The sequence below is a fragment of the Oncorhynchus mykiss genome, chromosome 12, assembly GCF_013265735.2.
Source record: "Oncorhynchus mykiss isolate Arlee chromosome 12, USDA_OmykA_1.1, whole genome shotgun sequence".
NCBI classification, from domain to species: Eukaryota; Metazoa; Chordata; class Actinopteri; order Salmoniformes; family Salmonidae; genus Oncorhynchus; species Oncorhynchus mykiss.
This window is the reverse complement of record NC_048576.1, coordinates 14,828,012-14,892,723: the sequence shown is the minus strand read 5'-3', so window position 1 is coordinate 14,892,723 and position 64,712 is coordinate 14,828,012. Positions and strand designations below refer to the sequence as shown.

Here is a 64,712-nt window from a genome sequence, read left to right as displayed (position 1 = left end):
ACAACCTCAAACAGTCACACTCCAAACTCCACTATGGCCAAGACCAAAGAGCTGTCAAAGGACACCAGAAACAAAATTGTAGACCTGCACCAGGCCGGGGAGACTGAATCTGCAATAGGTAAATAGCTTGGTTTGAAGAAATCAACTGTGGGAGCAATTATTAGGAAATGGAAGACATACAAGACCACTGATATTCTCCCTCGATCTGGGGCTCCACGCAAGATCTCACCCCGTGGGGTCAAAATGATCACAAGAACGGTGAGCAAAAGTCCCAGAACCACACGGGGAGACCTAGTTAATGACCTGCAGAGAGCTGGGACCAAAGCCTACCATCAGTAACACACTACGCCGCCAGGGACTCAAATCCTGCAGTGCCAGACGTGTCCCCCTGCTTAAGCCAGTACATGTCCTAGCCCGTCTGAAGTTTGCTAGAGAGCATTTGGATGATCCAGAAGAAGATTGGGAGAATGTCATATGGTCAGATGAAACCAAAATAGAACTCTTTGGTAAAAACTCAACTCGTTGTGTTTGGAGGACAAAGAATGCTGAGTTGCATCCAAAGAACACGATACCTACTGTGAAGCATGGGGGTGGAAACATCATGCTTTGGGGCTATTTTTCTGCAAAGGGACCAGGATGACTGATCCGTGTAAAGGACAGAATGAATGGGGCCATGTATCATAAGATTTTGAGTGAAAACCTTCCATCAGCAAGGGCATTGAAGCTGAAACGTGGCTGGGTCTTTCAGCATGACAATGATCCCAAACACACCACCCGTGCAACAAAGGAGTGGCTTCGTAAGAAGCATTTCAAGGTCCTGGAGTGGCCTAGCCAGTCTCCAGATCTCAACCCCATAGAAAATCTTTGGAGGGAGTTGAAAGTCCGTGTTGCCCAGCAACAGCCCCAAAACATCACTGCTCTAGAGGAGATCTGCATGGAGGAATGGGCCAAAATACCAGCAACAGTGTGTGAAAACCTTGTGAAGACTTACAGAAAACGTTTGACCTCTGTCATCGCCAAAAAAGGGTATATAACAAAGTATTGAGAAACTTTTGTTATTGACCAAATACTTATTTTCCACCAGATTTTGCAAATAAATGAATTAAAAATCCTTCAATGTGATTTTCTGGATTTTCTTTTTGTCATTTTATATGTCATAGTTGAAGTGTACCTATGATGCAAATTATAGGCCTCTCATCTTTTTAAGTGGAAGAACTTGCACAATTGGTGGCTGACTAAATACTTTTTTGCCCCAGTGTGTATACACACACACACATTTTTGTAATAATGACAATTGCAACAATACTGAATGAACAATGAACACTTTTATTTTAACTTTATATAATACATATTATGGGCTTTTGGATGGTTGTTCTTAAGGTGATTCCACAGGTTAGTGGTATTTTTTTTAATTTTATTTAGCCATTGCTGACCCCATGCTTACATATTTATCACAAATAAGACACCTTGCTTTCCCTGGTGCCAATTCCATGTAATAGTCCCACACTGGTGTTCTGCTTTTCTCTGCCATCTGTAAAACACACACACACGCGCACACCGCTCTGAAGTGTCAATGATACTGAAGAGTCTGCTTAGGAGATACATACTCTCAACTTTTTGAAGTTAACTGTGATGAATGTTGAAAACAAAAACTAGTTTCTATATGCAGGAAATCCTATTTTAATAATGGGCATGGTAAGAATTGACTACCAAAGTTCGAGTCATAATGCCCATGACACCTTCTAGCAAAATCTGAAAAGCTGTTCCTTCATTCATTTATTCCATAGGATATTTTTAGATTAACTTAAAATAAGGTCTGTGTTTTGTGTAGGCTTACATGACCTTTCCAATTTTATAACTGTAGATATCCATAGGACAAGGTGACTCTGATCAATATTTGCTAATTATAGGCTAACATTTTTTGTGTGGAGTGGATTTATGAAAATATGTTGACAAACGTTACCTTATCCTAGTGAGATTTACACAGGTATCAAAACGCCCAGGCGGTTTAAGTCTGCTCGAAACACAGACCTTATTTGATGTAGATCAAGACATTCTCTATGGAAGAAAGACATGAACGGTAAAATAACGAAGGAACCCCTTTCAAGTTCAGCCACAAGTTATTACAGGAACTAACGCATTGACTATTTCTCTCTAAACCATATACCTTTGACTATTACGAGCCTTCTGATGCCACCCCTCAATAAGACTGCTCTATCAAATCATAGACTTAACTATAATAAACACACAGAAATACGAGCCTTAGGACAAATCGGAAACAAAACGTTTATTCCGTTCTGTATTTTATCTAATGGGTGGCATCCATGAGTCTAAATATTCCTGTTACATTGCACAACCTTCAATGTTATGTCATAATTATGTAAAATTCTGGCAAATTAGTTCGCAAAGAGCCAGGCGGCCCAAACTGTTGCATATGCCCTGACTCTGCGTGCAATGAATGCAAGAGGTGACAATTTCACCTGGTTAATATTGCCTGCTAACCTGGATTTCTTTTAGCTAAATATGCAGGTTTAAAAATATATACAGTGCCTTGCGAAAGTATTCGGCCCCCTTGAACTTTGCGACCTTTTGCCACATTTCAGGCTTCAAACATAAAGATATAAAACTGTATTTTTTTGTGAAGAATCAACAACAAGTGGGACACAATCATGAAATGGAACGACATTTATTGGATATTTCAAACTTTTTTAACAAATCAAAAACTGAAAAATTGCGCGTGCAAAATTATTCAGCCCCCTTAAGTTAATACTTTGTAGCGCCACCTTTTGCTGCGATTACAGCTGTAAGTCGCTTGGGGTATGTCTCTATCAGTTTTGCACATCGAGAGACTGATATTTTTTCCCATTCCTCCTTGCAAAACAGCTCGAGCTCAGTGAGGTTGGATGGAGAGCATTTGTGAACAGCAGTTTTCAGTTCTTTCCACAGATTCTCGATTGGATTCAGGTCTGGACTTTGACTTGGCCATTCTAACACCTGGATATGTTTATTTTGGAACCATTCCATTGTAGATTTTGCTTTATGTTTTGGATCATTGTCTTGTTGGAAGACAAATCTCCGTCCCAGTCTCAGGTCTTTTGCAGACTCCATCAGGTTTTCTTCCAGAATGGTCCTGCATTTGGCTCCATCCATCTTCCCATCAATTTGAACCATCTTCCCTGTCCCTGCTGAAGAAAAGCAGGCCCAAACCATGATGCTGCCACCACCATGTTTGACAGTGGGGATGATGTGTTCAGCTGTGTTGCTTTTACGCCAAACGTAACGTTTTGCATTGTTGCCAAAAAGTTCAATTTTGGTTTCATCTGACCAGAGCACCTTCTTCCACGTGTTTGGTGTGTCTCCCAGGTGGCTTGTGGCAAACAACACTTTTTATGGATATCTTTAAGAAATGGCTTTCTTCTTGCCACTCTTCCATAAAGGCCAGATTTGTGCAATATATTGATTGTTGTCCTATGGACAGAGTCTCCCACCTCAGCTGTAGATCTCTGCAGTTCATCCAGAGTGATCATGGGCCTCTTGGCTGCATCTCTGATCAGTCTTCTCCTTGTATGAGCTGAAAGTTTAGAGGGACGGCCAGGTCTTGGTAGATTTGCAGTGGTCTGATACTCCGTCCATTTCAATATTATCGCTTGCACAGTGCTCCTTGGGATGTTTAAAGCTTGGGAAATCTTTTTGTATCCAAATCCGGCTTTAAACTTCTTCACAACAGTATCTCGGACCTGCCTGGTGTGTTCCTTGTTCTTCATGATGCTCTCTGCGCTTTTAACGGACCTCTGAGACTATCACAGTGCAGGTGCATTTATACGGAGACTTGATTACACACAGGTGGATTGTATTTATCATCATTAGTCATTTAGGTCAACATTGGATCATTCAGAGATCCTCACTGAACTTCTGGAGAGAGTTTGCTGCACTGAAAGTAAAGGGGCTGAATAATTTTGCACGCCCAATTTTTCAGTTTTTGATTTGTTAAAAAAGTTTGAAATATCCAATAATTGTCGTTCCACTTCATGATTGTGTCCCACTTGTTGTTGATTCTTCACAAAAAAATACAGTTTTATATCTTTATGTTTGAAGCCTGAAATGTGGCAAAAGGTCGCAAAGTTCAAGGGGGCCGAATACTTTCGCAAGGCACTGTACTTGTGTATTGGTTTTAAGAAAGGCATTGATGTTTATGGTTAAGTACACATTGGTGCAACGACAGTCGTTTGTTTTTTATAAGATAAGTTTAATGCTAGCTAGCAACTTACCTTGGCTTACTGCATTTGTGTAACAGGCAGGCTCCTTGTGGAGTGCAATGTAATCAGGTGGTTAGTCTTTTGGACTAGTTAACTGTAAGGTTGCAAGATTGGATCCCCTGAGCTGACAAGGTAAAAACCTGTTGTTCTGCCCCTGAACGAGGCAGTTAACCCACCGTTCTTAGATCATTGAAAATAAGAATGTGTTCTTAACTGACTTGCTTAGTTAAATAGAGGTGTAAAAAAAAAAATAATAATCTGCCAAATCGGCGCCCAAAAATACCAATTTCCGATTGTTATGAAAACTTGAACTCGGCCCTAATTAATCGGCTATTCGACCTCTAGTCCAGAGTAGTGACGCTGGACGGGCGAGCAGGTGCGGGAAGTTGAATAGCATGCATTTAGTTTTACTTGCGTTTAAGAGCAGTTGGAGGCCACGTAAGGAGAGTTGAATGGCATTGAAGCTCATCTGGAGGTTAGTTAACAGTGTCCAAAGAAGGGCCAGAAGTATACAGAATGGTATCGTCTGCATAGAGGTGTATCAGAGAATCACCAGCAGCAAGAGTAACATCATTGATGTATACAGAGAAGAGAGTCGGCCCGAGGATTGAACCCTGTGGCACCCCCATAGAAACTGCCAGAGGTCCGGACAACAGACCCTCCGATTTGAAAAACTAAACTCTATCAGAGAAGTAGTTGGTGAACCAGGTGAGGCAATCATTTCAGAAACCAAGGCTGTCGAGTCTGCCAATAAGAATGTGCTGATTGACAGAGTCGAACGCCTTGGCCAGGTCGATGAAGACTGCTGCACAGTAATGTCTCTTATCGATTGCGGATATGATGTCGTTTAGGACCTTGAGCGTGGCTGAGGTTCACCCATGACCAGCTCTGAATCCACATTGCATAGCGGAGAAGGTATGGTGGGATTCGAAATGGTTGGTAATCTGTTTGTTAACTTGGCTGTCGAAGACCTTAGAAAGACAGGGTAGGATAGATATAGGTCTGTGGCAGTTTGGGTCTGGAGTGTCACCCCCTTTGAAGAGGGGGATGACCGCGGCAGCTTTCCAATCTTTGAGAATCTCAGACGATAGGAAAGTGAGGTTGAGCAGGCTATTAATAGGGGTTGCAACAATTTCGGCAGATAATTTTAGAAAGAGGGGGTCCAGATTGTCTAGCCCGGCTGATTTGTAGGGGTCCAGATTTTGCAGCCTTTTCAGAACATCAGCTATCTGGATTTGAGTAAAGGAGAAATGGTGGGGGCTTTGGCGGGTTGCTGTGGAGGGTGCCGGGCAGTTGACTGGGGTAGGGGTAGCCATGTGGAAAGCATGGCCAGCCGTAGAGAAATGCTTATTGAAATTCTCAATTATCGTGGATTTATCGGTGGTGACAGTGTTTCCTAGCCTCAGAGCAGTGGGCAGCTGGGAGGAGGTGCTCTTATTCTCCATGGACTTTAGTGTCCAAGAACCTTATTGAATTAGTTTCTGTTTCTGTTTGAAAAAGCTAGCCTTAGCTTTCTTAACTGCCTGTGTATATTTTTTCCTAACTTCCCTGAAAAGTTGTATATCACGGGGGCTATTCGATGCTAATGCAGAACGCCACAGGATCTTTTTGTGCTGGTCAAGGGCAGACAGGTCTGGAGTGAACCAAGGACTATTCCTAGTTCTACATTTTTTTGAATGGGGCATGCTTTTTAAGATGGTGAGGAAGGCACTTTTTAAAGAATAGCCAGGCATCATCTACTGACATGATGCGGTCAATGTCATTCCAGGATTCCCCGGGCAGGTCGATAGGAAAGGCCTGCTCGCAGAAGTGTTTTAGGGAGCGTTTGACAGTGATGAGGGGTGGTCGTTTGGTCGCAGACCCATTACGGATGCAGGCAATGAGACAGTGATCGCTGAGATCTTGATTGAAAACAGCAGAGGTGTATTTGGAGGGCGAGTTAGTTAGTTAGGATGACATCTATGAGGGTGCCCGTGTTTACGGATTTGGAGTTGTACCTTGTAGGTTCATTGATCATTTGTGTGAGCTTGAGGGTATCAAGCTTGGATTGTAGGCTGGCCGGGGTGTTAAGCATGTCCCAGTTTAGATCACCTAGTAGCACGAGCTCAGATGACAGATGGGGGGCAATCAATTCACATATGGTATCGAGGGCATAGCTGGGGGCAGAGGGTGGTCTATAGCAAGCGGCAACAGTGAGAGACTTGTTTCTGGAAAGGTAAAGTTTTAGAAGTAGAAGCTCGAATTGTTTGGGTACAGACTTGGATAGTAATACAGAACTCTGCAGGCTATCTTTGCAGTAGATTGCAACACCGCCCCCTTTGGCAGTTCTATCTTGGTGGAAAATGTTAAAGTTTGCGATGGAGTTTTCAGGGTTTTTGGTGGTTTTCCTAAGCCAGGATTCAGACACGGCTAAGAGATCCGGGTTGGCAGAGTGTGCTAAAGCAGTGAGTAAAACTAACTTAGGGAGTAGGCTTCTAATGTTAACATGCATGAAACCAAGGCTTTTACGATGACAGAAGTCAACAAATGAGATCACCTGGGGAGTGGGAGTGGAGCTAGGCACTGCAGGACCTGGATTAACCTCTACATCACCAGAGGAGAAGTAGGACAAGGGTACGGCTAAATGCTGCACGAACTGGCCGTCTAGCATGTTCGGAACAGAGTAAAAGGAGCATGTTTCTGGCCACGATAGCATAGATTCAAGGCATAATGTACAAACCAAGGTAGGATGTGAGTACATTGGAGGTAAACCTAGTCATTGAGTAATGATGAGAGAGATATAGTCTCTAGAGATGTTTAAACCAGGTGATGTCATCGCATATGTAGGAGGTGGAACAACATGGTTGAGCAGGGCTACCAAAATCCTAATTGAGTGGATGTAAACTTCTGACCCACTGGAATGTGATGAAAGAAATAAAAGCTGAAATAAATCACTCTACTGTTCTGACATTTCACATTCTTAAAATAAAGTAAAGATGGGACATTTTTTACTAGGATTTAAATATCAGGAATTGTGACACTGAGTGTAAATGTATTTGGCTAAGGTGTATGTAAACTTCCGACTTCAACTGTATTTATCAGTATGGTCAACTCCTACTAAAGCACTAGGTCCACCCTTTACTACTCCTTCCTGTGACTCAATTAATTCAAACACCTGATTAACACCAGTGTCCGGCACAGATTCCATCCCTGTACATAGTTCTTGCCTCACCACCTTACCATCCCTGCCTATTCCTTCCTTTAGCTGCATAACACGATCACCTAGGCCTATATCAGCAGTCTCGTCTTTCTATAGCCACTTAAGCCGATTGACACTAATCCTTTCTGTGTTTTCTGTAGCAGTTGACCATTGCAGAATTTGGGCTACTTCCTTCAAAAATGTGTCATTCATCTTTTCCTTGTGCTGCATAATGGAATTAATTGCAATTGAAATAGCAGGGTAGTGCAGAGGTCTCTGTGTCCTCTTTCCATGTCTGACCATTCCCTGACCCTACCCTGCTGCCTACCCCCTTCTGCCCCTGACTATTCCCTGACCCTACCCTGCTGCCTGTCCCTCCACCACCACCAGACCTCTGGAGCACCTCCCTTCCCCGACACATTTCTGGTGTGTAGCCTTCCTCCTCCTAGTCTTCCACTTGGGTGTGGTCTCTCACAGAGGTTCTCTTTGTACTCTGTAGGACTTGGAAGCACAGGAAGTCCACCTCCATGTCTTGCTGACCCTCTGGTATTCCTAGAGTTGCAGATGACCCCACCGTTCAATTTACCCTGTAATCAGATGGATATTTTCGGTTTTGCAGTGATTATTATACTTTCCAACACATGCGCTATGCAGAAATCACTCCGCCATTTCCTGTTTGCAACAATTCTAATATACTGAACAAAAATATAAACGCAACATGTAAAGTGTTGGTCCCATGTTTCATGAGCTGAAATAAAAGATCCCAGAAATGTTCTATATGCACAAAAAGCAAATTCACTCAAACGTGTTTATCCCTGTTAGTGAGCATTTCTTCTATGACAAGATAATCCATCCACCTGAAAGTGTGGCATATCAAGAAGATGATTTAAACAGCATGATCCTTACACAGATGCACCTTGTGCTGGGACAATAAAAGGCCACTAGTAAATGTGTGGTTTTGTCAGACAACACTGCCACAGATGCCACAGTTTTGAGGGAGTGTGCAATTGGAGTATTTCTGTACTAAAAGCCCTTTTGTGGAGAAAGTCTCCCCCAGTGGCTGGGCCTGGCTCGGCCTGTGCCCCCCCCCCCCCAGGCCCACCCATGGTTGCGCCGCTGCCCAGTCATGTAAAATCCATAGATTAGCGCCTCATTTATTTCAATTGACTGTCTCAGCCTCCAGTATTTATGCTGCCGTAGTTTATGTGTCGAGGGGCTAGGGTCAGTTTGTTATATCTGGAGTACTTCTCCTGTCCTATTCGGTGTCCTGTGTGAATCTAAGTGTGCGTTCTCTAATTCCCTCCTTCTCTCTTTCTCTCTCTCGGAGGAACTGAGCCCTAGGACCATGCCCCAGGACTACCTGACATGATGACTCCTTGCTGTCCCCAGTCCACCTGGCCGTGCTGCTGCTCCAGTTTCAACTGTTCTGCCTTATTATTATTTGAACATGCTGGTCATTTATGAACATTTGAACATCTTGGCCATGTTCTGTTATAATCTCCACCCGGCACAGCCAGAAGAGGACTGGCCACCCCACATAGCCTGGTTCCTCTCTAGGTTTCTTCCTAGGTTTTGGCCTTTCTAGGGAGTTTTTCCTAGCCACTGTGCTTCTACACCTGCATTGCTTGCTGTTTGGGGTTTTAGGCTGGGTTTCTGTACAGCACTTTGAGATATCAGCTGATGTACGAAGGGCTATATAAATACATTTGTTTTGATTTCTTTATATGAACTGTGACTTTGTAAAATCGTTAATTGTTGCATGCTGCGTTTGTTCTTGTTCAGTTTTTGACAAACAAGCAAGTGTAGAGAATCAGTGTACCGGCTAACCCACTGCGAAATATAGCATAGAAATAGCAGACATAGAACAGATCTACTGCTTCTTAGACTTGCTTTCAATTAGAATGCCAGATCGACAACACATTTCTGTGAATTTGGTTGGAGCACCCAAAAATTGACATATTGCAGCTTTTAAAGAAATGTGGATACTATTTCTGCCAAGAACAACAGTAAATAACATGCATACCCTCCGGATCATTTGAAAGTACATTTTTGCACACCACTGTGGCACAAAAACCATCATGCCTCCTCATGGCTAAACTGATGGAGAAGGTGTAGGAGCAGGTGGGTCAGCAGGTGAAGCTGCAGGCAGGGGTTTTGCTGGGGGTCCAATAGAACTGGTGGTCTTAAGTCTTAGCTTAGCTACTGATGGAGAAGCCACAGCTGTTGGGGGTTTATCAGTGGTGGCATTGGTCTAGCCAACCTTGCCTCTGTCCCCGTCCCGAAATCATTGTGACGCATTAGACACCTTATTTGTGGACTGAACTTTGCATAAATGCAGAGAAACTAAGTAGGAAAAAATGACACGATTTAACATTTAAAAAATAAGATATCTCACACTTTGGATCACAGCAGAAGTAGGCCTAGTTGCACCCATGTACCCCTCAGTCCCTCGAACGAAGTGGCATCCTGTAATTATCACTCCGGCATACTTTATTGTGGGAGCAGAAGCACTGTTGGGAAAGCATTGGACGAAGCCCTTCTCTACTAAGTCACACCATGCTTGGCTTTTATACTCCAATTCCAGCTGCTCTTGGTATTGTAAACCATTTTTACCATTTATGCCACTTGGGAAGTCAAGGACAAAATCTGGAAATAATTGCCAGTAGCATTGCAGAGTTTTAGTAATTTGCAAAACATTGTCTTGGAAATTGTGAGTTTCACTTATGTTATGTGTTTGTGGAACTAGTAATGGTAATTACTCCACTTCAACAGAGCAGCACGGAGTAGTTCTTTAAACTCTATTCCTGCCTGGTCGATGGATGGACGGTCTATAAGGTTGTTACTAGGAGCTAATAGACAATGTCCGGGACAAGGCCTTGTAACACAGTTCACAAACATCTGTCTCCAGGAGTGGACATGAAGCCAAGGAGGGTAGCATGACCTGTGAGACCAGCCTGGTTTTGCATGTGCACAATATCATCCACCACCAGGACAAACTTAAGGAAAGTGTTTTTGTAACCCGAATTCATTTTTGTTTCGTTTTGGAAATGATCCATATCCTAAAATGATCATGGTAAATTAAGACTGGGCTGTAGGTGTTACTGTAAAATGAATAATAAGGGGAAATAAAAACTAAACTTGTAAACCAGAGAAAATGCAATACAGAAGAGAGCGTCCTTATTTCAGTATGTGTTATTTTTTAGTGTTTATACAGTTATGCAAATTAACCACGTCTCACCTCTTTACCCGAGATCTGTCTCAGCCAGCGGGTTTTGTGGCGCTTGGGGCCAGTTGATAGCACTGTAACGGGAACCATACACGTACAGAAAGTCTGGCATGACTGAAAGATGAAATGTCATTAATATGATTTGATAGGTGACTAGTGAGGGAGATTCCTTACTAAACTCAGCAAGAAAAGGAACGTCCTCTGTGTCAACTGCGTTTATTTTCAGCAAACTTAACATGTAAATATTTGTATGACAATAAGATTCAATTACTGAGACAAACTGAACAAGTTCCACAGACATGTGACTAACAGAAATTGGATGTGTCCCTGAACAAAGTGGGGGTCAAAATCAAAAGTAACAGTCAGTATCTGGTGTGGCCACCAGCTGCATTAAGTACTGCAGTGCATCTCCCCATGGACTGTACCAGATTCGGCAGTTCTTGCTGTGAGATGTTACCCCACTCTTCCACAAAGGCACCTGCAAGTTCCCGGACATTTCTGTGGGGAATGGTCCTAAGCCTCACCCTCCGATCCAACAGGTCCCAGATGTACTCAATGGGATTGCGATCCGGGCTCTTCGCTGGCCAAGGCAGAACACTGACATTCCTGTCTTGTAGGAAATCACGCACAGAATGAGCAGTCTGGCTGGTGGCATTGTCATGCTGGAGGGTCATGTCAGGATGAGCCTGCCGGAAGGGTACCACATGAGGGAGGAGGATGTCTTCCCTGTAACGCACAGTGTTGAGATTGCCTGCAATGACAACAAGCTCAGTCCGATGATGCTGTGAGACACTGCCCCTGACCATGACAGACCCTCCACCTCCAAATCTATCCCGCTCCAGAGTACAGGCCTCGGTCTAACGCTCATTCCTTTGACGATAAACACGAATCCGACCATCACCCTTGGTGAGACAAAACCACAACTCATCAGTGAAGTGCACATTTTGCCAGTCCTGTCTGGTCCAGCGACGGTGGGTTTGTGCCCTTAGGCAACGATGTTGCCGGTGATGTCTGGTGAGGACCTGCCTTACAACAGGCCTACGAGCCCTCAGTCCAGCCTCTCTCACCCTATTGCGGACAGTCTGAGCACTGATGGAGGGATTGTGCGTTCCTGGTGTAACTCGGGCAGTTGTTGTTGCCATCCTAACCTGTCCCGCAGGTGTGATGTTCGGATGTACCGATCCTGTGCAGGTGTTACACGTGGTCTGCCACTGCGAGGACGATCAGCTGTCCATCCTGTCTCCCTGTAGCGCTGTCTGAGGCATCTCACAGTATGGACATTGCAATTTATTGCCCTGGCCACAGCTGCAGTCCTCATGCCTCCTTGCAGCATGCCTAAGGCACGTTCACGCAGATGAGCAGGGACCCTGGACATCTTTCTTTTGGTGTTTTTCAGAGTCAGTAGAAAGGCCTCTTTAGTGTCCCATGTTTTCATACCTGTGACCTTAATTCCCTACCGTCTGTAAGCTGTTAGTGTCTTAACGACCGTTCCACAGGTGCATGTTCATTAATTGTTTATGGTTCATTGAACAAGCATGGGAAACAGTGTTTAAACCCTTTACAATGAAGATCTGTAAAGTTATTTGGATTTTTACGAATTATCTTTGAAAGACAGGGTTCTGAAAAAGGGACATTTCTTTTTTAGCTGGTTTTAGAACAGAACAGGACCATGATTTGTATGTATTTTTACAAAATGTAGGCCTATACACTTTGAATAGTCAAATAACAAAGAAACAAACTATTGATAGCTGTTTACTTGAACACGGAGTAAAACACTAAATTTAAGTGACTTGGATAGCCTTTGGAACATTAATGCATTGAATGCAGTGGGATCCTCATATCATTTGAGTGTTGGATTTAGGCTTGGGGTCAGTTTGTATTGAATGCAATCAATTCAGAAATATAAATTATATTCCAATGCAATAATTGAAGAGGTAGGATAATGAGGATTGTCTCTGAATGGATCAAGTTTAAGTTTGATTGACCAAGGTGTGTGTGTGTGTGTGTGTGTGTGTGTGTGTGTGTGTGTGTGTGGTGTGTGTGTGTGTGTAAATGTCCATTGGCTCATTTCTCTGGTTGAGGGGATATGACGCACTCCCTTTTTACTGGTAGGCCTATCGGATGAGAGCATTCTGTAGGAAATTTCTTTAAATATAGCTTACACAATAGCTTTCAACATCCCAGTATTTGTATAAACTTTCAAAATAATTGGTGTAAAAAAATAAAATGCGTACAACTATCATTTTTTTTCTTCCAGAGGTGGTTGCAATGCTGTGAAAGACCGTTGTACTGCACTAGGGTGCAAAACAAAAAATGGATATTCCCAAAGTTAACATGTCTTAGCAGGAGGACTCTTATTTTGGAGGAAATAAATCTGCTATCATGCTGCCAGCATAATATCCTGCTGCTAGGAGAAATGTAATCATTTTCTCATCTTTCTTTTGCAGGTTTATCTGCATATACCTTTCCTATGTAAACAGACAGAAGACCCTTGCAGAGAGGAGACGGATAACCGCTGAAAAGGTAAACCAAACTTGCAGGATTCTTTTTATTTGTTTGGTTCAATACATGGTGGACCACTTGCTTTTGCAGATCTATCCTGGTGAATGTGTACACACACCCACCACTGGTCTACCACAAACTATTTCTGAAACCAATTTTTTGTAGTTTGTCACACGAGTGTTGAGGGACATGTCTGACATGTTGGTTTTCATCTCTGTCTCCCCAACCAGTCAGTGGAGGACCCTACTTGTGCTAAGATCATGTCATGTGTTGACAGTAGGGGGGGCAAATGTTCTTATGGAGGTAATGGATTGCATACGTTTGTGCTTTTACATGCTTTAAATAAGAGGGCAGCAGGAAAAGCAAGAAAAAGAGGAAGTAGCCACACAAAGTCCCCCATGTTGCTGTTTGTTGGTTTTGCACAGTAACAATACTAAGGAAGGAAGTATTTCGCAAGGAACTGGTACAGTGGAAGAAATAATGAAAGGAGATTAATTTATGTGATGTAATTTTGTATAGGCCTACATGTGATGTTTATGCCATCAGTCACATGTAATTGTAAAAAGACATATTTTGGGGATACGGTGCATTCGGAAAGTATTCAGACCCCTTGAATTTACAGCCTTATTCTAATTTTTATTTTTCCCCCCTCATCAATGAACACACAATACCCCTGAATGACAATGCAAAAACAGGTTGTTAGACATTTTTGTAAATGTATAATTATTATTTTTTTGAAGTACAACTTTTACCTAAGTATTCAGACCCTTTACTCTGTACTTTGTTGAAGCATCTTTGGCAGCAATTACAGCCTCGAGTCTTCTTTGACATGACACTACAAGTTTGGCACACATGTATTTATGGAGTTTCTCATTCTTCTCTGCAGATCCGCTCAAGCTCGTTCAGGTTGGATGGGGAACTACGCTGCACAGCTATTTTCAGGTCTCTCCAGAGATGTTTGATCAGGTTCAAGTCCGGGCTCTGGCAGTGCCGCTCAAGGACATTCAGAGACTTCTCCCGAAGCCACTCCTGTGACGTTTTGGCTGTGTGCTTAGGGTCATTGTCCTGTTGGAAGGTGAACCTTTGCCCCAGTTTGAGGTCTTGAGTAGGTTTTCATCAAGGATCTCTCTGTAATTTGCTCCGTTCATCTTTGCCTCGAACCTGGCTAGTCTCCCAGTCCCTGCCGCTGAAAAACATCCCCACAGCATGATGCTGCCACCACCATGCTTCACCGTAGTGATGGTGCTAGGTTTCTTCCAGATGTGACGCTTGGCATTCAGGCCAAGGAGTTCAATCTTGGTTTCATCAGACCAGAGAATCTTGTTTCTGGTCTGAGTGGGAAACTCCAAGCGGGCTGTCATGTGCCTTTTATTGTGTTTTTTTAAAAATGTTTTTCTTATCAGTGTAGTTATAATGGGGTGTGGAGGAAGGAAGTACCACCACTGTAGATTACTCTGAAGACATACCAAATGAAAAAAGTTTTAGTCACCCACCCACCTTACACCTTCATGTAGCACTGCATCTATCATTTAAAAAAACAAACCAATAAATATCAACTGGGGCTGGTTGGTGTAGTTGGTCTCCTGAGTGGTGCAGTGGTCTAAGGCACAAAGGTTCGAATCTAGGCTGTATCACATCCGACCGTGATTGGAAGTCTCATAGGGCGCAATTGGCCCAGCATCGTCTGGGTTTGGCCGAGGTAGGCTGTCATTGTAAATAAGAATTTGTTCTTAACTGACTTACCTAGTTAAAGATTATATAAAAAGTATCTAGATATGCACCACAATGTGGTTAAGAGCTTCGAGAAGCACCATAATTAAATTTGACTAACCCCATATGCTGCCAGTGTAGTTGTCCGTGGAACTGAATATATTGAAATGTTCATTTTCATGTGTCAGAACACTCAGAATACCCTTTTGCTGACAGGCCTACTCAGAGCTATCTCCTGTTATGTGTATGTGATGACTTTCATTGGGTGGGATGGAGTTTAATTGGGACAGGAGGAAGTAAACTATTAACTGATCCTCTGCTGGGAAACTGAAACTTATATTTCACCCTGAGTTCCCTTTTTATCTTCCCTGTGTTACATTCCTCCTAATGGATGTAGGAGCTATATAAATAGGATGACGAAAATGAACAAATCCCCTCAGACCACAACAATGTGAAAGTACACTTAAGGGAATGTCCGTTCCAGTAAATATCTTTCTGTATTTAAACTTGGAATCTGCCTTCTATGTCCTGTATGACTATCATTGGCCAATGCTGTAGTGTATTGATGTGGACAATAATTACACTTAATTAAATGTTATACCATCCATCTGTTGCATATTTTATCAAATAAATCAATTATATTTTGATCAGTAGCTGTGTCCTTGGTCATTGATAATGTATGATGTCATACTTCAGAAAGAGTCGCATTTTTGAGGAGTGGCTTCCGTTTTGCCACTACCATAAAGGCCTGATTGGTGGAGTGCTACAGAAATGGGAGAACCTTCCAGAAGGACAACCATCTCCACAGAAGAACTCTGGAGCTCACCTCCCTGACCAAAGCCCTTCTTCCTCGATTGTATAGTTTGGTCAGGCGGCCAGCTTTAAGAAGTGTCTTGGTGGTTCCAAACCTCTTCCATTTAAGAATGAAGGAAGACACTGTTCTTAGGAACCTTCAATTTTGAAGACATTTTTTGGTACCCTTCCCCATATCTGTGCCTCAACACAATCCTGTCTCGGAGCTCTGCGGACAATTCCTTCGACCTCATGGCTTGGTTTTTGCTCTGACATGCACTGTCAACTGTGGGACCTTATATAGACAGGTGTGTGCCTTTCTAAATCATGTCCAATCAACTGAATTTACCACAGGTGTACTCCAAGTTTTAGAAACATCTCAAGGATGATCAATGGAAAGAGGATGTACCTGGGAAGTATGAGTATTTGTAGATGAAAAATGCATATTTGGCATACATTAATGTCATACATAGACAAGATATTGAGTTTCTTAAACTAAGGTGCAGACGGAACCGGGCAAATAGAGGTGGCTAGTCTTGCAAATGTATGATGAGTAATTTGTGTAGGTAGGAGGCGTATGTACTGGCCCAGACAATATTACAGCAATTGAGATATGGCTAAATTAAACTATAGTATAGAGCAAGCAAGCTTGATTAACCAAACCAGTAATCTTTCTGATGATACCAAAAGTTTTCTTCACTTTGCTACAGACAAATGATTGAATATGATCTTTCCAGGATAGCTTTTCATTATTTAGAACTCAGAGGAATCTAGTGGATGTGACTTGTTTCATTTCATTCCCACCGATTTAAGATTCTGGCACTTTTTTTATATATATTTTTTTACAATATTTCTTATTCTTACTTGTGAAGACAATAAAGTTAGATTTTTTTTTTTTACATTTTAAAAATCATTTGTTTATCTGGAACCATTCAAAACATTTGTCTTCATTAATTAGTGTAATAAAATAAAATTGGTATCATCAGCAAAGAGAATGGGAAGTACGGAACACAGCAGCACGGACCTTGATATAGATTAGGAAAAACTAAATTCCAATTACCAAACCCTGTGGCACTCCACAGGATATCTTGGCCCTGGTAGATGCGCAGCCGTTTGCATGAACAAATTGCTCTCTATCATAAACATAACTATATAACTAATTATATGTCTAATCATAAAAACCTTAATGCAATTTAGAAAGTAATATTTAATGATCAACCGTGTCAAATGCTTTGGATGTACTGTAGGTCTGTCTATAAGTCTACGCCTAGCCATCGTTTCAGCTTTCATTTGATGACAGCAGAGTTTATTCCAATAATGTGCAAGAGATGTATCTGTGGTTAGAATTGGGGGGAATTGCTTCAGTAAGGATTTGCCTACTGTATATATCGGATGTTGTTGGATAGATGGTATCAACAGCTGCTGATGTAGTTTCCTGTGGGTTTGCCTCAGTTCTCTCTTGTGGTTAAAAACTGAAAACAACATTTAGAAAGGAAAGCTCAAAGATGGGGTAAGTTTGATTTGTATTTTCAGTAGAATTGTAGGTGAACTTTTGTGTAGTACCTGTTTAAGTTATTTACTTGTGGATGGAAGATACTGTGATAGACAATAGCTTAGCAGTAAATTCTAAATGCCTTTTCCAGCGGCGTTGTGAGAAGAAATGTACCCTTCAGTTCCTAATTATGCAGACTAACAAACAACATTCTGACTACATTGTAGTCACCAGCCTAGTCTCAGAACATTTCGTATTATTCTGTACGTAAATCCGAGACACCTCATTTAGAATAATATGGTACGTTTGGTATGGCTGTATAAGACAGATGGTTACTTAAGGCAAAATCAAAAGTAGGGTGGATGGGCTGGCGTATAACACGAACAGCTTCATCATTTTAGCTAGTTAGCAACTTTTCAACTACTTGCTACACTACATTTGTATTTATTATGTATCCCCATTTAGTCACCAGCCTAGGCTCAGTACATTTCGTATTATTCTGTGCGTAAATCCTTGGGTCCAGCAAAATTAAGGCAGTTTATAAAATGTTTAAAACATTACAATACATTCACAGATTTCACAACACACTGTGTGTCCTCATGCCCCTACTCCACCACTACCACATATCTACAGTATTAAGTGTGTGTGTGTGTGTGTGTAGAGCATAGTACATGTTATCGTGTGTGTTTGGTAATGTCTGTGCCTATGTTTGTGTTGCTTCACAAGGTGTTTTTTAAATCTGTTTTTTAAATCTACATTTACTGCTTGCATCAGTTACTTGATGTGGAATGGAGTTAAATGTAGTCATGGCTCTATGTAGTACTCTGCGCCTCCAGTCCAGTCTGTTCTGGACTTGGGGACTGTGAAGAGACCTCTTGTGGCATGTCTTGTTGGGTATGCATGGGTGTCCAAGCTGTGAGCCAGTAGTTTAGGCAGACAGCTCGGTTCATTCAACATGTCAATACCTCCTCCACTTTGAGCCAGATGATATTGACATGCATATTATTAATATTAGCTCTGTGTACATCCAATGGCCTTTTTTTGTGGCACCAGACTTCTCCCCATCTTAGCTACTACTGTATCAATATGTTTTGACCATGACAGTTTACAATCTAGGGTTACTCCAAGCAGTTTAGTCATCTCAACTTGCTCAATTTCCACATGATTTATTACAATATTTAGTTGAGGTTTAGTATATGTTTTGTCCCAAATACAATGCTTTTACTTTTAGAAATACTTAGGGCTAACTTATTCCTTTCCTGCCAACTCTGAAACTAACTGCAGCTCTTTAAGTGTTGCAGTCATTCAGTCGCTGTTGTAGCTGACGTGTATAGTGTTGCGTCATCCGCATACATAGACACTCCGGCATTACTCAGTCAGTGGCGTGTCGTTTCCCCAGCTAAACTGGGGAAATCCTGATTCTACCTGGATTATGTTTGAGAGGCTTCCATTAAAGAACCCTCTGTGTTCTGTTAGACAAGGATCTCTTTATCCACATTATAGCAGGGGGTGTAAACCCGTAACACATGCGTTTTTCCAGCAGCAGACTATGATCGATAATGTCAAAATTTGCCCTGAAGTCTAACAAGACAGCCCCCGCAATCATTTTATCATTTCTCTCAGCCAATCATCAGTCATTTGTGTAGGTGCTGTGCTTGTTGAGTGTCCTTCCCTATAAGCGTGCTGAAAGTCTGTTTACTGTGAAATAGCATTATCTGGTCAAACACAGTTTTATTCCAGAAGTTTACTAAGGGTTGGTAACAGGCTGATTGGTCGGCTATTTGAGCCAGTAAAGGGGGCTTTACGACTCTTGGGTAGCGGAATGACTTTAGCTTCCCTCCAGGCCTGAATTGAAGATGTGGCAAATAGGAGTGGAAATATCGTCTGCTATTATCCTCAGTAATTTTCCATCCAGATTGTCATACCCTGGTGACTTGTCATTGTTGATAGACGACAATTATTTCACCTCTTCCACACTGACTTTACGGAATTCAAAAGTACAATTCTTGGTTTGGTCCGATATACTTGGATGTGTAGTGTCAACGTTTGGTGCTGGCATGTCATCCCTAAGTTTGCTTATCTTGCCAATGAAAAAGTAATTAAAGTAGTTGGCAATATCAGTCGGATTTGATCAATGAGCCATCTGATTGAACTGGATTTACCAGTTTTTACATTCATTTTCTTAATGGGTGCATTCTTATTAGCAACTGGAATAAGCAATTTAATGTGTCAAGTGCAGCTTCTGGTTGCTCCACATTCACACACCACAGACCAGCAAATATTCTTTACATCAACATATGAATCACTGCTACATGTCCAAAAGTATGTGGACTGCTGCTCGTCGAACATCTCATTCCAAAATCATGGGCATTAATTTGGAGTTGGTCCACCCTTTTGCTGCTATAACAGCCTCCGCTCTTCTGGGAAGGCTATTCACTAGATGTTGGAACGTTGCTGCAGGGACTTGCTTACATTCAGCCATGAGCATTAGTGAGGTTGTGCACTGATGTTGGGGTGATTAGGCCTGGCTCGCAGTCAGTGTTCCAATTAGTCCCAAAGGTGTTCGATGTTGTTGAGGTCAGGGCTCTGTGCAGGCCAGTCAAGTTCTTCCACACCGATCTCAACAAACCATTTCTGTATGAATTTTGCTTTGTGCTCTGGGGCATTGTCATGCTGTAACAGGAAAGGGCCCTGCCCAAACTGTTGCCATGAAGTTGGAAGCCCAGAATCATCCAGAATGGCATTGTATGCTGTAGCATTAAGATTTCCCTTCACTGGAACTAAGGGGCTAGTCTGAACCATGAAAAACAGCCCCAGACCATTATTACTTCACCACCCAACTTTACAGTTGGCACTATGCATTGGGGCAGGGTAGCATTCTCCTGGTATCTGCCTAAGCCAGATTTGTCCGTCGGACTGCCATATGGTGAAGTGTGATTCATCACTCCAGAGAACGCGTTTCCACTGCTCCACAGTTCAATGGTGGTGAGCTTTACACCACTTCATCCGACATCTGGCATTGCACATAGTGATCTTTGGCTTTCATGAAGCTCCCGACGAACAGATCTTATGCTGAATTTGCTTCCTGAGCAGTTTGGAACTCTGTAGTGAGTGTTGTAACCGAGGACAGACGATCTTTACGCGCTTGGGCACTCGGCGCTTCCGTTCTCTGAGCTTGTGTGGCTGTACAGGAGAGGGCTGAGCACACACCCTTGTGGGGCCCCTGTGTTAAGGATCGGGGAAGTGGAGGTGTTGTTTTCAACCTTCACCACCTGAGGGGGCGGCCTGTCAGGAGGTCCAGGACCCAGTTGCACAGGATGGGATTCAGACCCATGGCACCAAGCTTAATGATGAGTTTGGAGCGTACTGTGGTGTTGAAGGCTGAGCTATAGTCAATGAATGGCATTATTACGTAGGTATTTCTCTTGTCCAGATGGGATAGGGCAGTGTGGAGTGTAATGGCAACTGTATCGTCTGTGGATCTATTGGGACGGTAAGAAAATTGAAGTGGGTCTTCTAGGGTGTCAGGTAAGGTAGAGGTGATGTGATATGATCCTTAGCTAGCCTTTCAAAGCACTTCATGATGACAGATGTGAGTGCTATGGGGCGATAGTAATTTAATTCAGTTATCTTTGCTTTCTTGCGTACAGGAACAATGGTGGACATCTTGAAGTAAGTGGGGACAACAGACTGGGATAGGGAGAGATTGAATATGTCTGTAAACACACTAGCCACCTGGTCTGCATGCTCTGAGGACACTGCTAGGGATGCCGTCTAGGCCGGTAGCCTTGCGAGGTGTTAACACGCTTAAATGTCTTAGTTAACGTTGGCCACAGAGAACGAGAGCCCTATGTCCTTCGGAGAGGGCCACATCGGTGGCACTGGTTTTATCCTCAAAGCGGGCGTAAAATGTGTTAAAACCGTTTTAGCTAATCCTTCCCTTAAGCCTAACTCTGAACCTTTAACCTAAGTCCTAAACTTAACCCTGACCCCTAACTAACGTTGGCGAGCCAGCTAAAGTTAGCCACCTAGCTAGAATTCGTAACATATTTGCAAATTTGTAACATATTGTACATTTAGCAAATTCGTAACATAACATGTTTTGCAAATTCGTAACATATAATGCAAATTGTAGTTGGAACATATAAAATGGGTGCTGGACATCCATAAATTAATTTGTAACATAAATGGATTGTCCAGATTTACTTATAGAATAATACGAAATGCTCTGATACCAGGACGTAGTTACACATGCCATATAGACAGTTTCCATCAATCATGAATGGTTATTTGACATCAATGACAATCCTCAATGCCATGAAACATTAAATTAGAACATAGATTGTGTTTTAATGATTAAGTCAGAATATGAGTGACATTCTGTGTCAATTTCTCCACAGGGACAACATGGATTTCTCAGAGCATTATGGGAATTTCTCAGAGAATTATGTCACAGAAAGTTATGGGGAGTTTGACTTGTATTATGACCCCTTAAATGAAACCTCTCTGTCAGAACAAGGGCATCGATCCATATGGGTGCTGTCCATAGTTCTCTGCAGCATTGCCTGTGTCCTCGGTATCACAGGCAATGCCTTTGTCATCTGGATAGCTGGAGTGAAGATGAAGAGGACAGTCAACACTATCTGGTTTGTAAACCTGGCTGCAGCAGACCTCCTCTGCTGTGTCTCCATACCCTTCTCCATAGCTGACATCATACTGAACTCTCACTGGCCTTATGGAGAGGCTATGTGTAAGATTCTTCCGTCCATGGTCGTACTCAACATGTTCGCCAGTGTTTTCACACTGGTTCTCATCAGTCTGGACCGCTTTGCCCTGGTCATCCTGCCTGTCTGGGCCCAGAACCACCGGAGCATCACCCTGGCCTGGCTGCTCTGTGGTCTGGTCTGGGTCCTGGGTCTGCTCCTCAGCCTCCCCTCTATGATCTACAGAGAAATAGTAGTCCATGATGATATGAACATAACACTGTGCATCTATAACCACCTACAAGACAAAACTGAGGGCAACCAGTCGGCAATCAAAGCCATCCACGTCACCAGGCTTATACTCGGCTTCCTCATCCCCCTACTGGTCATCGCTGTCTGCTACCTGCTGATCGGTAGGAGGGTGAGCAGCGGCCGCTTTAAATCCCAGAGGGCCTTCCAGATAATTTTGGTTGTGGTGACGACGTTCTTTGTGTGTTGGCTGCCTTATCATGTCATTGGACTGGTGATCGAGTATGGCAAGGAAGCCTCCCAGGTCATGGCCAGGGCTCTAGACCCCCTGGCCATCTCTCTGGCTTACGTCAACAGCTGTCTCAACCCTGTCCTGTATGTGTTCATGGGTCAGGACTTCAAGGAGAGGGTCAGGGTTTCTCTACGTAAAATATTTGAGAAGGTCTTCAGCGAGGATGTGACTCTGCGTTCCTCTGTATACTCCAAGGGACAGTCACAGCTCTCACGGGCCACCAACTCGTCTGAGGCTCAGGTCTGAGTCAGAAATGTCTCAGACCTAAAATGAGTATAATCTGATATATAAAACATTTTACAAGCAATTAAGAAAATAGACTTTGACAGTAACAAAATAGGTTTTAAAGTTCAGTCCGTGCCTGATTTGAAATGTTACATGGATGGCGTTTTGTGTAAAGCTGTTGGGTTTTTGTTTGAAATTTGTCCTATAAACTCTCATCTATTACACTTATGTTTTTCTTATCAGTGTAGTTATAATGGGGTGTGGAGGAAAGAAGTACCACCACTGTAGATTACGCTGAAGACATACCAAATGAAAAAAGTTTTAAACAAAATATACTTTAAACAAAATAAAAAACACATAACAAATATGTCCACAGAATCAGATACTGTATATTCTCTGAAATGTTTTGAATTAACTCTCTACACAGGCAGCCAAGATGTATTTACATGCAATGATCTTCTCTCACCTGTCCTATTGTATCACCAGCTGGTCAACAACACCATAGTACCCTCTGTTGGATTTGACATTTTGAACATTGACATATTGAAGACATGATAGATCAAAACGTAGCTGTATTATAAATGGTAAGGCCCGGAAGGTAAACTCATACAGGCTGGTGGTACCTGTAGTGTAAGTCCTAGGGGGTAAATCCCTAATAGGTTGGTTCCTGCTAGTACTATAAAGTCAATAGTAAACCCCAGTGGGTTAATACCTGCGATTACTATAAATATAGGGTGAGTCCCAGAAGGTAAGCCCGGGTAGGCTGGAACCTGCGAAGGGTAAGTCCTAGGGGGTAAATTCCGGCAGTGTTGGTTCCCTGCATAACCTATAACTGGGTGAGAGCCTAGTTGTAGTAGCCATAAAAGTGTGTGTGTGAATGGGAGGTTAGTTGTGTGACCTGTTGGGGTACTGAACCATGGCAGATTATGTGGAAATATGAAGACAAGTGTGAATAATTTTGGTGATGTGTGTAATCAATAATAGGGATATTGGAGGAGGTACAGCACAAAGCCATTAAGAAATCATATTGTCCAGTAATAACTTTGCAGATGCTATGGTATCGGTTCTAATACAAAGTATTAAGTGCCGTGACCAATTAATTATTATCCGGGGAAGTGTGTAGTGCTATCTTAGCACATAGTTAATAAAAGGTGTGTATTTTAGACGGGAGTGAAGAAATCTAAAATACCCTGAACACCATCGTGAGTGTTTAGGGATTAATAACTATTGATATGGTGACATACGGACCGGACCCGTTACTCCCTGTAATATAGTGTAACGGCTGTTGTTGGTGGAAGAAGGTGAGGACCAAAGCTCAGCGTGGTAAGTGATCATGTTTTTTAATAAAGTAATGAACACCGAACAAAACAATAAACGTGAAGTAATCAAACCGAAACAGTCCCGTGTGGCGCAAACACTAACACGGAAAATAAACACCCACAACTCAAAAGTGAAACCAGGCTCCCTAAGTAAGATTCTCAATCAGGGACAACGATTGACAGCTGCCTCTGATTGAGAACCATACCAGGCCGAACACAGAAAATCCCAAATTATATAAAAAAGAACATAGACAACCCACCCAACTCACGCCCTGACCATACTGAAACAAAGACATAATAAAAGAACTAAGGTCAGAGCGTGACATATAGAGCTAGCAGTGTTTAATAAAGCCATAGAGGTGCTGAAAGAAGCGCCCGAGCATTCTACCAATTAGGCTGGAATATGGGATAAATTTGGCAAATTAGATAAAATTGGACAACATTTTCCCGCTAACGGAGAATTCAAATCTAATAAAGAATTCAGGGAGGCAATTATGACTTGGCATAAAAACATAAAACCAGAATCAAAAGCTCAATGTACCAGCGTTTTGATATCAGCATTCTATCAACAAAAAAATGCATCACGATAAACCCAGAATGAGTACCAGTATGCTGCCACAGAAGGACTAGGAACGGGAGTGTATTGATAGAATTTGCACTTCTGCTTTGATGGCAGGTTTGTGATCCAAACGATAATTGCGGGTCTCTGTTCGATCGATAAGTGGTTCATCGAGATTACAGAGATCACGTTTTACCTAACTTTTAGTAGAGTACCGATGAGATTTACAAATAGTCCCACTTGGTATCATTTTGCATTGAAACAATCAAAAGGGTATCAATTGTAGGTTCTGTGTTGGTTTAATACGTGAATGATCGTTATTAGCATCAAAAGACGAAGAAACTCATATGTGAGACTGCACCACATTGGCAGACAATTTGGCAGAACAGAGTCATAAATGTATGAGAAAGCACAACTAGCAAAGCAAGAGGTAACACATTTGGGGGTTTCGATTTCTAAGGGCAAGATACACATTAACCGGGATCGGGTAGAAACCATGCGTTCTTTGGCAATGCCAAACACTCCTCGCACGCTCAGGAAAACTTTACCTTCACTAGGGTAGGGGGCACTATTTGGAATTTTGGATGAAAAGTGTGCCCAAATTAAACTGCCTGCCACTCAGGCCCAGAAGATAGGATATGCATATAATTAGATTTAGATTTGGATAAAAACACTCAAGTTTCCAGAGCTGTTAAAATAATGTCTGTGAGTATAACAGAACTGATATGGCAGGCAAGAACCTGAGGAAAATCCAACCAGGAAGTACTATTATTTTGAAAGGCTGTTTTTCCTTTGAAAGCCTATCCACCATACAAAGACTTAGGACCCAGTTCACGAGCTCTGTGGCTTCCTCTGCATGTGGCCAGTCTTTATGCATTGTTTCAGGCTTTTACTCTGAAACATGAGGGAGATACAGCACTTTCAGAGGCCAGTGGAATTTTCCAGACATCAGCCATTCGCCTGATCGGGAACGCACCTTTCTTGTTTCTCCTTTCCTATTGACGAAGCTTTTGTCCGGTTTAAATATTATTTATGACAAAAACAACCGGAGGATTGATTTTAAACATCGTTTGGCATGTTTCTACTAACTTTTATTGTACTTAAAAAAGAAAATTGTCTGGACTTAGTGCACGCGCCTTAAGAGTTTTCCATTTTGTTAGACGTTTTATTTTGTTATTCTCTGAAATTGCTGAGAAACTTACAGAGTGGAAGAAAGGGGGGGAAGGGTCCCCATGAGGGGATAGAGTGGAATCAAGAGTGTGAGGAAGCGTTTGTCGAGTTAAAGAAGCAATTGGGTCAAGCGCCAGCATTGGGATTGCCAAACCTAAAATGTTATTTTAAATGGGGTTGCAAAACACTGCTTCAATTACAATGGGTCAAAAAGTTGAGTTTATGTTCCACAGGCAGTAGCAACCATAGTGGACAGCACAAAAACATAACATGTTACTAGTGCAAGATGGACAAACAAAGAAGTTAACATTAAATGAGGAAAATCTACAACTACATAAGATTGGTGGTTTGAATCCTGCGTCATTAATGCCGTTGCATGGGGAGGGTGAATCGCATACATGTGACCCAGATCAAATTACTCCAAAACCCAGTCCTGGTTTGCAAGAGACAGCATTGGAATCGGGTAAAATATTGTATGCAGATGGCTCTAGTTACAACACAGAAGGGAAGCGAGTAATGTAACGGGGTAGACTGTGTGTGGTATGCATTTGGAGTAGTTCATGATTTCGGTACATTCTGGTAACAATGGGGCGTGTTAACAGCGACAGCAATTTTTTAAATCATGAGACATTTTATGTGGTTTTATTTTTTAAATAAAGTTATGTTTGATATCGTCTTATTCTGGAATACGATTCTAGAATGGACGAAAGGGTGGAGGGGTCACGAGGAATTAGTATAGTATTATTATTATTTTTTTTTATGTGGTGTGGTGGTTATGGAGAATCATGGGGAAAAGGAGACCAGTGAATCGTTAGACTCGGTGGGGAGACACTGTCGCCGTTTTGTGGGATTTATTGAATGGGGTCTTTTCAATTCAGTTAAATTGGGTATGCAATGGTTTCCGAACGACTTGGAAAGAAAGGGAGAAAATTCCTAATGAGGAATGATCAATCTCATTAGAAATTAACGGAATAGGGGGATTTAATTATAAAATTCATGAGAAACACCATTCTCTATCCAAATTGTACCATTACTTTAGGAGATTATTATTATTTCCGTAGGGAGTTATAAAGAGTTGTAATTCTAAGTTGCTGAGTTTATTTTTGTTTTTTTATCATGTGTTTGGAAGGGGAAATGACCAGTTCCCTGAGGTCCTGATCTTTGTGTACTTATGCAGTGGCACTGTGTTCAGTCTGCTTATAGAAAGGAAAACATATGTTAATAAGGGATGACAGTTACTTCAAATGGATTGTGATATATGTCTTGCTGATTTCATGTTGTGATTTTGTTTTGATACAAATTTCACCAGATTGGGATCCTGGAGTGGGAGTTATGCGAGAGGTTAGGGTGCTATCTTCATGATCTGGTAACTCTTCTGAGAGGTCACCAGTAGAATAAGGGAGTATGGACTAATGTAGAAAATGGTTTTAGCAGTAACATGTTATTAAGAAAAGGTATATAGCCAATGTTTGTCTGAATTTCCTGAAACAGAAATGAAACTTAACTGTTGTTATGAACTGTGCTCTTTTGAGGTTATCATGGAAGGTGACGTCAGATCGTGTCTTAATGCATGGTAGGAATAATTTGACCATAGACAGTGTGTGTAAACCTCAAAACCCTCCCTAACCGGCTGAAGAAAGAGCGAGTGGAGAGAGAACAAGCTAAGGTTAGAGACTCGTGTACGTGGGAGAAATGGAAGTATCGACTTGGATATTCAAATCGGGACATTATCAAGGGCCATGAAATGTGACATGTGCCGTTGGGAAAATGAACTGTAAACGATATCTGAAGAAGACACGCTAGAATGATAAGTGTCGGGGGAAGGAAAGGGGGGGGGGTGGTGGTATACACCCTGCTAACTATTTAAACTAAGAATGCATTGAGATACTGATCTTTCTTGACCAGGCCACTCATGACAGTAAAACAGGGACAAAGGGGGGCTGTAATGAGAAGAGTTATGACAGGCAATAAAAGGTGATTTATAAATGTATGTTCTAACAGGGATGATCTGTGCTATGTTGATAAACTGGAGTTAGAGCCCTAGACTCAAAGTAAGCACTGAGGTCAGTCATTCTAAATTTGGGTTGGATAATTTATCAAATGTTTTAGTTGTGATTGGGATACAGCGAGAGAGAATTGCAAATGCACGATGAGGGGTGGGTGCGCTGTGAACATTTATTTGGCCGAGAGATTCTACAGAAACGTATCTCCAAGTGTCATTCTGAGGGGAGGTGGTTTGTTTGGGGGGAATCACTGGATGATAGCTTGGACAACCATGAAAGTTTAAAAAAAAATGTTTTACCCTGGATTCAGAATTTTTATGTTACATAGCATCAATGAGTGGTGCTAAGTTATTAAACATGTACTTTCTTTCTCTTTTCTTTTTAAGTCTATATATTTTTAGGTTTGGTGGAACATGAGGGTGTTCATTGTTCCAGAGGAGGGAATGATGTATATTGACTAACTGATGTGAGAATGTGTTAGTATGTTTATAACTGTAGAAAATGCATTAGGGGTAGTGACTAGTGTGTTATGGGTTAGATGTCATGATAGAAGAGTATCATTCCCAGAGACTGTATATTGTTTCAGGAGATGGCTCATAGAAGAGGGAGGACAGCTAACTGTACACAATATGGGAATTTAGTTGAACATTACACATACCTAGATCATGGTGAGAGTAGAAGAGATACCAGTGGCATTTCAAACACTATGGTAAACTTTCAGGATGACTGTGACTCAGTTTTGTTAGGTTGGATATTATTCCCAAATCATTAATTTCTCTCCAATTTCAAACAGCCGGCGAACATTTGGCAGATTACATGCAGGAGGTATTCTCACGGCAGTCGCTGTAGGGACAGTAACTGAAGGAGCTGTACTAGTAGCGAAGGATGCTATATTGATAGCATGGAATTAGACTACTGCGCAAATGAGGGGTATTGTGAGACTATAGTCATGGGCCATTTTGGAAGTAGCAATGGTTACTTTAGTAGCATTGTTGGGAAATCAGTTTATGATATTGGTAACTGGATTGGTAACTGGTAACTGGGGGACCGATGGGAGGACAGGGGATGTGGGGGGGGGGGGGGGGGGGGGGGGGGTGCATAGTTCTCACGTCCAGCTGCATAATGGGTGAGTGAAGACACCATGACACAGGAAGCAGAGCGAGAGAGAGACTAAATTCCACTGTAAGACATACAGATGGGTTGGGTCTGGGAGCTACTATAAACATCATAGTTGGTTTGGGGTTTAGCTGCTTTATTGGTTAATGCATCATATGATGGAGGATAGAGGGGTAATTGTCCTCTGAACAAAATGTTGAAGTCATTGATGGAAAGCATATATAGTGCTGAGTTACCTCAAGAGGATGTAACGTGGATTAGGGATACACAGTTGCTTATCAGGTGACATGCCTATCAGGTGAAATGGAATAGATGGGGAACAAAGTGAAAATGACATGACTTAGGAACACCTCTCGGAACCTGGGGCCTAAAGGGGAAGACTGGGTGAAAGCATGAGGAAGCTTTATAGAGCTTTCATTTTGTGGAACCCAGCAGGAAAGTATCCTGGAGGCATAGAGACAGGTGAAGAGAGAGTGGGAATTGTCATGGTCTCAGATTTTGGTCTTCATGCATATATAATTATGCATAGCTTATCACACTATTATTAATACTGTTATGTTTTGTGTGTATTTTTTGTTGCTTTCCAAGTCTTGTGCTATTACTCTCTTAGGAACCAGAAGGGGGAAGTGGAGAAACTAAAAGCTGCTCCATCTGCAATAGAACGAGACCCCAGATTCAACTGGAATGGCATTTTGTTGTGTGGTGATAGATGGAAATAAAATTGTGTGATCATAGTACATAGTGTCTCTGAATTTGTAAACCTCAAATGTATGTTAATTGTTTGTTCCATTTGTTAGTTTAATTAATGTTTTATAATAATTTGTTCATTTTTTTATTCATGTTTTATTATCAATGTATATACATTTATTAGTAATTTCCAAGTTTATATAAATTGAACATTAGGATTCTATTGTTCAAGAGAAGGGACTGTAGGTTTCGACATTTTGCACATTGAGATATTAAAGACATGATAGATCAGACGCATAGTATATTTAATAAGGAGTGAGATCTGTAGAAAGATAGAGTGGCTTTGGAATGTGCTGGGTGGACGGGAGGAGATCAAGGAATTGCTATAGGGGAGGCAGATGGACATCTGTGGACTAGGTGAATGTGGGGTTGAGGTCAGGAGGTGAGGTCAGATCCCCTGAAGGGAGTAATAAAGGTTAACTACCCACTTCCTGTGGAACCATAAGATGTAAGGATTGGAGAGAAGGAGTGTCTTAAGTGGGATATATATATATATATGTGATGGGAGAAATGTTGGGTTGTCTGAATTGCAGCTGTACAGAACGTTTGGGAAGAATTAAACTTGGTTAACTTCTTACCCCCCTACTTTTTTCAATTTTCGCGTGAAGACATACCCAAATCTAACTGCCTGTAGCTCAGGCCCAGAACCAAAGATATGCATATTATTGGTTTAATTTGAAAGAAAACACTCTGAAGTTTGTGTAAATGTGAATTGAATGTAGGAGAATATAACACAATAGATCTGGTTTAGATAGTACAATGAAAAAAACATGTTTTTTTTAATTGTTGTATCATCATCTTTAAAATGAACAAGACAAAACAAACATTCAGATAGGATGATGGAGACAATTTCAGTGAAAAAAATAAGGGGGCAGCTGTACTTGTGCAAAGTTTCAGAATGATAACTTCCAAAATGAGTGTGCTACATGACATTTATTATGAAGTCACCCAGGTGTCGCACACATATAGCCCAAATGTACCCAAGTGGCCAAATTGGTGAAGTTATACATTTTGAATGGAATAACTATATACAAAATACCAAAATGGTATTCTAACACACCCCCCCCCCCCCAAAAAATGGAGAAAAAACATGAAAAAATACATTTACAAAATAACACTTTCAATATATGGAAGACCCTCAGTCTACACTATATTATGCTGCTGATGCCAGGTGCCATAGCAGTATTTTTCTGCTTTAAGCAGAGGGTCACCAAGCATGTGGTACAGGTGATGGGGGACTTCATTTTGCAAAGAACACCGCGACGCCTCCATGCTGTGCCCTTTTGGCCCTGGGGCACATCCATGCCTGAAGAAATACATTTGGGCAGATGAACACCACTTGTGGCAGGAGCAGAAGGGACAGAGGTAGAGGTGCCAGAATGTGGTGCAGTGGTGCTGTAGTCAGCAAGTTCTTTGATAAGCAGCTTTCTGAAGGCTAGCTGTGAGATGGGGGGCTTTCCACAGCTCTTAGCCATTTCCTTGTGTAGGATGAATGCATTCACCACAGGAATGTCGATGAAATGATAGAAGAAAGTCTTGTGTCCAGCTGGATGAACCAGCTTCAGTGGGGGATGGACACCTTGGCACTGGGGGCTCCCATTCGGAGTCAGTGTCACTGTGAAAGAAAATGTTCAGTTAGAATAGTTTCACAAATGAGCCCTGTATCAACAGGTATAATAAACAGATACAGTGGGGCAAACAAGTATTTAGTCAGCCACCAATTGTGCAAGTTCTCCCACTTAAAAGATGAGAGAGGCCTGTAATTTTCATCATAGGTACACTTCAACTATGACAGACAAAAAAAATCCAGAAAATCACATTGTAGGATTTTTTATGAATTTATTTGCAAATTTGTGCAATTTCCGCCTGAAGACATATCCAAATCTAACAGCCTGTAGCTCAGGCACAGAACCAAGGATATGCATATTCTTGGTACCATTTGAAAGAAAACAATCTGAAGTGTGTGTACATGTGAATTGAACGTAGGAGAATATAACACAATAGATCTGGTTTAGATAAAACAATGGAAAAAAACATGTGTTTTTTATTTTTATTTTTGTATCATCATCTTTAAAATGAACAAGATAAAATAAACATTCAGATAGGATGATGTGGACAATTTCAGTGAAAAATATAAGAGGGCAACAGTACTTGTGCAAAGTTTCAGAATGAAAACTTCCAAAATGAGTGTGCTACATGACATTTATCATGAAGTCACCCAGGTGTCGCACACAAGTAGCCCAAATGTACCCAAGTGGCCAAATTGGTGAAGGTATACATTTTGAAACAAATAACTATATACAAAATACCAAAATGGTATTCTAACACACCCCCCCCCAAAAAAAATTTTTTTTTAGAAAAATACATGAAAAAATAAATAATGGAGAAAAAGAAAACTATTGATAAAAAAATACATGAAAAAAAATATATATATACATTTACAAAATAACATGGGCAACTATTTACACACTTTCAATATTTGGAAGACCCTCAGTCCTCTATCAAATCTATTTATATAGCCCCAGCCTAAAACCCCAAACAGCAAGCAATGCAGGTGTAGAAGCACGGTGGCTAGGAAAAACTCCCTAGAAAGGCAAAAACCTAGGAAGAAACCTAGAGAGGAACCAGGCTATGGGGGGTGGCCAGTCCTCTTCTGGCTGTGCCGGGTGGAGATCACAGTGGTTGTAGAGGGTGCAACAGGACAGCACCTCAAGAGTAAAAATGAACAGTTTAGGATTCCATAGCTGCAGGCAGAACAGTTGAAACTGGAACAGTGGCAAGGCCAGATGGACTGGGGACAGCAAGGAGTCATCGTGCCAGGTAGTCCTGACACATGGTCCTAGGGCTCAGGTCCTCCTCCGAGAGAAAGAGAGAATTAGAGACACAGGACACCAGCTAAGACTCCCATTCGGAGTCAGTGTCACTGTGAAAGAAAATGTTCAGTTAGAATAGTTTCACATATGAGCCCTGTATCAACAGGTATAATAAACAGATATATATAGACAGTTGAAGGTTGAAGGTTGAATATATTAGGTTGAATATATTATTATATTATTATTACCTGCTAGATCTACTGTCTCTTTTATATTATGACATTTCAGCTAGATCTACTGTCTCTATTATATTATGACAGACCAGCTATATCTACTGTCTTTATTATATTACAACAGACCAGCTGTATCTACTGTCTCCATTTCACTTTGGCCATTGATGTGGTCCTGCCCTCTCCTCAACAGCCTCAAATAGGCTATTTCATGTGGGTTGGGGTGGGGCGGAAGACACACGCATCTCACATTTCATGACATTACATGTTTATATATTGCTTCTAAAATTTAAAAAAAATCACAAATAATATTTTATATTATTAATTTCAAACAAGGGCATTAGCATGATAAGAACTTACCAGTCCAAAACGATGTCCTCTCCCATTCAAAAAATATTCCTCCATAATCGCAAAATGAAGCATCCTACAACAATCTCTGTCTCACCTTCCCAATCAATTTATTCAAAAATTGTGTGTACATCTGTATATCTAGACTTAAATTTAGCTTTCCCTGACTTAGTCGCCATAATGATTGATATATAAACAGCTGAATCTGTGCGTTTACCAAACAATGCAGTGCGTAATATGTGCTTCTCCTTCCGGTATGAAACTTCAATAGCGAATGACTCACTTTACTCCGGAGCTTACTACATGGGTTGGTCGTGCAACACATAAACATGGCGTATTGCCGTTTAGCTCAGCTCATTGGCTATCTACCCAGCTAGATTTCAATACGATCAGTGGTCATTGGGTTAATTAAAAGACAGTCAATCAACGAAACAGCGGGCAAATCATTGGTGCACAATGATGTCATGACTTGTTGTCTTCAAATCGGTTTCTTTCAGTCAATACTTCCCGCAAAATGGCCCATCTTGTTTGATTGTGTTACAAACAAACCAGTTGATTGCAGTGAAACCAAACATGACTGGAAAAGTCACGTTCTGTGTGGGTGATTTACCTGGAATGTGTCGCAGAAGATGGAATGAGACGGAATTCACGACACAAGCGGTTCACAAAATGTTTGGTGTTAGGCTATAAAAACGGATTTTATCAAACATAAGATCATTCATTTTGTAACAATGAGCATTGGAATTGCAAACAGACGAAGATCGCCAAAAGTAAACTATTTATTTTAATGCAGTTTGTGATTATGTTACGCCTGTGCTGGTTAAAATGTTTGTTTTTTTATGGGGCTCTATGCTCAGATAATCGCATCGTATTATTTTGCAGTAAATCCTTTTTTAAATCTGACAACGCAGTTGGATTAGCAAGATTCTAGGCTTTCGATACATGTGAGACACTTGTATTTTCATGAATGACTGATCCGTGTAAAGTAAAGAATGAATGGGGCCATGTATCGTGAGATTTTGAGTGAAAACCTCCTTCCATCAGCAAGGGCATTGAAGATGAAGCATGGCTGGGGCTTTCAGCATGACAATGATCCCAAACACACCGCCCGGGCAATGAAGGAGTGGCTTCGTAAGAAGCATTTCAAGGTCCTGGAGTGGCCTAGCCAGTCTCCAGATCTCAACCCCATAGAAAATCTTTGGAGGGAGTTGAAAGTCTGTGTTGCCCAGCAACAGCCCCAAAACATCACTGCTCTAGAGGAGATCTACATGGAGGAATGGGCCAAAATACCAGCAACAGTGTGTGAAAAACTTTGACCTCTGTCATTGCCAACAAAGAGTATATAACAAAGTATTGAGATAAACTTTTGTTATTGACCAAATACTTATTTTCCACCATAATTTGCAAATAACTTCATTAAAAATCCTACAATGTGATTTTCTGGATTTTTTTTGTCTGTCATAGTTGAAGTGTACCTATGATGAAAATTACAGGCCTCTCTCATCTTTTTTAAGTGGTAGAACTTGCACAAGCGGTTCACAAAATGTTTTGTGTTAGGCTATAAAAATGGATTTTATCAAACAAAAGACCATTCATTGTGTAACAATGAGCATTGGGATTGCAAACAGAGGAAGATCGTCAAAGGTAAACTATTTATTTTATTGCAATTTGTGATTTTGTTACGCCTGTGCTGGTTGAAATTGTTTTTTTATGGGGCTCTGTCCTCTGTATTCTTTCGCAGTAAATCATTTTTTAAATCTGACAATGCAGTTGGATTAGCAAGATTCTAGGCTTTCGAACCATGTGAGACACTTGTATTTTCATTCATGTTTAATATGACTATCACCGCATGTTGTCGAATTTAATCCCGCTAACGGGTTCTGTGCGCAGAGACGTTAAAGCTTCTCTAGTGTCTGTGAGTTATTTACTCTGAAAAATAAGAACCTAACACCTCCATGCTCATCATTAAGCTCAGGGCCCTTCGTCTGAACCCTGCCTTCTGCAACTTGGTCCTGGACTTCCTGATGCGCCGCCCCAATGTGTTTAAGGTAGGAAACAAGACCTCCGCTACGCTGATCCTCAACACAGGGGACCCAGAAGGGTGCATGCTCAGCCTGCTCCGGTACTCCCTGTTCACCAATGACTGCGTGGCCACGCACGCTTCTACTCAATCATCAAGTTTGCAGACAACAAACTTGGAGCTGATTTGGACTTCAGGAGACTGCAGAGGGAGCACACCCCTATCCCCTTCGACGGGACCTCAAAAAAAAAACTTCAAGTTCCTCGGCGTACAAATTACTGACGATCTGAAATGGTCCACCCACACAGACAATGTGGTGAACAAAGAGCAACAGCGCCTCTTCATCCTCAGGAGGCTGAAGAAATTTGGCTAGTCCCCTAAGATCCTCACAAACTTTTACAGATGCGCCATTGAAATCATCCTGTCGGGCTGTATCACTGCCTGATATGGCAACTGCTTCTATTTCAAGACCATCAGACTGTTAAATAGCCATCACTAGCCAGCCTCCACCCAGTACCTTGACTTTCAGCCTTTGTCAAAATAATCCATCCACCAGACAGGTGTGGCATATCAAGAAGCTTATTATAAAGCATGATCATTATCATTGTGTTGTGTGACAAAACTGCATTTTGTGTACAACATTTGAGAGAATGAAGTTTTTGTGTGAATGGGGTATTTTATTTCAGCTCATGAAACATGGCACCAACACTTTACATGTTGCATTTATATTTTTGTTCAATATAGTTATGTTTATTTTGGGTCTGTGGATGGAAATTAGCAGTGTTTAGCTAACTTTGGTTCAAACATAATACACTACTTGGCCAAAAGTATATGGATTCCTGCTCGTCGAACATCTCATTCCAAAATCATGGGCATTAATATGGACTTGGCCCCCCTTTGCTGCTATAACAACCTCCAGTCTTCTGGGAAGGCTTTCCACTAGATGTTGGAACGTTGCTGTGGGGACTTGCTTCCATTCAGCCATGAGCATTAGTGAGGTCGGGCCTAAGGGGCCTAGGCTGAACCATGAAAAAGCCCCAGACCATTTTTCCTCCACCACCAAACTTTACAGTTGGCACTATGCATTGGGGCAGGCAGCATTCTCCTGGCATCCGCCAGGATGCATTGTCGGAACTTGAAGCACAAGCATTTCGCTACACTCGCATTAACATCTGCTAACCATGTGTATGTGACAAATACAATTTGATTTGATTTGAAACCCAGATTCATCCGTCAGACTGCCAGATGGTGAAGCGTGATTCATCACTCCAGAGAACACGTTTCCACTGCTCCAGAGTTCAATGATGACAAGCGTTACACCACTCCAGCCGATGCTTAGCATTGCCCATGGTCATCTTAGGCTTGTGTGCGGGTGTGTGGCCATGGAAACCCATTTCATGAAACGTCAGCACATTTCTTGTGCTGATATTGCTTCCAGGGGTAGTTTGTAACTCGGTAGGGACAAAATTAATAGGATTTATTGAGAGGAGGACCATGACTACAGTATGTCAATGCGTGCTAGGAATATGGGACCAAATACTAAACTTTTGACTACTTTAATACACATATAAGGGAATTTGTCCCAATACTTTCGGCCCCCTAAAATGGGGGGACTATGTACAAAGGTGCTGTTATTTCTAAACTGTTCACCTGATATGGATGAAAATACCCTCCAATTAAAGCTGATAGTATGCACTTTGACCTCGGTCATTGTATAATTTCAAATCCAAAGTGCTGGAGTACAGAGCCAAAACAACAACAAATGTGTCACTGTGATTTCACAGTAAGTTACCAGCTACAGTAAAAATACAGAACCAACTTACATCCTATTTTTACCAGCTGAACTGTGTTTTTACAGTTGAATTAAGGTGTCATTGTTGTAAAATGACAATATGCTGCTGTATTCTGTTTACAGTACACTCTTGTAGATTATAATATTTACTGTATTTTTACTATAACTCAGGTATGTTATTGTAATTTTACAGGGTAAGTGTAACATTTTGTAACATGATTTACTGTTAGCACACTTCGGACTGAATCTCACCTGGGCTTTGAACTCACAACCTCTTTGTTGCCAGTGACCTGAATTTCCTGCTATGCCACCAGATATGTGGTTATGATAGAGATTGTTAAAAAATTATAAACAATAGAGGGTTCTGTCCTATGTCCTTATGGGGGAACGTTGTTTAGTGATAGAGATTGGCAATAGAATAATTGGCATTTGCTAAAAGTTTTCCCGAATCAACTCAATAATTCAGATTATCTGACAACACCAACATAAAAATAGCAATGCTCAGGGACACTTGACGTACAGTGTGCATAAATCCTCTGGGGATTTGATCTTGCAACCTTTTGGTTAAAGTATGTGTATTAAAGTAGTCAAAAGTTTAGTATTTGGTCCCATATTCCTAGCACGCATTGACATACTTTTTTTTACAGGGTACAATACTGTACTCCAACCATACTTTTATTTTTGAGAGTATGTGGATGTAGGTTCTTGGTAAAAAATAAATAAAATGTATATATATATATATATATATATATATATATATATATATATATATATATATATATATATATATATATATATATATTTTTTTTTACCATACTCTCAAAAATAAAAGTATGGTTAGAGTACAGTGTACAACTTCCAGCGCACGTTTACTGTGAACACTGAGGCTGTGCCCCCTTCAAGTTATTTTTAACAGTGGCCAAGTAATCATAATGTTGTTGTTTTTTGTTTTGTTTTAATTTTACCCCATTTTTTCCCCAATTTTGTGTTATCCAATTGTTAGTAATTACTATCTTGTCTCATTGCTACAACTCCCGTACGGGCTCGGGAGAGACAAAGGTCAAAAGCTGCACTGCTTCTTAACACAGCGCTCATCCAACCTGGAAGCCAGCCGCACCAATGTGCGGAGGAGGAAACACCAATTTAAAAAAAACACCAACACCAATATCCAATTGTTAGTAATTACTATCTTGTCTCATTGCTACAACTCCCGTACGGGCTCGGGAGAGACAAAGGTCAAAAGCTGCACTGCTTCTTAACACAGCGCTCATCCAACCTGGAAGCCAGCCGCACCAATGTGCGGAGGAGGAAACACCGTGCACCTGGCGACCTTGGTTAGCGTGCACTGCGCCCGGCCCGCCACAGGAGTCGCTGGTGCGCGATGAGACAAGGATATCCCTACCGCCCAAATCCACTCTAACCCGGACAACCAATTGTGCATCACCCCATGGACCTCCCGGTCGCGGCCGGCTGGGACAGAGCCTGGGCGAGAACCCAGAGTCTCTGGTGGCACAGCCAGCGCTGCGATGCAGTGCGCTAAACCACTGCACCACCCAGGAGGCACACTCATAATGTTGTTTGATGCAAGAAACCACTTATTCCCTTATCTGCGATCACACTCACTCCTTTTAAGTCGGTAGTGCTTCACATTGTCTGCACTGGTATTCTTCAGCTGCTGGCTTAATTCCAAATGGCATTCTCAGCCATCTATGTCTTTGTCATTGGGTACTGAGAATACCTTTGCGTTGATATCTCTGGTAGAATCTCTTCTATTGTGGGCATCTGGAAGTGCGATCTCAGTAAGGCTTTTTTGAGTGCACTGGGGTCCATGCATATTTGTAGCTTATCAGGTTTTACAATGACAACCTTGTTACTGATCCACAGTGTAGGCTCTGTGGCCTTTGTGATCCTTTTCTTCAGTGGAATAGGTATCTGTTTTGGTAGCTGCTGCACAGGCCAGGGCTGCATTGTCTACTTCCAGGTGTAGCTCTCCAGGAAAGCATCCAAGCCCATCGATCACGTCCTTGTACTTGGAGATGATCTCCTCAGTTGTCATGATGACCTCAGTGGATGTGGTGCTTGGGGTGTCGACGTGATGTAACACATGGCTGTGGTGCACATGTAGTAGGCTGAGTCTTTCACGTGTCAGCTGACAGCAGAGGAAGCTGGGATGTCTCCATGACCTGAAATTTGATATGAAACATTTGTCCATCATGATCTGCTTTGAGATTGCATTCTCCTGTTGGCTTTATCAGTGTGCCGTCATATAGCTTGAGTGGAGCTTCGCTGGGTAGGAGGAACTAGATTGCCGTCTTGCATGACTTGTTGTAGGTCCCCATAGCTTATGACATTCACTGTTGATCCTGTGTTCAGTTGACATTTAATTGTATAGCTGAGGTCACATGTTAATGGCTCATCACCGAGTGGAGCTAGCTTAAGGTTAATTAACCCTTTTTTAGCCTTGCTTTCCACCGAAAGCAAGGCTAAAAGTGAGATGTACCACATTGCATCTGTTGTTTGGTCATCTGACTCATTATCTTCCTCTACTAGATTGAGTTGAGGTTTGTGTTGTGTTTGTTGACAAACTCTGGCAAAGTGGTTTCGTGCCACATGCTTCATAGGTGACACCTTATGCTGAGCATTTGGCTTTGGCATGTACTGAACCACAGTAATGACACGGTACGTCGTTTGGCATTCTATGTTTGTTATTATCCCCTATAAACTCTGTCTGTTTATGTTTGGCATTCTATGTTTGTTATTATCCCCTGTAAACTCTGTCTGTTTATGTTTGGCATTCTATGTTTGTTATTATCTCCTGTAAACTCTGTCTGTTTATGTTTGGCATTCTATGTTTGTTATTATCCCCTGTAAACTCTGTCTGTTTATGTTTGGCATTCTATGTTTGTTATTATCCCCTGTAAACTCTGTCTGTTTATGTTTGTCATTCTATGTTTGTTATTATCCCCTGTAAACTCTGTCTGTTTATGTTTGGCATTCTATGTTTGTTATTATCCCCTGTAAACTCTGTCTGTTTATGTTTGGCATTCTATGTTTGTTATTATCCACTGTAAACTCTGTCTATGTTTATGTTTGGCATTCTATGTTTGTTATTATCCCCTGTAAACTCTGTCTGTTTATGTTTGGCATTCTATGTTTGTTATTATCCCCTGTAAACTCTGTCTGTTTATGTTTGGCATTCTATGTTTGTTATTATCCCCTGTAAACTCTGTCTGTTTATGTTTGGCATTCTATGTTTGTTATTATCCCCTGTAAACTCTGTCTGTTTATGTTTGGCATTCTATGTTTGTTATTATCCCCTGTAAACTCTGTCTGTTTATGTTTGGCATTCTATGTTTGTTATTATCCACTGTAAACTCTGTCTATGTTTATGTTTGGCATTCTATGTTTGTTATTATCCACTGTAAACTCTGTCTGTTTATGTTTGGCATTTTGATTCTGAATGTTGCTCACGGGAGGTATAATGTACAGTCTCTGGTTCACCTCTATCAATTTTCCTGATTTGCCTTTGTGCTTGTTCACTTGAACAACACATGTCAATAGCTTTGTTCAGTGTGAGATTCGGTTCTCTGAGCATGCGCACGTGCAGCAAAATGTTTAGTGCCTATGACAAGCCTGTCACAGACTGTTTCCTCTCGTAATGTGCCACACCTTATGCTGAGCATTTGGCTTTGGCATGTACTGAACCACAGTAATGACACGGTACGTCGTTTGGCATTCTATGTTTGTTATTATCCCCTATAAACTCTGTCTGTTTATGTTTGGCATTCTATGTTTGTTATTATCCCCTGTAAACTCTGTCTGTTTATGTTTGGCATTCTATGTTTGTTATTATCCCCTGTAAACTCTGTCTGTTTATGTTTGGCATTCTATGTTTGTTATTATCCACTGTAAACTCTGTCTATGTTTATGTTTGGCATTCTATGTTTGTTATTATCCCCTGTAAACTCTGTCTGTTTATGTTTGGCATTCTATGTTTGTTATTATCCCCTGTAAACTCTGTCTGTTTATGTTTGGCATTCTATGTTTGTTATTATCCCCTGTAAACTCTGTCTGTTTATGTTTGGCATTCTATGTTTGTTATTATCCACTGTAAACTCTGTCTATGTTTATGTTTGGCATTCTATGTTTGTTATTATCCCCTGTAAACTCTGTCTGTTTATGTTTGGCATTCTATGTTTGTTATTATCCCCTGTAAACTCTGTCTGTTTATGTTTGGCATTCTATGTTTGTTATTATCCACTGTAAACTCTGTCTGTTTATGTTTGGCATTTTGATTCTGAATGTTGCTCACGGGAGGTATAATGTACAGTCTCTGGTTCACCTCTATCAATTTTCCTGATTTGCCTTTGTGCTTGTTCACTTGAACAACACATGTCAATAGCTTTGTTCAGTGTGAGATTCGGTTCTCTGAGCATGCGCACGTGCAGCAAAATGTTTAGTGCCTATGACAAGCCTGTCACAGACTGTTTCCTCTCGTAATGTGCCAAATTCACGTCAGTACTGCTCTGTTGTTTCACATTGATATTTTTGACAAACATTATACATGTACCTCTCATAGATCATGTTCCTGGATGGCTCAAAGTGTTTCTGTAGTGCCTCTATAATTTTTACCTGATCAGTTGTCTGCTTCAGGCATATGAAGAGATTATATTCCTTTCCCATCACGGTTAGCAGAGTTACTATGCAGACTTTTGCTTTGTTTTTGTCCAGACCGGTAGCTATTTCAGTTTTCCCATTGTGCTCGAAAGAATGTCCAGTTGTTGTATGTATTGCCCTTCATATCCATAGGCTCTGGTACTGGAATTACTGGGTAAGCCATTGTTGTCATTATTAACATTTTTTGTAGCTGGTTAGCTAGTTGGCATGTCCCTTCCTACTTTGCATTTTTCCAAGTGTCATTTTGATTGGTCAATGATATACCTATTTGGTTCTGACTTCTGACACCATGTTTTGTGTGCTGTTTGTTCTATACAAAACCAAGGTAATGTTGATTAGAAAGTATTTACTTCAGCATCACTCAGTAGCATGCATACAGCTCCATTCATTGCATAGTAAGTAATGCCTAACTTGGCTCGCTAGTACTATATAGCATCACACTCTGATACACATAACAGCAACGCTATCTATTACCTTGGCGACATCTTGTAACAGGACCTAAAATATTTAAAGTGTACAGTGCCTTGCGAAAGTATTCGGCCCCCTTGAACTTTGCGACCTTTTGCCACATTTCAGGCTTCAAACATAAAGATATAAAACTGTATTTTTTTGTGAAGAATCAACAACAAGTGGGACACAATCATGAAGTGGAACGACATTTATTGGATATTTCAAACTTTTTTAACAAATCAAAAACTGAAAAATTGGGCGTGCAAAATTATTCAGCCCCCTTAAGTTAATACTTTGTAGCGCCACCTTTTGCTGCGATTACAGCTGTAAGTCGCTTGGGGTATGTCTCTATCAGTTTTGCACATCGAGAGACTGACATTTTTTCCCATTCCTCCTTGCAAAACAGCTCGAGCTCAGTGAGGTTGGATGGAGAGCATTTGTGAACAGCAGTTTTCAGTTCTTTCCACAGATTCTCGATTGGATTCAGGTCTGGACTTTGACTTGGCCATTCTAACACCTGGATATGTTTATTTTTGAACCATTCCATTGTAGATTTTGCTTTATGTTTTGGATCATTGTCTTGTTGGAAGACAAATCTCCGTCCCAGTCTCAGGTCTTTTGCAGACTCCATCAGGTTTTCTTCCAGAATGGTCCTGTATTTGGATCCATCCATCTTCCCATCAATTTTAACCATCTTCCCTGTCCCTGCTGAAGAAAAGCAGGCCCAAACCATGATGCTGCCACCACCATGTTTGACAGTGGGGATGGTGTGTTGCTTTTACGCCAAACATAACGTTTTGCATTGTTGCCAAAAAGTTCAATTTTAGTTTCATCTGACCAGAGCACCTTCTTCCACATGTTTGGTGTGTCTCCCAGGTGGCTTGTGGCAAACTTTAAACAACACTTTTTATGGATATCTTTAAGAAATGGCTTTCTTCTTGCCACTCTTCCATAAAGGCCAGATTTGTGCAATATACAACTGATTGTTGTCCTATGGACAGAGTCTCCCACCTCAGCTGTAGATCTCTGCAGTTCATCCAGAGTGATCATGGGCCTCTTGGCTGCATCTCTGATCAGTCTTCTCCTTGTATGAGCTGAAAGTTTAGAGGGACGGCCAGGTCTTGGTAGATTTGCAGTGGTCTGATACTCCTTCCATTTCAACAGTATCGCTTGCACAGTGCTCCTTGGGATGTTTAAAGCTTGGGAAATCTTTTTGTATCCAAATCCGGCTTTAAACTTCTTCACAACAGTATCTCGGACCTGCCTGGTGTGTTCCTTGTTCTTCATGATGCTCTCTGCGCTTTTAACGGACCTCTGAGACTATCACAGTGCAGGTGCATTCATATGGAGACTTGATTACACACAGGTGGATTGTATTTATCATCATTAGTCATTTAGGTCAACATTGGATCATTCAGAGATCCTCACTGAACTTCTGGAGAGAGTTTGCTGCACTGAAAGTAAAGGGGCTGAATAATTTTGCACACCCAATTTTTCAGTTTTTGATTTGTTAAAAAAGTCTGAAATATTCAATAAATGTCGTTCCACTTCATGATTGTGTCCCACTTGTTGTTGATTCTTCACAAAAAAATACAGTTTTATATCTTTATGTTTGAAGCCTGAAATGTGGCAAAAGGTCGCAAAGTTCAAGGGGGCCGAATACTTTCGCAAGACACTGTATGGCCGAGCTTTCCATGCTACTCTGGATATTGGAGATGTTTCATGGACTGGTAGATAATCTGTTTTCTTGTATCAGTTTCTCTGTCTGTTCTTTTATCTATCATATCACTTACATATTTACAACACACCTAAATCCTCTAAATTTGAGGTAGGCTATAAGATCAAACAGGTAATATATCTGTTATTATATTACTTGTGAGACACAGGTGAGTGAGCATACATTTACATTATTTGCTTTTTATTTTTATTTTACTGGGCTGATGGTGCCTGCGTCTGATGGTCAGTCTCAGTGGAGAGAGAGAGCAGCAGACTGAGTATCCGCCTCTCAACATCCCTCCGCTCTCTCTTTCCTTCACTGACACTGACCAAAAAGAGACACTGTCTTCCAGCTGATGGTGAAACTCGAGTTGCATCGCATTATTTCTGCCTCATGCACAAATTCATGTTGTTCCTCCTATGAATAGAGAAAGTAAAATGTTCCTTGATATTGAACAAGACCCAAGTCGCTAATAATACAACAACACATGCATACTCATTCATTGCTGATGCAGTGCTTGTTGTAGCTCTGAGTGGAAATAGGAATAATGCACATTTGTACAGTTGTATAACTGAATGCATTCAACATAAATGTGTCTTCCGCATTTAACCCAACCCCTCTGAATCAGACAGGTGTGGGGGGCTGCCATAATCGACATCCATGTCTTCGGTCCCCGGGGAAGAGTGGATTAACTGGCTTATTAGGGTTGATTGCAAAGTGTTGACAGTGCTGAGTAAGAATTTAAACATGAACTCACTCTTAAAAACAACAGTTCTTTGCTGCATTGGATGACAGTCTATCTATAGTCATGCTTTTGGATCGCGATCCACCGGTTGGTGACCACTGTTCTAGAATGTTGAGTGAAGTTCAATCTCCTGCTTCTCTCTGTGGGCTGATATTTCTTCTGCAGCAGTCCTGGGGCGCCCACACAGCAGTTTAGAGGGAACATTCCTAGTCGGTACCTTTAAGGATACATGTATGCATAATCTAGTATAATGGTAAGTGTTTCTTCCAAATATATTGTTAACTATGCAATTTACAGTAACTTAATGGCAGCTGGTTGCCAAGAAGTTCATTTCAAATTTTCGATAACATACTGTCAGCTACTTGCAAGTGAGTTATTGTACAATTTGCAGTAACTTACCGTGGCTGATCTCTGTCACGCTCACTGACCTGGTGGTGTGGTAGGAAGGTCAGTTTACGGCCAACCAGGACGTTTCGGCCATGTGAGGCTAATATTATCAGTTATTTTGCCATCAGGAAAGTTCAGTGAAGGTACAGTAAGTTACTGACAGCTGGTTGCAAGTAAGTTACTTTGAATTTTACAATAACGTACTGACAGCTGACTGACAATTAGGTAATGCAAAATGAACAGCAATTTACTTTGAACTAACTGCCATTAGGTTACTGGGAAATGGACAGTTATCTCTTTACAATGCAGCTCTTTAGGGTCACATGCTCTTACAGTGATTGCAGAACTGACAGTGTCAAAAGAGGTGCTCAACGTTATGTACTTAAAACTTGTTATGGCTGGGGGCAGTATTGAGTAGCTTGGATGAATAAGGTGCCCAGAGTAAACTACCTGCTACTCAGGCCCAGTTGTATATATATATGAATATATAATATATGAATATATATGAATAATATTAGTATATGTGGATAGAAAACACTCTGAAGTTTCTAAAACTGTTTGAATGATGTCTGTGAGTATAACAGAACTCATATGGCAGGCAAAAACCTGAGAAAAAATCCAACCCGGAAGTGGGACATCTGAGGTTTGTAGTTTTTCAACTCTTTGCCTATCGAATATACAGTGTACATGGGGTCAAATTGCACTTCCTACGGCTTCCACTAGATGTCAACAGTCTTTAGAACCTTGTTTGAGGCTTTTACTGTAAAGGAGGGGGGAATGAGAGGGAATTGAGTCAGTGGTCTGGCAGAGAGGCATTAGCTGACCACGCGCGTTCACGTGAGAGTTAGCTTGAGTTCCATTGCATTTCTACAGACAAAGGAAGACATTATTGAAGATTTATGATAAAAACATCCTAAAGATTGATTCTATACTTCGTTTGACATGTTTCTACGAACTGTAATATAACTTTTTTGACTTTTCGTCTGAACTAAGCGATCGTGCATTGAGCATTTGGATTACTGGGCTAAACGCGCAAACAGAAAGGAGGTATTTGGACATAAATTATGGACTTTACCGAACAAATCAAACATTTATTGTGGAACTGGGATTCCTGGGAGTGCATTCTGATGAAGATCATCAAAAGTAAGTGAATATTTATAATGTTATTTCTGACTTCTGTTGACTTCTGTTGACATGGCGGATATCTGTATGGCTTGATTTGTTGTCTGAGCGCTGTACTCAGATTATTGCATTGTGTGCTTTTTCGGTAAAGCTTTTTTTAAATCTGAGACAGTGGTTGCATTAAGGAGAAGTGTATCTATAATTCCATTCATAATAGTTGTATCTTTTATCAATGTTTATTATGAGTATTTCTGTAAATTGATGTGGCTCTCTGCAAAATCACTGGATGTTTTGGAACTACTAAACATAACGCGCCAATGTAAGCTCAGATTTTTGTATATAAATATGAACTTTATCTAACAAAACATACATGTATTGTGTAACATGAAGTCCTATGAGTGTCATCTGATGAAGATCATCAAAAGTTAGTGATTCATTTTATCTCTATTTCTGCTTTTTGTGACTCCTCTCTTAGGCTGGAAAAATGTCTGTGTTTTTCTGTGACTAGGTGCAGACCTAACATAATCGTTTGGTGTGCTTTCGTCGTAAAGCCTTTTTGAAATCGGACACTGTGGTGGGATTCACAACAAGTTTATCTTTAAAATGGTGTAAAATACTTGTATGTTTGAGGAATTTTAATTATGAGATTTCTATTGTTTTGAATTTGGCGCCCTGCACTTTCACTGGCTGTTGTCATATCGATCCCGTTAGCGGGATTCAAGCCATAAGAAGATAACCACTTAAACTGATACAACACTTCCTCTGCGGTTGGCGCAAATACATATACATTAGATCATGCCCTATAGGCTAATGAGCCCCAACAGTACATTGCCCCCACCTAGATTTAAAAGCGCAGAATTGGGTATTAAACTATATCATCTGCACATATACCCTAAAGGTACAACACAGTACCATGTGAGTTTCTATATGTACCTCTAAAGATACCTCATCTGTGCCTTTGACATTTTTGAACCCCATGGAACCACACTATACCCAAGCCATACCCTTATTTTTAGTGTGTGGATATACAGTGCCTTCAGAAAGTATTCATACCCCTTGACTTATTCCACATTTTGTTGTGTTACAGCCTGAATTCAAAATGAATTAAATATATTTTTTTCCTCACCCATCTACTTACAAAAATGACAAAGTGATTTTGTAAAAAATGTATTGAAAATGAAATCAGGAATATCTCATTTACATAAGTATTCACACCCCTTGAGTCAATACATGTCAGAATTTCAGATGTGAGTCTTTCTGGGTAAATCTCTAAGAGAGTTGCACAGCTGTACTGTGCGATATTTGCACATTTTGGTTAAAACTGGTCATGTTAGTTGATGATCATTGCTAGATAGCCATTTTCAAGTCTTTCCATAGATCTTCAAGCCAATTTAAGTAAAAACTGTAACTAGGCCACTCAGGAACATTCAATGTCATCTTAGTAAGCAACTCCAGTGTATATTTGGTATTGTCTTTTAAGTCATTGTCCTACTGAAAGGTGAATTTGACTCCCAGTGTCTGTTGGAAAGCAGACTGAACCAGGTTTTCCTCTAAGATTTTGCCTGTGCTTAGCTCCATTCAACTTATTTGTATCTTAAAAAACTCCCTAGTCCTTGGCGATGACAAGAATACCCATAACATGATGCAGCCACCACCATGCTTGAAAATATGAAGAGGGGTACTCAGTGATGTGTTGTGTTGGATTTGCCGCAAACATAACGCTTTGTATTCAGGATATACAGTGCCTTGCAAAAGTATTCACCCCCCTTGGCATTTTTCCATTTTGATGCATTACAACCTGTAATTTAAATTGATTTTTATTTGGATGTCTTGTAATGAACATACACAAAATAGTCCAAATTGGTGAAGTGAAATTTAAAAAATAACTTGTTTCAATTTTTTTTTTACTGAAAAGTGGTGGGTGCATATGTATTCACCCCCTTTTCTATGAAGCCCCCAAATAAGATCTGGCGCAACCAATTACCTTCAGAAATCACATAATTAGTTAAATAAAGTCCACCTGTGTGCAATCTAAGTGTCACATGATCTGTCACATGATCTCAGTATATATACACCTGTTCTGAAGGTCCCAGAGTCTGCAACACCCCTAAGCAAGGGTCACCACCAAGAAAGTGTCACTATGAAGACCAAGGAGCTCTCCAAAAAAGTCAGGGACAAAGTTGTGGAGAAGCACAGATCAGGGTTGGGTTATAAAAAAATATCAAAAACTTTGAACATCCCACGGAGCACCATTAAATTCATTCTTAAAAAATTGAAAGAATCTGGCTCCACAACAAATCTGTCAAGAGAGGGCCTCCCACCAAACTTACAGACCAGGCAAGGAGGGCATTAATCAGAGAGGCAACAGAGAGACCAAAGATAACCCTGAACCCTGCAAAGCTGCACAGCGGAGATTGGAGTATCTGTCCATAGGACCACTTTAAGCCGTATACTCCACAGAGCTGGGCTTTACGGAAGAGTGGCCAGAAAAAAAGCCATTGCTTAAAGACAAAAAAAGAAGCAAACACGTTTGGTGTTCGCCAAAAGGCATATGGGAGTCTCCCCACATGTATGGAAGAAGGTACTCTGGTAAGATGAGACTAAATTGTAGCTTTTTGGCCATCACGGAAAACGCGATGTCTGGCACAAACCCAACACCTCCCATCACCCTGAGAATACCATCCCCAGAGTGAAGCATGGTGTTTTTCATCGGCAGGGACTTTGAAACTGGTCAGAATTGAAGGAATGATGGATGGCAAGTACAGGGGAATTCTTGAGGGAAACCTGTTTTAGTTTTCCAGAGATTTGAGACTGGGACAGAGGTTCACCTTCCAGCAGGATAATGACCCTAAGCATACTGCTAATGCAACACTCGAGTGGTTTAAGGGGAAACATTTCAATGTATTGGAATGGCGTAGTCAAAGCCCAGTTCTCAATCCAATTGAGAATCTGCGGTATGACTTAAAGATTGATGTACGTCAGCGGAACCCATCCAACTTGAAGGAGCTGGAGCTGTTTTGCCTTGAAGAATGGGCAAAAATCCCAGTGGCTAGATGTGCCAAGCTTATAGAGACATACCCCAAGAAACTTGCAGCTGTAATTGGGGGGGGGGGGTGATGTTATGCACGCTCAAGTTTTTAGTTTTTTTTGTCTTATTTCTTGTTGTTTCACAATAAAAAATATTTTGCATCTTCAAAGTGGTAGGCATGTTGTGTAAATCAAATTATACCAAACTACCCCCCAAAATATGTTTTAATTCCAGGTCGTAAGGCAAAAAAATAGGAAAAATGCCAAGGGGGTGAATACTTTCGTAAGCCACTATATCGTGCATTTCTTTGCCACATTTTTTAGTGCCTTATTGCAAACACTATGCATGTTTTGGAAAATGTGTATTCTGTACAGGCTTCCTTCTTTTCACTAATGCTACTATTGTGGAGTAACTACAATGTTGTTGATCCATCCTCAGTTTTCTCCTATCACAGCAATTAAACTCTAACTGTCTTAAAGTCACCATTGGCCTCATGGTGAAATCCCTGAGCGGTTTCCTTCCTCTCCTTCCTCTTTGTAGTGACTGGGTGTATTGATACACCATCAAAAGTGTAATTAATAACTTCAGCATGCTCAAAGTGAAATTCAATGTCTGCTTTTTTAAAGTCCATAATTAACCTATACAGCTCTGGATCCATTGTCTTACCTACTACTGCAACAACTTGAGTCAATTTTTCCACTTTTATAGAATACTCTTTTTTACTAATGACTCCAAGGTGTGTGACCATTAACATTGGCTGCATGTCCATTGTCTTTTTTCCAAAGTGTGGACTTGCACAGTTCTTCTCATCTCAGGGATTTAACAATGATGTAAAGTAGCTCAAACCAATGCTTACACCTATCCAATTATTGGATATCCATGAGGAGAGGGATGGACAATTGGTATGCAGCCATTGATTTCAGGTGGCTTCATCAACAGATATGTGTCCCAAATGGCACCCTATTCTGTATACATAGTGCACAAATTTTGACCAGGGCCCATAGGTCTTTTGGGATGCATTCCGCCTGTTGAACCCCACCCTGCCTATTGTAAACCATTTCTCCATTCCATTCTCCCAGCTAAGCAAACGAAGGGGAGAGGCTCTGACTATAATTGATGCACTTACCTTTTTCCTGTCAATTATTTTATTTTATAAACTTCCTTTATTGTGTATGTGTGTCCCTTTTAATAAAACCTTAATTCAGACAAGAAATCCATATTTTCATTGGTGGAATATTCAACAGACTGAACAGTCTGTTAGATTATTTAGATGTATTGCTGTGTGGTGTTGTTGCCATTCAGGCTCATCAGCCTTGGTATGGAATAACTGATAACTGGCTAAATAAATCAGCCTAAGGAAATCATTGGGGAAAGAAGTCATACTTCCAGTCCACAATATTTATTTGACTTACATTAATACAGAGATACAGACTGTATAAAAGCATACATTCAAGACCCTATAGTCAGACGTCTTGGTAAGTAATGGAAATTCACGTGTCTGGGTGTGTGGGGAGTGGGGGTCAGTGTTTGGGGAGAAAGAACCAGTGAAGGCAGCAATAGGCAGGTAGCAGGTAGAGCGTGGCAAGGTGGGATTGGGCTAGGCACGTCCAGGTGTCAGGCCAGGGAGTACTCAGTCTCGGTCCAAGAGCCTCAGGTCCTCCGGAAAGGGAGACAGAGACAAGATGACGGTTTCACTGGGGGTAGAGAAGAGAATAATCAATAGTGTTGTTGTGGATACTGGATAATCTGACTAACACACACACACACACACACACACACACACACACACACACACACACACACACACCTGTTTGACCGGCCAGTGATACCGTAGGCCTACTTGTGTTACTTTTCTGAGTCAATTCAGACAGAATTTAATATCCTGCATTTGTGTTAAACATGACAGACAACATTGTAATTAAAGAGATGTGCAGATTGATCATCAGCCTCTGGTGTCTGTGGATCCTTTACCCTTAATGTATTTTTAATGTCAGCCAGGCCCATATTTTAATATAATCACAGGGTTTACACAGACCCACCGCGGACCTTTGACAAATACATTGTGTGAAAAGATGTCTGTCCTATGGTCTGTTTTGTCAACAAACTCAATGTTTTCCAAACACTGGTGGTAACCATATGATCCTATTTATTCAGCTAGCCTAGTAAACGATGCCCCCCTTTGGTCAGATTCTGGTATGCTCTCTTGCAAATTGTCTGACTCGTTTCCTTGTTTACTATACCATTATATATTTTCTTATTATGTCAAAGATGAAATTAACTGCAATACACTGATCTGAAATATATCAGCACAACTAGTCTGCACAGAACCATGGTGGACCCATTGTAAAATGAGAGCCTTTTTATTGTATTAAAACGTGTCTCGGTCCAACGTGCCTAGCTCTGCCCACTGGGGCGTGGCTTACAGCACGCTCTATGAAACAAGCGCTCATATCACCTTATTCAAACAGATCGAGTTCTCGCCACACCGACAGAGACATCTATTGCTGTAATCTTGAAGGGCTCTGGCTAGTATTACTTGGCGAGCTAGAAGGATGAAGTAAGAAGCTAACAGTAAACGGAGCCTACCTCAGCAGGAGCAAAAAATACGCTATTAAGTTCTCATAACTTTGCTTTACAGAGAGACAGTAAGGTACTGAGACAGACAGTGATGTGGATGGTGAGGCTAAAGCTTCGAACACACCGACAATCTCATTGCATTTTGGTACACCGGAATTACATTCATTTCCAATGAAACGCAGCATTGCTTTGCAGAGGCAGGTGCATTACGTTCAGTGTGGTGCATATGTTGGATATATTGAAAGTATTCTTCAAACTTCTGCTACCATTTCTGTCAGCCGTCTACGCATACAGTTTGAGCATACATTTCATAAATCCAACGTCTGCACCACAACCAACACATTACAACTGCCTGTAATTTTGGTGTATCAAAATGCAATGACACTGTGGATGTAATCGAAGCATGAGGCAGGCTGCAATGCATGCAGGACGAAGCAGAGGAGACAGAGAGAAGAAGCAAGCAGAGCGAGAGGTAGTACAGTACAGTGGTTCCCAAACTTGGGAACAAGTTAGGAACTTTAAAGAAATAAATGATATTTCAATATGAAGATCTCCACATGGCCTATCTTATCTATATGCTTACATTAAAACAATACAGTTCCAGAAATATCATATGTTTTCATTTAGCTCCTGATGCTACATGTCTGTGTGAATCATGTCTCATATTTTCCCCCTTTCAGGGGTATAACAGTACAATTGAATAGCTAAAAGGCAATTGGTTTGTAGATTCACTGAGGTACGTATTTGCTTGTTTTTGATGTTCTCCAAATAGCATTTTACAGTGTTTTAATTGTTTAGAAATGCACTAAATGAGCCCAAAACACCTTGCGGACCTCACTAAAACCCAAACTGAACTGAATCCATTTGTCTCCATTTGTCTCCACTGGAATCTCAGATGCATGACTTACGTCATCAATTTGGGCACCAGGCGTGTCTGTATAGCCTCTCCCAGTTTAGAAAGGAGGACCCCGTGTAATTAAGTTGCTGGCTTGCGGTGCAAACTCTCCCCATTGAGCAGTAAACTGTATCACCGTGACATCTATTCTGATTAAACAGGCTGTAATACACAATAATTGCCTGCAAAATTGTGTAAATGTTTCTTACGAGCCTGAATGTTGAATACAATTACATTTAAACTCTATTCGTTGTTTGTGGGGTTATCCTTCAGCTGCTTGAAATTTTTGACAAAATATCTAGAGGAAAACTATTGTTTACCCAACTTTTTAGAGCCTGTAGGTAGGCTTTATGGTTGTTTGGCACCTAGATAAAATTCGTTTTTACATTGGATATTTGGTTCTCTCTCGTCAATAGCTATTGAACAATGAAAATGGAAGATACTGAATCAACACCTTTTTTTGTTAAAATTTTCGATTTTTTAAATATTGAAATACTAAAAGAAATTATACAGAATTTACACAACAGTGTGTGATTGTTCTAATTTATATACTTAATTATCTTTAACCTTCTCTGAAGGGCCCGTGGGTTTGATGATAAAGAGTCTAAATGAAGTTCCTTTCTTCAGTTTAATCCATCCAAGTAGCAGCAGAACAACTTTAATGGCACAACAGGTTACATCTCCATCACTCTCATTCTCTGTCACTCATCTCCTATGTGAATCTCTCCTCACATGCAGGAGAGTCTGGGAAGGGTAATGCCAAATTATTGTTCTATTATAATATTTATATCTATGGCAATGCCAGAATAAAAGTCTCAGATTACAAACCATGTATTTCTTATTACAAAACCATGCCTACACCATAAAACTGATGACTATTTGACCTCTGCGCAACTCAGAAAAAGGAACTAACAGTTTGAAGTGGACACCTCAAACTTCACATGCACTGTTCGTTATTGTCATTTCTTAGTTTGCCCACTTTGCCAATGAAGAAATCGGTAAAATAATTGGCAACATTAAATGGTTTTGTGATGAATAATACATCTGATTCGATGAAAGATGGAGTTCAATTTGTTTTTCTGCCCACAATTTCATTTTTCCATCGTTCTTTTTATCATTGATCTTGGTTTCATAATTCAGTTTCTTCTTCTTTTTGTTGAGTTTAATCACATAATTTTTCAATTTGCAGTCAGTCAGCCAGTCAGATGTGCAGCCAGACCCATTAGCCACTCCTTTTGCCCCATCTCTTTCAACCATGCATTTGTTCAATTCTTTATCAATCCATGAATGATTAACAGTTCGAATAGCCAGCTTCTTAACAGGTGCATGTTTTATCAATAATTGGAAGAAGCAATTTCATATATTAATCAAGTGCAGCGTCTGGATGCTCCTTATTAATCACATCAGACCAACAAATGTTTTTAACATCATCCACATGAGACACATAGCTAAATCTGTTGTATAATCTCTAAAAGAGATGAGATGATGCCGGCGACCCTCGTATTTAGACCCTTGTATTTAGACCCTCGTATTTAGACCCCCGTATGCTTCATTCCGCAACAAGCCATTGTTTACAGCTTCTGTAGCCTGGCGTCCTTAATCAACCAAATCTAAACTATTTCACCAAATAAAGTTGCTAGTCAACAGAGGCATATCCAATTTCCCTTGAAAGAATACTTACAATTTGACGTGTTGATTGTGTCCTTCGCTGCCAAATACGCGCTTAAAACACATTTTTATCCAGGGTCTCCCATTTTCAGGCTGTAGAAGTTGAGTTTACATTGTAGCTTACTCTTGTGTGACTGTGTGGTCTAGAATTGACTACAATGGCAGCCCACAGGCGGAAAACAAAACCCAGCCCTTTCCCACCAACTCCATCTATTGTGCTCATAATTCCTGCTGTGAAAATAGCTCAAATACGCCAACGCTAAGAGTTACCATTGCATTTGTTCAAATAGAGCCCATAGTGTAAAATCAGGTGAGCTGGCACTACTCTTTTTGCAGTTTTGTGGTGGAAAACTGAGCAGGTCGAGCATAACGCGTCAAACCTGTTACCTATAGATAGGCTGTAAATGCTTTTTGTGAAGCCCGTATTCAATTGCCTTCCCCGGGAGGAGGACAGGTGGTGGGCCTACATCCAAGCTGAAATATCTACCAGGCACCCAGAGATGTGTGTCCTAACCTGTGTGTCAGAAGGGGGAAGGATAACAGTAGTTGAATGTCATCCGAATAGCAATGATAGGAGAGACGATGTGAGGATATGACAGAGCCAAATTGCTTGGTGTATAGAAAGAAGAGGATAGGGCCTAAATCTGAGCCCCTTGGGACACCAGTTGTAAGAGTACGAGGTGCAGACAGAGATCATCTCCACTTCACCTGGTGCGACCGGCCTGTCAGGTAGAAGATAATCCAAGAGTGTGCCGACCCTGAAACGCCCAGCCCTGAGAGGGTGGAGAAGAGGATCTGGTGGTTCACGGTGTCAAAGGCAGCGATAGATCTTGGAGGATGAGAACAGAGGAGAGAGAGACAGCTTTGGCAGTGTGGAGAGCCTCTGTGACACAGAGAAGAGCAGTCTCGGTTGAGTGACCCGTTTTGAAGCCTGACTGGTTTGTTCTGAGAGAGATAATGAGAGAGTTGATCACAGACAGCACACTCAAGTGTTTTGGAAGGAAACGGAATTAGGGATGCAGGTCTGTAGTTTTTGGCGTCAGATGAGTCAAGTGTTGGTTTCTTGAGGAGGGGATTGACTTGGGCCATTTTGAAGTCAATGCGGACGCAGCTAGTGGTCAGGGATGAGTTGATGAGACAAGTGAGGAATGGGAGAAGTTCTCTGGAGATGGGAGAAATATAATCTTGTTAGAGAGGGGAGAAAGAGGTCAAGGCGTAGGGTAGTTCTGTGTGAGTGGGATCAGTGTACTAAATAGGCTGAGTGAATGAGGAGTGGATGTTGTCAACCTTCTTTTCAAAGTGGTTGATAGTCGTCCGCAGAGAGGGAGGAGGGAGGGAGAGGGGCTGGAGGATTAAGGAGGGAGGAGAAAAAAGAAAATAGTTCCCTAGGGTTTGAGGAGGAAGCTTGAAATGTAGAGTGATGGAAAGTGGCTTTAGTAGCAGATACAGAGGAAGAGAAGGTAGAGAGGAGGGAGTGAAAGGATAATAGGTCCTCCAGAAGTTTAGTTTTACTGAATTTTTGCTTAGCTGCCCGCAGCCCTGTTCTGTAAGCTCGTAATGAGTCACTCAACCACGGCGCAGGAGGGGAGGTCTGAGTACGCAGGGAGGAAAGGGGACAGTGCAAGTCATAGGATGCAGACAGGGAGGAGAGTAGGGTCGAATAGGCAGAATCAGGAGACAGGAGGCAGAAGGATTTAGAAAAAGGGTGAGATTATAGGAGAGAATAGTGGGAGAGAGAAAGAGCGAAGATTGCAATGGTGCATGACCACCTGAGTTTGGGCTGAGTGGTTAGGGTTGGAAAGGGAGACAGAAAAGGAAACAAAGTAGTGATCAGAGAACTGGATGGTGGTTACAGTGAGATTAGTAGGTGAACAACCTCTAGTAAAGATGAGGCCAAGCGTATTACTTGCCTTGTGAGTTGGAGGGGATTGCGAAAAGTGAGGTCAAATGAGACAAGGAGGGGAACGAGAGAGCTGGAAAGAAATTAATTGAAGGCAGACAACTGTCTACACACACCATTGTTACTTGTTTATAGTTTACTTTAGTTAATAAATATATTTTTGTTATTCCTTGATCTCCACGTTGTCTCTTTTGTTACAGGCTATGAGCCGGTTCGTGACAAGTGGGGGCTCATCAGGGATCTGAACCCGGGACCTCTCGCAAACAACAATGGCGACGTGACGACCCTCCCACTCCGTCTGCTGAATTCTTTCTCTTTGCTCTTGTTTTCCTTAATAGAATATCTGTGGGCGGAGCCGGGAGGGTCGTCAACGAAATGGTACACAGTTGGGCTCGGGTGTGTCCTGGGGATAATACAGCTTTCCCCCATTCATTGAGTAGACTCTCTCCACGCAGACACATTGTTGGATTTTGGTTGTGGCATTTTTGTGGCTGTTTGTTTGTTTGCTTTGGCACCTCTCAACACCCCTCATTATTACGTCTCCACTCACTAACTACTGACTACATACACCATTGTCACTTGTTTATAGTTTAATTTAGTTAAAGGAATAACAAAACTGTATTTATTATCTCCACGTTGTCTCCCTTTTTGTTACGGGCTACAGGATGGTTCGTGACAGGAGGTTGAAGTCACCAAGTATGAAGAGTAGCGAGCCATCGTCAGGAAATTAACTTATCGAGGTGTCAAGCATATTGACATCAGTCTCCAAGGGCAACTGATGGGCAATAGATGACAACAATGTTAAGCTTGAGTGGACAAGTGACAGTGACAGCATGGAATTCAAATGAAGAGATGGACAGGTGAGAGAGAGAGAGAAAATAGAACATCTCCAGTTACCAGTAATTAGTAGCCCTGTGCCACCACATGCTATTAGACTATGAGAAAAAACTCAGTCAGATTAAGAGAGAGCAGCAGGAGTTGCAGTGTTTTCTGGGGTGATCCATGTCAAAGTCAGGGTCAAAAGATCAAGGGACTGAAGTGCAGCATAGGCTAAGATGAACTTGGCGTTCTTGACCACATAACGGCAGTTCCAAACTCTGCCAGAGACCCGGAATTCCACATGAGTTGTGCATGCAGGGTGCAGTAAATTAGAAGGGTTGTTGCCAAGGGGTGGGGAACGTCTATAAAGCCTACACAACATATACAGTGCCTTCAGAAAGTATTCACACCTGTTGACGTTTTACACATTTTTGTTGTGTTACAAAGTGGGATTAAATGCATTTAATTTGATTTTTTTTGTCAACAATCTACACAAAATACTTGACTGTCAAATTGGGAGAAAAATTTGAACATTTGTAAAAGCAAAAATACCAGAACCACACGGGGGGACCTAGTGAATGACCTGCAGAGAGCTGGGACCAAAGTAACAAAGCCTACCATCAGTAACACACTACGCCACCAGGGACTCAAATCCTGCAGTGCCAGACGTGTCCCCCTGCTTAAGCCAGTACATGTCCAGGCCCATCTGAAGTTTGCTAGAGAGCATTTGGATGATCCAGAAGAAGATTGGGAGAATGTCATATGGTCAGATGAAACCAAAATATAACTTTTTGGTAAAAACTCAACTCGTCATGTTTGGAGGACAAAGAATGCTGAGTTGCATCCAAAGAACACCATACCTACTGTGAAGCATGGGGGTGGAAACATCATGCTTTGGGGCTGTTTTTCTGCAAAGGGACCAGGACGACTGATCCGTCTAAAGGAAAGAATGAATGGGGCCATGTATCGTGAGATTTTGAGTGAAAACCTCCTTCCATCAGCAAGGGCATTGAAGATGAAACGTGGCTGGGTCTTTCAGCATGACAATGATCCCAAACACACCGCCCGGGCAACGAAGGAGTGGCTTCGTAAGAAGCATTTCAAGGTCCTGGAGTGGCCTAGCCAGTCTCCAGATCTCAACCCCATAGAAAATCTTTGGAGGGAGTTGAAAGTCCGTGTTGCCCAGCAATAGCCCCAAAACATCACTGCTCTAGAGGAGATCTGCATGGAGGAATGGGCCAAAATACCAGCAACAGTGTGTGAAAACCTTGTGAAGACTTACAGAAAACGTTTGACCTCTGTCATTGCCAACAAAGGGTATATAACAAAGTATTGAGATAAACTTTTGTTATTGACCAAATACTTAATTTTCCACCATAATTTGCAAATAAATTCATTAAAAATCCTTCAATGTGATTTTCTGGATTTTTTTTCTCATTTTGTCTGTCATAGTTGAAGTGTACCTATGATGAAAATTACAGGCCTCTCATCTTTTTAAGTGGGAGAACTTGCACAACAACCTCTCCCTCAACGTGATCAAGACAAAGGAGATGATTGTGGACTACAGGAAAATGAGGACCGAGCACGCCACCATTCTCATCGACGGGGCTGTAGTGAAGCAAGTTGAGAGCTTCAAGTTCCTTGGCGTCCACATCACCAACAATTTAACATGGTCCAAGCACACCAAGACAGTTGTGAAGAGGGCACGACAAAACCTATTCCCCCTCAGGAAACTGAAAAGATGTGGCATGGGTCCTCAGATCTTCAAAAGGTTTTACAGCTGCACAATCAAGAGCATCCTGACGGTTTGCATCACTGCCTGGTATGGCAACTGCTCAGCCTCCGACCGCAAGGCACTACAGAGGATAGTGCGTAAGGCCCAGTACATCACCGGGGTCAAGCTTCCTGCCATCCAGGACCTCTATACCAGTCGGTGTCAGAGGAAGGCCCTAAAAATGGTCTAAAAAACTGTTCTCTCTGCCACCGCACGGCAAGCAGTCCTGGAGCGCCACGTCTAGGTCCAAGAGGCTCCTAAATAGTTTCTACCCCAAGCCATAAGACTCCTGAACAGCTGATCAAATGGCTACCCAGACTATTTGCATTCCCCCCCCACCGGGACACTGCTGCTACTCTCTGTTATTGTCCATGCATAGTCACTTTAATAACTCTACCTACATGTACATATTACCTCAATTACCTCGACACCGGTGCCCCGCACATTGACATTGACTCTGTACCCACTCTATATAGCCCCGCTATTGTTATTTACTGCTGCTCTTTAATTATTTGTTACTCTTATCTCTAACTTGTTTGTTGTTGACATTTTCTTAAAACTGCATTGCTAGTTAAGGGCTTGTAATTATGAATTTCACTGTAAGGTCTACCTGTTGTATTCGGTGCATGTGACAAATTACATTTGATTTGATAGATGTTCGGTCTTAGTAAGGATGTGTTCCACTCTGAGGCTTGTGAGAATAAAACCATTCATTTGAATAAATCAAAATGCACGTGAACATTTTGAGGTGTCCTGGAAAATGTTATTTCCTTTTTCTGAGTGGAGAAGTGATAGACCTCTAAAATGTTAGTTCCTTTTTTAGAAAAAATTATTTTCTTCTGAAAAGGAACAAACATTTTCCCAGACATGCATTGCATTGTTGTTTATTAATATTAGTGGTTTTATTCTCACATTCCTCAAAGTGGAAGTGTGATGATGGGAACACATCCTCACTAAGACTAAACATTTCCCTAAGTTTAGCTAAATGTGTATTCATCTATCTATAATATTCATATATTTTCCACCATTTAATTTGTCGGGCTACCTTAACTTCTTGCTCCAGCCAAACCACACACGTTAGTTTCTCACATTTTAGTAAACACTCTCATTCAGAGTGATTAATCACAGGATTAATTTGTAGACAAACTAGAATTAAAGCCAGACTAATTCAGTGGCACAGATGGAACTATCCAAGCAGAAAATACATCTCCTTCAAATATTGATATTTGATTGTGTAGACAAAATTCAGTATCACTTTTGGATTACAATAAATAGCCTAATAACTTGTTGAAATGTTAACAAAACAACTATACATTTCTTTTTATGTAATCCTATAAAGTGGGCATGTAAAAGATAGCATTCATAGGTCAAGGCAGGTCTGTGGAGATAACTTTTAGGTAGTTGAAAGCGCAGTGATAGACATTTGGCTGATAACTAAATCGCAAAACAGACATTGTTTTTTCATTGGAATTTGTTTTTGTTTTTAGATGGTTGAAATCATAGTCATAACACATTGGATATTCAGTAAACTTTTTGAGTTGGTGTGTATAGTTTGTAATCTCATTAATCAATGTCTCAACCAAGTATTACCTGTCACACCCTGATCTATTTCACCTGTCTTTGTGCTTGTCTCCACCCCCCATCAGGTGTCTCCCATCTCCCATCATTATCCCCTGTGTATTTATACCTGTGTTCTCTGTTTGTCTGTTGCCAGTTTGGTAGGCTTTATGAACAAAACAGTGTTTTTTCCCTTGCTCCTGGCTTTTCTAAAGTTCCTGTTTTCTAGTTTTAACCATTCTGCCTGCATTCTGCCTGTACCTTGTCCCACCACACTGAATTATTGACCTCTGCCTGCCCTGAGACTGCCTGCTGTTGTGTACCTTACTGCCTGCCCCCTGTTCTAGTAATACACTTGTATTACTTACTTACTTACTTATTACTTACTTCACTACTTACTTTGTCTGCATCTGGGTCTTTCCTAAAATGTGATAATTATCCATGTTGAAATTGTTGTTCGCCAAATGGGTACTTTCTATACTTCTTCTTTCTTGAACTTTATTGCTCATTTTGTCACGTACGTCCCATAGATTTTTGCCCCTCCCTATCACATTCTTCCACTGAAACAAAAAACCTTTAAGATAAGTGACAAAATCAGAACGGAGACCTGAAAGAAGAGTTGAGTTTGATGCAAATATTCAGTTGAATTTTAGGTGAACTCTTGCGTAGCACCTAAATAGATTCACTGTTGCTATCAAAGTCATTCTTAAGGGTACGTTTTAAAGTGCAAATAAAATTTGACCATACTTTATCACTCATATCTCATCAATTATGCTAATAGATTTTTTTAAAGTCATCAACAGCTCTTGTTTCAATTCAAACCAGAATTGAACTAAACAGACAATAGGCCTCGGGTTTCAAGCTTTGGTTGATTTCAAATGTAATGATATTTAGTGATATTGGATTGTGTTTGGTTGTCATTGCAGCCAACTATCAACTTTTGAAGGAGATGTATCCAGGGCCGGATTAGGAAATCATAAACCTTCATCTCCACCAAAAGTCTAGGTTAAAGAATAGGACTATATGTATATTTTTGGGAGACCCAACCAAATTCACCTAGAAATTTATATGGTTCCCATTCAAGTTTTTGCTTCTTTTAACTTTCGGTTTTATATGCCAGCTTCAAACAGCTGAAAATACAATATTTTGGGTTATTGAAAATATAAATCAGAGTGGTTTTAGATTTTAGAAAAGTTAAGGCTATTTTACAAACAAATGTAACATTCAGTCTTAAAATGAGTAACACATCCATGGCCACATTCAGCTAACTTTTGCCTGTCTTTTTGAGTTGGTTGTCGTCTCAATGTCTCAACCAAATATTACCCAATTATCTACGTTGAAATGATGTGTGTCCAGCGGGTACTTTCAATACTTCTTCTTTCTTTGACTTTAATACACATTCTGTCACTTTCCGTCCCATCAGTTTTGCCCCTCCCTGCCACGTTCTATCCCTGAAAAACAAAACACCTTAAAGATAAGTGACAAAATCAGAACAGAGACCTGAAGGAAGAGGTGAGTTTGATATAAATGTTCAGTTGAATTGTAGGTGTGCTCTTACGTAGCTCCTTTTAAATAATTAACTTGGGAAAAATAATTTATAGTATTATTTTCAAATATTTGTTTAACTTTGTGAAGAGGATTTGACACCCCTCTGTTTTCATGACAGTAGAAACTAAGGACCAACATTTTCCACATTGAAGGTGCTACTGTTTGAATTTTAATTCTGTTAATGCAGCCACATGGTATATAAACAGCAAGACCATTGACATTAATTATGACTGGTTATAAGAATGACCTCACTGAGAACCCTTACTGCAATGCTAAGTTCAGTTAAAACATACATTTAGAAAATGGTGTGTTTTACAATGAGTGACATTGTGTACCAAACAATTCCTCCCCTAGTGACAACATGAATTTCTCAGAGGAGTACTTGGAGGATTATTATGACACGTTCATTCAAACGGATCATTCAGAGCAGCTAAATCAGTCCATACGGGTGGTGTCCATAGTCATCTACAGCATAACCTGTGTCCTCGGTATCCCAGGAAACGTATTTGTCATCTGGATAGCTGGAGTGAAGATGAAGAGGACAGTCAACACTGTCTGGTTTGTAAACCTTGCTGTAGCAGACCTCCTCTGCTGCATCTCCATACCCTTCTCATTGGTTGAAATCATATTGAACCAACACTGGCCATTCGGAGAGGCTATGTGTAAGGTTATCCCCTCTGTCATGTATCTCAACATGTTTGCCAGCGTCTTCACCCTGGTTCTCATCAGCCTGGACCGATTTGTCCTGATCATCCTGCCTGTCTTGGCCCAGAACCACCGGAGCATCGCCCTGGCCTGGTTGCTGTGTGGTCTGGCCTGGGTCCTGGCCTTGCTCCTCAGCCTCCCCACCATGATTCATAATGGGACCATCGATAGTGTTGACAATGACGAAATTATTATGTGCACCTCTGTACACCCCCTTGGCGAAAACAACATTAGGGGCTTCTTTTCTGCCATCAAAGCCACCCATGTTCCCAGGCTGGTCCTCGGCTTCCTCGTTCCCCTGACGGTCATCGCTGTCTGCTACCTGCTCATCGGCAGGAGGGTGAGCAGCGCTCACTTCAAGTCTCAGAGGACCTTCTGGCTCATTCTGGCTGTGGTGACAGCATTCTTTGTGTGCTGGCTGCCGTATCACACCATAGGTATGGTGATTGGGTATGGTAGGTTTGCCTCGGCCGATGAAGCCTGGAATTGGTACCCCCTGGCCATCTCTCTGGCCTATGTCAACAGCTGCCTCAACCCTGTCCTGTATGTATTTATGGGCCAGGACTTCAAGGAGAGGGTCAGGGTCTCTTTCCGTAAAATATTTGAGAATGTCTTCAGTGAGGATGCCATAACACACACATCTGTGACTCATGTCTGAGTCCAAAATGTCTGATAACTCTCCTGGGTCGTATTCATAGAACAGCATACTTAAGTTATAGATAATGCTAAGAGTGTGCAAAGCTGTCATCAAGGCAAAGGGTGGCTACTTTGAAGAATCTCAAATATAAAATATTTGTTTAACACTTTTTAGGTTACTACATGATTCCATATGTGTTATTTCATAGTTTTGATGTCTTCACTATTATTCTACAATATAGAAAATAGTAAAAAAGAAAGAAAAAGAAAAACCCTTGAACGAGTAGGTGGGTCCAAACTTTTGACTGGAACGGTATATTCTTTATTATTGGTGTGTAGAAAAGGAACTGGGAGCCAGTGTCTAGATTACTCTAATCAAGGCATTCCAAGTAAAAAAAAGACATTTTTATAGCCATCCACCACTTACACATTCCTCTCCTGCTTACTGTAATATCTGTCATTTTCAAAAATAAACAGTCTGAAGATCAACTGGCTGGTTGGCATAGATGTTCTCCACTAAAGCCACATAGTGGTGCTATAGAGCAATGATAAGCACCACACTAACCCCATATGATAAACTTGACTAATATCATGATGCTAGAGAAGTCACTGTGTAACTGATTAAATATTGAAGTGTTGTGACAACAGCTTGGGTTAATTTATATGTCAGAAAATCTGAACACTCTCGCTGACAGCTTCATTTTCTCAAAGTTATCTCCTGGTATGTGATGACTGTCATATTGGGTGGACTGGAGTTTTGTTTGGATAAGAGGAGTCAACTATTATCTGATCCCCTGCTTGGAAATGGAAATGTACATTTGAACTTAAAGGAGCAATCAGCATTTGCTACATCCATTTTTGAACTTATAAATTAATGATATGTACTCATTGATTCTTGAAGAATACAACAAATGCCTCATGAGCTGAGTTCAACTGTTGTACCCCAACAGAACCCCAAATAAGCGTATTTTTACTCCAATGTTTGTAAACAAACACCAACTAGCCTAAAAACCTAGTTAAAGTAAATTGTTGATATCAATAATGTTCAACCCTTGCATCCATAGCTCTGTCTATGAATTTGAAAGCGGTCTAGCCCCACCCGTTTATATTTTTACAGAAACAGGGGTGGGTGGGGTGTACGCGTTGTAATTGTTTACACAGGCAGACCAATTTTGATATTTTTTCCACTAATTGATCTTTTGACCAATCAAATCAGCTCTGAAAAATACATTTTGAAAAAAAATAAAACGGATTTGATTGGGCAAAAGATCAATTAGTGGAAAAAATATCAGAAATGGGCTGCCTGTGTAGACACAGACCTTGTGTTACTTTCCTTCTAAACAATGTAGGAGCCATAAAAATAGGACAACCTAGAATGGACAAAGCCCCTCACACCACTGCAATTTGACAGTGCACTTAATGGAATGTCTGCTCTAGTAATTCAAGTTCTATTCACTTATTTTAAACGCTAAACAAATAACGAAAAAGCAAACATAATTCTCTTGTCTCTTATTTTCACAAATGCAAAAAAAGGACATGCTGAACAATAATTATAATAATCATTATTTCTGTAGAGCGCATTTTCCACGCTCAATGCGCATGAATGCAGTGACATTCTGTAAATACAAAGCTCAATTCACTCTTAGACTACCACTGCTCCACTCAGGAAAAGGAACAAACAGTTTGAAATGGATACCTTTTCCAAGAAACCTCTGAAACCTTATCAAATGAGTGGTTTCATTCTGATAGGTCTCAGAATGGAAAT

General features: G+C 41.1%; 2 protein-coding genes across 2 annotated transcripts; both read left to right on the top strand.

The window, feature by feature from the left end:
- The first annotated feature begins 17,151 nt into the window (after window positions 1–17,151).
- On the top strand, window positions 17,152–22,985 carry c3ar1 (C3a anaphylatoxin chemotactic receptor). Its single transcript, NM_001124403.2, is given in 2 exon segments — window positions 17,152–17,174; window positions 21,557–22,985. Coding segments are annotated over 2 exon segments (1,095 nt in total). The 5' UTR covers window positions 17,152–17,169; the 3' UTR covers window positions 22,647–22,985.
- A 38,193-nt stretch (window positions 22,986–61,178) lies between these two features.
- On the top strand, window positions 61,179–63,103 carry LOC110537020 (C3a anaphylatoxin chemotactic receptor-like). Its single transcript, XM_021622729.2, has 2 exons — window positions 61,179–61,570; window positions 61,961–63,103. The coding sequence occupies exon 2, from the start codon at window positions 61,968–61,970 to the stop codon at window positions 62,967–62,969; it is 1,002 nt and encodes a 333-aa protein (XP_021478404.1). The 5' UTR covers window positions 61,179–61,570; window positions 61,961–61,967; the 3' UTR covers window positions 62,970–63,103.
- The last annotated feature ends 1,609 nt before the right edge of the window (window positions 63,104–64,712 follow it).

Bases quoted from the DNA above. Each gene is read 5' to 3' on its own strand.
- LOC110537020 (XM_021622729.2), top strand. From the start codon at position 61,968: ATGAATTTCTCAGAGGAGTACTTGGAGGATTATTATGACACGTTCATT.